This window comes from Arachis ipaensis, chromosome B8 (genome assembly GCF_059453495.1).
Source record: "Arachis ipaensis isolate K30076 ecotype BB chromosome B8, ASM5945349v1, whole genome shotgun sequence".
Classification (NCBI taxonomy): Eukaryota; Viridiplantae; Streptophyta; class Magnoliopsida; order Fabales; family Fabaceae; genus Arachis; species Arachis ipaensis.
The window spans coordinates 1133814-1205221 of record NC_142443.1 but is presented as its reverse complement, the minus strand read 5'-3'; the positions used below and the strand labels follow the sequence as shown (position 1 = coordinate 1205221).

Genomic DNA, 71408 nt, shown 5'->3' with positions numbered 1-71408 from the left:
CCCTTTTAATTTTGGGGCACTCATATAAAACGCTAAAAACGTATTTTTTAAAAATATTTTTCAGTAATTAAAATTTAACATATATAATCGATTAAATCATGTTATTTTTGTCAAAATTAGGTTAGACAAATTGATTTAACTAAAAAAATTATAAATCAAATTTTGAATTGATCTAAATTAATATTTTTTTTAATAAAAAATGACTACAATATTTTTATTATAGAGAATAATTAAAATACTCTTATTATATATATATATATATATATATATATATATTAATTTTAAAAATTCTAAATCCTAATCCTACGATAGAAAAATAAAGGACTAAAATTTAGGATTCTCAAAATTAATATATATAATAAAAGTATTTTAGTCATTTTCTATAATACGATATTGTAGTAATTTTCTATAAAAAAAATAATATTAATTTAGACCAGTTCAAGATTTGATTCACCATTTTTCGGTCAAATCAATTTGTTTAGTGTAATTTTGACAAAAATAACACGATTTAATCGATTATATATGTTAAATTTTAATTATTAAAAAACATCTTTATAAAAAAAAAAATTTAAGCATCTTTATCTGAGTGGCTCCCTTCAACTTTTCCTTGTTTTGGTGTGCATATATTAATTAACTCGCCAATCATATACTTAATTAGTTAAGTTCTTCTATTAAAACAGAGTTTGGAGAACTTGAAAACGGAATAAAGAGCAATAAAAATTAAATATTATAGGCAAAACAAAGTAGTAGTACAATGACTTGACAATGATTATAAGAACCCACCATTGACAAAACCACCATAACTTTCAAGATCACAATCCCTGTAGAATATTTCCTTTATTAGCACTATGCAATTTTCATGCAATTGAAAATGAAGTGACTTCTATCTCCAATTCATTCATATTCGACACGGCCAATATAACTGCAAAAATATAATCATAATCAGAAGGGTATGCATGTTAATTAATTACTATACTCCAAATCTTAGCCCAAATTGTTGTTTTCGTGAGGCATCCAACTTCCCTTAGCTTTGCCAACCGTATTCAAATTTTCTTAGTGTATGCATGTTAATTATCTATAGGCAAAATATAACAGGAACAAAGATGCGGGTCATATATATAAACAATGTAACAAAATTATGACTTATATAACAAGTGTATGCAAATATTCATAATGATTAGTAAAATCCATAATTTGGTTCACGTTTTTCATGGAAGAAGGACATGAATCCAAGTTGGCAAGTCACGTTGCGTTGAAAATATTTGGCACTTGTTTCAGTGTAGCAAGCGTTAAGGGACACATACATCTTGTCCCACCAAATTAACTTAATTGTATTTATATTATATTGTTATTTAGCTTAGCTTGGCCATTATTTTACTTTCGGCTTTTATTTTCAAGAAGATAATGTTTTATCCATATAGCTTTCAATTTAAATCTCACCGCTTTTAATCTTCAAGGAGAATTGTTTGCCATTTGGAGAGGATATCTCTTAGTTTGAGATGTGGGTCAACGAGATGTTATTTGTGAGACGGATTGTGTGAAAGCATTTAATCTTGTTACTCAAGATGGTTTTGGATTTATTGATCCATTAGTACTCAAAATAAGAGATATCATGCATTGGAATTGGCGTGTTGACTTTCGTTTGATTATGAGAAATGCAAACCAGTGGCAGATACTATGGCAAAGATGACGATGAAATTACAACTTTCACATATAGAGTTTCTTTCACCTTGAAAAGAGTTTAAGAGTAATCTTAAATGTAATTGTCCCTATATTTAAACAGTTCTTTGTTTTATTTGTTTTGTTTTTCTTTGTTTAATTTATTTCAGTCATAAAAAAAATCTCACCGCTTTTACTTAATTATTCGGAAACTTGCGTCAATTGTCAAACTCATTATTAGCATTACTGCTCATTTTAATGTGTTGATATTTTTAATGTATTTTAAAAATAGCTTTATGTTAAAATTCTTAATTTTTTTTATTAGTTTTTAACATTAAAAAATTAACAAGCAAGGATTTATCATAGTGAAATAATAAATGCCTAGTGGTAGGAAAATGAAGACATATAGTTAAGCCAAAAAGAATCTAATCACATGTTAATGTTCCCATTTTCACTCAAATAATCAGTGTCTCCAAGTAGCATTTTTCTTATTTTTATGTCCATCTAGAAGCATATATTTTACATTGTTTAAAACATGACGGTAGTGGATTGAAACCTGAGGACGAATATACAAAAAAAAAAAAACTGAGATGGAGAGATTAGAGTATGTATGTAATTGAGGCAATAAAATAATAAATTAATTAACAAAATTTGAAAAAAAAAAAGGAACACGCCCAGTGGGACTCGAACCCACAATCGCTTGATTAGAAGTCAAGCGCCTTATCCATTAGGCCATGGGCGCTGTTGATGAACTATTAGCATTATAATTTTAATAATGTTTGTTAAGATAACACCAATAATGAAAAATATTAAAAATAAACAGAATTTATTTTTTTTGTCATTATTTTTAATTATCAACTTATTTTTTTAATTTAAAAATTTAACAATATATTTTTATACATTAATAACTAATTGCTAGTCAAAATAATAAATTCTAATAGTTTTTAATATTTTTCATTAAGAATATCAAATTGAACTTTCAAGCACTATCGTTAACTATTAATTATGTGATAGATTTTTTTTTGGTGACTGAATTATGTGATAGATATGTCATGTCACTCTATTTTATTCAACAACCATCATAATTTTATATTATTTCTTTTTAAAATTATCATTTTTGTTGAATACAAATAATTAATCAATATCTAATAATGAAACGGTAGAAGCTAAGAAAATCCAAGTAATTTTAAATAATTATGCTAATTGCTAAATAAAAATAAATGAGAAAGGAACAAGAAGCAGGTTCTGGTCCTTAGCTTCTATATTGCTAAACAGCTAAGCTAGCTTTAAGCAGTGACTAAATGATCTTAACCACCAAATTCAGATTTATTTAGTTGTACTTTGCCAAAAATGTGGAATCGTCAACTGCATTAACAAAATTGGTTCAAAGTATATGAATCATACCGATAAAGGCTACTATCCCAGTGATTAGACATAAAGTTTTATTTTCGATATATTTATGAGAAAGTATAGGGAGCTAATGGCCTAAGCGTACAATGTGTACAATGGAGATTTAAGAAGTATTAGAGATATGACCATTAGTGTTACATTGTCCTATCATGTTACACTTTTGGGATGAGTGGGTTCATAACATGGTATTTAAAAAATTACGGAAACTTGGTATTTTTTAAACCCTATATATATATTTCATCATTTAAACAAATAATATAACTAATTGAAACAAATTAAATAATATACATTAGTACAAAACTACAAATACTTAATTAATAGCAATTGAGGACATTGGTCATTGGTGGCAATGATTGAGTAGAATATAATATAATATAAAAATTGCAGAACTGTTACACATGTCATGGTAGATTGCGATTACGAAGACAAAGCAATCAAAACCACCAACCCCTGCTGCCTCCTTTGTCCATTGTCCTTTTCAAGCTAAACTTGCAATTAATATTTGCTGAATCCTATGTATAATGCCATGTGTTCATTTAATTATTACATGTACAAAATTCACATAGCCAACATATTACATTGATGTAAATTAATGGATTTATTTTTTTCCGATCTTGTTGAAGTAATTAAAATGCAAATGTATATGCATCAAGGAAAGATTGAGCCGTTAGATTTTGGGTTCACCAAAAATCGAACTTTTGACCTTTCGAATCTAGAACTCTAATATCATATCATGAAACTACTCATCCCAAAAGTATAATCTGATAGGATAATATAACACTAATGGTCATATTTTTAATACTTTCTAAACCTCAATTATACACATTGTATACTTATGCCATTGATTCCCTATACTCATTCTTTAAGAGTAATTTATTAAAAAATGATATCATACATCAATTAGTTTACTCGAAACAAAGATATATACTTCATGAAATTTCCACAACTAAAATAATAGTCTTAATTTGTACCCCAAAAAAAAAAAATAGTCTTAATCTTACCCTTTCTATCCCAAAAGAAAAAGTGTCCAATTTCGTGTGTCTCGTCTTTTTCTCTTTTTTTTTTTTCTTTTCTTTTTTTTAGTTTTTTATGATGTGGTGAGTGAAAGTGTGTGGTCCGGCATGAAACCATACCACATAAATAATGGAATAATCTAAAATCTAATTAAATTGTTTATTATGATGAATGGAATCATTAGAAAGACGCAGATAATATAGTATAGCTTAAGTATCAAAATGTAGTGAAGTTTGAATTATTAAATAAAACTTGACATTACAATTTTATTTCCATGCATGCATTAATCCAATTTTGTATTTACTTTATATATTTAAGTTAATACTAACTAATTGTGTCTATTGTATTACCCTTTATTAAAAGTATTAACTTTTAGCATTTTCTTGGAATTAATATATACAAATTAAAAATGAGATGATGACATCATATATATATAAAAGGCTAATAGGAATAGGTAGGAAGAACGTAAAATATAGCAGTGCAGTGACCCACACAATGCATGGCATTGTTAATAATAATATTATTGGGGACACATTCACAGTGCTGTAAGCTTCAACTTGCATGGAAGATTCAAAAGTGACAAAAACAAAGCCTAGTTCTAAGGCTTTTTTTTTTTGTGTTTTGTGTGGACATCCATCACTACATGCATGCATGCAATGCAGTAATATCTCTTATGTAATATAATTTGGAGAATTATAAAATGAACGGTAGACAAAATATTTTTAGATGAAGTATTATGATCAAATTGGAGAATTATATATTGTGTGTGTCCCCGCCTTATGCAGCAACCCATTGGCCAGCGGCAGGCCCTTAAATGGAACTCCGATCCGCGACGGATTAGTCTTTGGCATGTTGGGGAATACCGTGAGAAAAAAAAATATATATATATATGGTGAATTCTACCCAACCCCCTCTAAAATAACATGTAAGTTACCCTTCATGATGTGTCACATTTTAATTGGTCATTACTTAACTATAGTTGGATTATTTTGTAATTTATTATTTGAGATGGGTAATTGTATAATTTCTTAAAATATTAAAATTCTACCCCATTAATTGAAGCACGTTCTCACGCAATCTCTTTCTACAGTGCATCATTCCTTAACGAGTCGTTGAATTTCCATGGCTTGTAACTTCTTCGTTCTTCCCAGTATAGTCAGCACCGACTTCCAGTATAGTCAGCACCGACTTCATTGCTATCTCATGTCCCCTCACTCAATCTCTTTTTTTTTTTTTTTTTTTACCATGGATCATTCCTTACCAATATAATTAATGGTTAGTTTGGTTATTAAATTTTTTTCATTAAAAATAATATATGGAATATATATTCATATGTAAAATATAATATAATATAATAAAATAAATCTATTAAGAGTACTTAAAAGTATAATTAAAATCAGGAATATATAAATATAATAATAAAATTTGTACTCTAAACAAGTAAACATATCTTTTATCATACATAAATTATTTAAAAAAAATATAAATTGTTAAAATTAATAACACAAATTTAAAATGATAAAATTCAACTTTCTTACAAGTAATTTTTATAGTATTTTTATTCTTTTAATTTTTAATTTATTAATATTTTATTATTTAATTAATGATTAAACAAATTATTTTCATGAGAAATATTTTTTGTATAATCTTAAAGAAGAGACCAATATACCAATTTAAAAATTAACGTAAAAATGATATTTTAAATAAAAAATAGTTAATATTAAAATTTTTAAATACAAAAGCAAATTATATAGATATTCAGGATATAAATATAAAATACATGTTTAAAATAAATAAAGGAGACAAAAATAATTATTTATTTCTCATGAGTACTTCCATTTTATCTGTTTTATTTATTTTATGCATATATTTTATATTTATCTTTTAAATATTTATACAAATTATTTTTATATTTAAAAATTTTAATATTAAATATTTTTTATTTAAAATTTCATTTTTACTTTATTTTTTAACCTAATATATTGGTCTCTTCTATAAGATAATACAAAACATAATTTTTTATAAAAATAATTTGTTTAATCATTAATTAAATAATAAAGTACTAATAAATTGTAAATTAAAAGAATAAAAATATTATAACAAATACAGTAAAAAATTAGATTTTATTATTTTAAATTTGTATTATTAATTTTGATAATATATTATTTTTTAAATAATTTATGTATGATAAAAAATATGTTTACTTGTTTAGAGTACAAATTTTATTATTATATTATTATATTTATGATTTTAATTATACTTTTAAGTATTTTAAATAGATTTATTTTATTATATTATATTTTAAATATGAATATATATTCCATCTTGTAATTAAATAAATATATATTTTGCGTGAGAACGTGCTTCAATTAACGGGTAGAATTTTAATATTTTAAGAAATTATACAATTATCCATCTCAAATAATAAATTACAAAATAACCCAACTATAGTTAAGTAATGACCAATTAAAATGTGACACATCATGAAGAATAATTTACATGTTATTTTAGAGGGGGTTGGGTAGAATTCACCTATATATATATATTGTGTGTGTGTTCGTAATTTTATTATTAGTTAATTTTTTTTATTGAGCCAACAATGGTTAAACCAACTTAAATAACTGATTTTTTAAAATTAGAATAAAATAAAATAGTTAACAATAAAATACACTTTTAATCAATATTAAGTATTTTGTCTTTTTAAAAATCCAATTGGTGTATGTTGATTCAATTGATTTAATCTTCTTTTTGGTTGAACAAAAAACTAAGTTTGGAGAAAAAAAAATCATACTGCATAGAAAAAAAATGTTAAAGAAGCAATACTTTTTATTAATATTAACTAACACGTTAGTTAAATATTTTATTTTTATTAGATTTAAAATTTTTCAAATTCTAAACCTCCTGATAAATGTTATTAATCATATAGCAGTATTATTATTATATGATTGTGGATGAAAAGTAGATTTTGAAAAGATTAGATAATGTTCTCATCAACTTGCATTGCAAGATAAACTTCGAATTACTATTGCTATCGAAGTCATGCCCTATCAATAATAATATTATATTATTACCGTAGAGTTTAAAAGAAATATTAGGTAAATAAATTATTTTTATATTCAAGTTTTTTTTTTTTTTTATGTTTTCCCTTCTTTTTTAACTAAAATCTATAGTTATTAATCATTAAACTATTAGATTAATTTAATTAAATAATTATTAAAATAACTTGATAATGTAGTATCATTGATAATTTAACTTCTTCCACATTTATTTGATGGATGATGATGAAGATCGATGGCAATACATTATGTAATTAAATGTGATGAGATAATAAAAATACTCACACTTTTCTTTTAGTTTCTTAGTTTCTCCCTACAATAATACTTTCAAATACTTATGTTCTTAAAAGGATTAAATTCCTATCCAAAGTAAGCCTTGTATATAAGTAATGCATGTATAAAGACACCTAAAACATTTTTTTTTAAAGATATTTCTTAGTAATTAAAATTTAACATATATAATCGATTAAATCATGTTATTTTTGTTAAAATTAGGCTAGACAAATTGATTTAACCGAAAAAATAGTGAATCAAATCTTAAACTGGTCTAAATTAATATTATTTTTTATAAAAAATTACTACAATACCTTTTATTGTAGAAAATGTTTAAAATACTCTTATTTTATATATATATATATATATATATATATATATATATATATTAATTTTAAAAATTCTAAATCCTAACCCACGATAGAAAAATAAAGAATTAAAATTTAGAATTTTCAAAACTAATATATATAATAGAAGTATTTTAGTCATTTTTTATAATAAGGTATTGTAATAGTCATTTTCTAACAAAAATAATATTAATTTAGACCAGTTCAAGATTTGATTCACCATTTTTCAATCAAATCAATTTATCTAGTCTAATTTTGACAAAAATAACACGATTTAATCGATTATATATGTTAAATTTTAATTATTAAAAAATATTTTTATAAAAAGACGTTTTCAATGTCTTTATCTGAGTGGCTCCTATGCGGTATCCTTATTCATGGAAATTCATAAAGAAATATTAATTAAAGAACGTGGAAATCATCAATTTTATGTTTCCCTACACGTTTTTAATTTGTTCCCTTTTTTTTTTCATGTTGCCCTATTAAAATTTTTTATTAATAAAATTTTTAAATACATATTAGTTAAACTCATACAATATTTAAAAATATTAAAATAAATATGCGATAGATTTTGGAAAAGATATTTTTTAGACACATCAATTTATAATATTTATTTATGATGTTTTCTTTTTAAATGCCTCAATCTGATAAGTGAATCAAGTTCCGACAACCTTATTTAATAATAATAGGAAACGAATAAAGTACTACTGTTTACCATGTAATCATGTATGAAGAATTGCATAATTGCCATGAGGCATGAATCACGCGCTAACCTCCTTCGTACCTTACTCAGCACTATATTAAACTCCTCACTAAGAACTTGATGATTTATTATTCATTTTAAATTCATAGTATATATTTAATTTAAAGAAAAGTATAGGTAAACAATAAAAATATTAAACAATATAAACAATAGATATATCGGATGTTCATTTACTAGTATATGGATGATTATTTTAATATTAAAATTTAGAAAGTTAATTTAAAGGTGTAGTATGTTTTTATTTGATTAGTGGTTGTTCATATTGTTCAACAAAATCATTGTTTCCTAACATTTCTCTTAATTTAATTACATTTTTTGTTAGGTTTATATTGTAGTGGACAATCGCATATAATTTATCCTGGTATCAAATTTATAGTTAAATACTACTAGATAATTTAATATATTTAATTAAATTATCATATAGTAATTTTAAACTATTATCATATTGATACACTAAAAAAACTCTATATTGTATTGGTAGTTCTTTTTGGTAGGTAAGAGAGAATAATTCTCAATGGTTCATAATCCTTGACTAAATGACTCATTATCATGAAGAAAATTATTTTTCAATTATCTATGCATAATGCACAAAGAATAAATGTAACTTTGTCAGGAAATAAAAATTATATAATTAATAATGGTGGAAACTCAGGTACAGTCGACACGTGAAATTAATAACTAATAGCTGTTAAATAATTTGATTGATTTGACTAAATTTTTATCTAATGACTTTTAACTATCAATTTACGTAAAGTCAGCTGTACCTGAGTTTTCACCGTTAATAATTTATTAAACAACGTAATAAAGTGATGGCAAAATCAGTGACAACACAATATAAGCATTGGAGAGTAAACACTGATATGAGTGATATCATCATGATTCCAATAATTAAGTTTATGATAAAAACCTCTTTTATACATTATTAAGATTTAAATCATTTGATCATAGGAAAGTTTCTCAAAACAAAGAAGATCATTGTAGAATAAATGGCGATAAATAAAAAGAAAAGCGAGTTACTACTTACTAGCAAAAGATAAGAAGAGAAAGGAAACAGAGAAAGCAAGCAGGGGAAGCAGCATTATATTACAGTTAGACCAAAAATAACGAATCAGCCATTGATGGCAACATCTGATTATGATAGCAAAATGAGGCAACACTCACGAACACCTCCAAACACTTTGGAACTGAATGATTCATGTTTCTACTAAACAGAACCCCAAATTGGAACCACACACTCAGAGGCAGAGAGGTCTTCTGCTTCAAACATCATCATCATTTCCGACAAAGTTGAAGCCGCCATTGGCGGGAACACCCAACTGTCCACCGAGTCAAGAAGCATGAACTCAGTCCCCGAGTCAACCGAGTCGAAGCTCTTTTCTTCTATATTTGGCAGCTCTACAATCTCGCTCAGCTCTGACGACTCTGTTTCCTCTGTTCCTTCTTCCGAGTCAGAGGAAACAGAGTCGAAGTCTACCATGGCCGCAGCCTCTGCTGCCGCGGCCTGGATGTCACGTGGAGTCGGCGTGACTGGTCTAGGAAGCAGTTTAGCAATCTTTGGGAAGTTAAGAATGGCTGCTTTGCCCTTAATGCACAAGGCGGCGACGTCGTGCGCACGCGCGGCCATTTCCGGCGTAGCGAAGGTGCCGAGCCAGATTCGAGATTTTTTGCGAGGCTCGCGAATTTCGGAGACCCATTTGCCCCAATTTCGCATCCGTACACCGTGGTAGACGGGGTGCTTGCTGCAGTCTCTGGGTTTCTTGGGCTTGCTCTGTTTTTTAGGGGAGCGTGTTGTGGAGGAAGTGGTAGAAGCTTCAGCCATTGTTGAATTTGTAATCAGAAAGGGAATGTTTGAGAAGAAGAAGAAGAATATTGATAGTACATGATAGTAGAATGATTGATATAGAGGTGCCAAGAACAGAGGCAGGAGGCAGAGGAATAGCAGTGTGTGATGAGTAGAAATATAGCTTATGAGTAGGCTTTTTGTAGCCAAAATGGTACGCTCCCATACAGGATATAGCGACCTTTAACCTACCAATAATATGTTCAACTATGTAAGCTCTACGCTGAAATTAGTCACAAAATTAGTTATTAGTATAAAATATATATTAATATATAAAATAAAATAAAATTATTTTATAATTATGTTTATATAAAATTAATATTTAAAAATTATTAAATAATTTAATAAATTTGACTAAATTATTGTATAATAATTTTTAATTATTAATTTTATAAAAAAATAATTATATATAAATTTTTATTATAAAATAAATATTGATAATAAAATAAATAATACATGTATTTATTAATTAATTTTAATGATTAATTTTAAATTATATATAATATTTTTAAAATATATTTTTGTTTGGACTTAATAAAAAATATTAGATAATTTAAAGTATTTAATTAAATTATTTTTAAAATTTTTAATGATTTATTTTATATAAAAATAAAAAAAAGTATAAGAACCAACATATTATTTGTCAATTTATTGTCAATAATAATTAAGTATTATATTTTAAATATATATATAAAGAGATACATCCAAAAAATATATTTATAAAGACACTTCTATTAAATATAGCTATAAAAAAGATATTTTTATTAGACACATCTATAAAGATACTTTCATTAAATACAGTTATAAATAAGAATTGACAAATATTGACAGAAATACTGTTGATAACGTAGGTAGCAGGACTGTAATAAATTTTGAGCTTTCAATATGTTTTAGTTTGAAAAATGTTAAGAGGGCAGCATTTTTATTGGGAAGATCAGAAAAATGTCGACTTGATTCATATATAATTTTATCACATGTATTATACAACATGGTCAATAGTTGCTACAAGCTAGATGTTGATTGATGATACACTCTTGTAAACACAAACTAGGGAATTTTTCAGGGAGGGAAAAAAGAAATAAGTGAAGAAATGTGGATACTTTATGAGTAATAAAACATACTGGGGTTAAAAATGGAAATGCATAAAGATAGAAATTAATGTTTCCATTAGGGTTGTCTAGTGAAGAAAATACTACCAGGTGATGCAGTAGCAGGAAGGATTGGGTGGAGCAACGGACAAGAATGACGCAGTAGATAGAATCTCAATTTAACATTTAAAATTTTTAATATTAAAATTTTAAATAAATCAATTAATTTTATAAAATTTTTATTAAATTTAATAATTTTATGATTTAAAATTTATTAAAATTTTATATTTTACGTATTTAATTTATTTTTTTGATTGCACGTGAAATCTCAATTTTTTTCGCCTTACACAACACCACATACATAGGCCCCACACAGGTATTTTGTATTTAGTATTTTGTACTAGCAATGTTGTTATTAATTATAAAGTTTTAATTATTTATTTAATGCTATCAACCTGGCCTTTCTGGCTAAGCCTCATAAGTCCACATCTCACCTTTCTTGTGCTCCCTTATTTAGCCCCTAGGGGTCAAAATTGTCTGGTGCATTGTCCAAACCCCATTCCCCACCTATTTAAAGGATTTTCACATCCAATTGCTGCCTTCCACAATTTCATAATTCATTAGCCCTTTGGACAAACTCTATGCTACACTCACCACTACTCTTACCATCATTTCTTCTTTTTCTTTTGTTTTTTTCCTTTATTTAATTATTATTATTAGAATTTAATTTTTATATATTATCAGTATAACAACATTATTTATACAAACAACTAATTATAAATTAGAATAAAATATATTTTTTATTGTTAAAATTTATCTCAAAAATATTCTTAAACTTTATTTTGTTTCATTTATTCTTAAATTTTTTATTTGTATCAAATATATTTTTAACAGTTAAATTTTAAAAAAAATTAGGACTAATTTAGTAATAATATATATGACAATTATGTCTGATTTGTTTGTGTTAAAGATTATTTTTGAGAAATTATTGTTGAATTAGTGTTAAATTTTTTGAAAAATTAGTTGTCAAGGATATGTTTGAAGCAATTAAAAAAATTTTTGAGATAAAATTAAAACAAAATAAAATTTAGAAATATTTTTAATTAATAAATTTTAAAAATAAAAAATATACTTTATCTTATAAATTATATCAAAAAAAATAATTAATCTTTATATTTAAAAAAATAAATCTAATTAGATAATCGTATAATTTTTTTTACACTATTATATTGTACTAAAATTAAACTACTATTATTTATTATTATAAAATGTTTTAATTTATGTTGTTTCTAATTGTTAGGACTTGGGATAGTACTAATTGAGATAGAAGGGAATTAAAGTCTTAATCATCCATTCTAAGAAAAATGAATGCATGGGATGATAACGCACTTTATCTTTTGGGAGGCTAAATATTCCATTAATGTCTTAATCATTGTTTGTAAGTTAGTAAGCATAGCTACACATTGACATATATATAACCATAGTCCATAGATTATAGATAGATATAGGTTTGCTTTGCTTTGCTTTGCTTTCGCTTATTAATCAACGACACCAATATATGATGCTCTAGAATCTAGATATGTAGGGGGTGGTAGCCCTTAATTGCTAATTGCTATGGATTTTTTAGAAACCGCCACTATATATCCACGTTACCACTATGGAAGTGACACATCTAAATTAGATGCACTAAAAGTAAAAATCATTTCAGCATCACCGTCTATATCACCATCACCAATTATTCAAGATCTATGTAAGCGTGAAAATCACATCAATAATCTACACATGATAATAATATATGTATATATAAGTGCACAATATCATATTTAGTAAAATAAAAAAAATATTGATATAATATATATATTCTTTAAGATGAATTCTATCCTACTCTCTCTAAAGTAATATGTAAGTTATCTTCACTGATGTGTCATATTTTAATTGAGTGTTTATTTTAACCTGAGTTACTTTAATCTTATGAGAGTTAATAATATTTTGAAAGACGGTGACGGTCTGATAGAAGAAGAAAATGAAACACACAATAAGACGGTGATACTTAGGAGGCACAACGACGACGATAAAAGAGTAGGGAGGAGTAAACGCAATTAGAGAGAGTTGGAGTACCTTTTATAGAAGAATGATTTAGGAAGAAAAAATAAGACACCCAATGAGACGGTGATGTTTGGGAGGCGCAACGACAACGAAAGAGTGGAGAAGATAACTCAGGTTAAAATAAACACCCAATTAAAATATAACACATCAGATATGGTAACTTACATGTTACTTTAGAGAGGATACGATAGCATTCACCATTTTTTAAATATTCACAGGTTAAATTCTTGAAGAGTAATTTGAGCCTTAGGTGACCATACATCATAAAGGAATAAAAGAATATATAAGCATGCTAATTCGAGCATTATACATCCAAATTACTTAGCATAATTTCTTAGGGTTTCCATAAGTGCTTTATTTTGAGGGTAGACTAGGGAGATATTACATTATTGCGTGTTTGTTGGAATAAATATAATATAGAATACTATGTTGTTCCCAAACAGATAATGATTACTGATTAGGAATACTTTTATTAATCATTTTTCTATTACACTAAAATATGCTACGTACTGTTTTCAATTTTCTGCAACAATGAAGTTTTGGTATACACATTGATCGCTATTGTCGTGACATTCATTATGAAAAGTATAATTTATTATTTTCAATATTTTACCAATATTTCGCAACGTATTATATCTACAAGAATAGTGTGGTAATGCCAATAATATATAGGAAAAAAGACAGATAGGTCCTGACTTTTTAAATTTTTGACAAATACATTCTTGACAAAATTTAAATATAAAAAAGTCTTTGACTTTAATAAACGGAAGACAATTTAGTCTTTCCATTTATTTGTCTCTCATACACCAAATGGAATTGGTTGACGTGGCTGAAATGATGTCTAAGTGTCCGTTACGGTGCTACGTTGGAAAGAAAATAAAGTTCGAAAGACAAATAAGTCCTTGACGTCATTTTGCAAATAAAGTAGTAGTCTAATATTAAATAAATATCTGAGGTTGTAACTTCTAAATTGAGAATTTCATCAAGTCAATGCGTTGGGAAAAAGGTACTTAATTAATATATGTTAAGGGTTATTATTATTAGAGTAGAGTGATAAATAAATTTTTTATTATTTACATTTTGTATTAATTAGTTTTTAAAAAAATTATTAATAAAGTTTTTTAAATAATAAACGTAGATAAATTAGTTTAAATTAATATTTTTTATTTTAATTATATAGACTAATTTAAAAATAGTATGTCTATATTTATTATTCTAAAAAATTTTATTAGTATTTTTTTTAGAGATTAATTTAATCTATTCAAAGTGTAAATTTTTAGAAGTTTATTATTATTATTATTATTATTATTATTATTATTATTATTATTATTATTATTATTCTTAACTTCTATAATATTAATATGTAACTAATAACATAAAAATGATGATAGTCATTATCTTTTTCCCACAATTTTAAATTTGAATTTGTTATTTTTAATGGATTTCATATTAAATTTATTTAATAATTTATTATAATATTAACTGAAATAATTAGCTGCTATAGTATTAATTTTCTGACATTATCTTTAATTAAACACTATGCAAGATTCTGAATACCCAAAACACTAGATATTTATAATATTTTGTTTGGTCTAAAACACAATGCCCCCTAATTAGAAACTTATGGCATTATTCAGAGAAACAGTTTTTGCCCACTCTATTCTGCTGGATCACGTGGCCAGGCCTTCAGGCTTCAACACAAAAACACAAACACAGCTATAACTAGCACCTTGCTACATTGCTCAGACAAGAGTTAGTTGTTTGATCCATCTTCTGCATCTGACAACTTGTAATTTAGATCACCTTAGATATTATATTCGATCAAACTTTTTAAATTATCAATCAAGGACTCATCATATTACTATACAAATACACAATACGCATATGAAAAATATTTGATAACAAAAAAAAAAAAGCTAAAAATAATAAGAACATATTTTATTTAATATTTATTAATTATTATAATAATTAATAAATATTAAAAAATTAAAATAAGATTTTTTTGTTTTTTTAATATTTTGTATGATAATGAATGATATTTTGTATGATAATATTTTGTTTTTTTAATATTTTTTTAATACTTTTTAATATAATTTTTTCAATAATTAGGGTATGATAATGAATGATGAGATTCTCATGCTTAGGTTTATTTTATGTCTCATGAACACTGTTATTTTTTAAAATGTTATTTATATACTAAAATCAGTCACTAAAATATCAACCATCAATATATATATATATATATATTAACATGTATTTTATATTAGTGACTAACTTTAGTGATTAATTTTAGTGTACATGTAGCATAGTCTTTTAGTTATATATATAATTGAACAAAGACCAAATTAAATAAAATATTAGAAAGATATTAATAATTTTATAATAAAATTAAATAAGATTAAAATAAAAATTTTAAAAGAATTAAATTAAAATTTATATATAATTTATAAAAAAAAAAATTAAAATTTAGGGAGGTCATTACCCTCCTCCCTTCTCACTACATACAAGATTTCGCCTCAGCAATTGGATAAACATATAAAACGTTAAAACTCTAAAAAAATAACATATATAGAGTTGAGTTACATATATATCTAAGAGAATATTATTCACAGCAATAATAACATAATGAGAAAGAGTGATATATCATATATGATGACATCATATTTCTGTAGCCATTGCGAAAGTTTTGTTTGTTACGAAATAGTCCGAAGGTCACTGCCACAAAAGCTTGTTATTTCTGAAAACTCCACAAAATAAATGCTGATGAGAACTTTAGTTACTTGAAGTGTGAATGAATACGTTTAAATCTTTAGCCTTAGCTTCCATAAGTTTATTAAGATACACGATAGATCCCAGTGTGATGATTGCTAGGAATATTACCATAAATTCCAACTCAGGCAGGAATAAGAATCATTTACAGCTAATGACAATTAATGTGATGTGTCTTTTTAACAACAAGAGTGATATCAGGACAAGAGCCACTGATCATAAAACAATGCCACATTTGTTTCATCTTTTAGGCACTCCAAACCATCGTATATATAAATGCATATTCATTGAGCCTTCATGTTTGAGGTACGTATCTAATACATACATGAATACGGATGATTGTATGTACGTACTTCCATGCATGCATGACAAGATAATAACTAAGACTACATAAATACAACTATGCTATTTCTACATTAAAATTAACTATTAAAATCAATCATGAGTATAAAATATTTGTTGAAATATAAATACACATTAAAAAAAAAAAAGCCAACAATGATAAATATATTTATACATAAATATATTGGTAACTAATTTTAATATTCAAATAGCATTTTGATATGCCTATGGCGAGTTATATACGTTCTACTGTTCTAGGTAAACTTAAAAATGTCTTTTAAGTTTTATTTTGTTTTAATTTTATCCTAAAAATTTTTAATTTACGTCAAATATACCACTGATAGTTAAATTTTCAAAATATTTAAGACTAATCCAATAATAATGCATGACAATTATATTTGATTTACTTGTGTTGAAGGTTGTTCTTATGTAATTATTGTTGAACTGATTTTAAATTTTTTGAAAAATTAGCCGTCGGGATTATTTTTGATACAAATCGAAAATTTTTAGGACAAAATTAAAACAAAATAAATCTTAAAAATATTTTTAAAAATATATTCAAAGTTTGATAACTATCAGTAAAGATCTAATTAAAAAAATCTAATATAATAATTCATCAGTAAAATTATAAGGACAAAGATAATATTTAAACCAATTTTTTTTTTATAAATAAAATAATATTTTGTTTAAAGTTTTCTTGTCATCATCGTCTGTTATGTTTAAAGTTTTTTTTTTCGTTAGGGATGTTTAAAGTTCGTTTTCAAAAAAGTGAAGCCCAGTACGGGTATAACCATTTTAAGGCCCACATAAAAAGGCCCAACAATATTCTGAGACAAAAAAAAATGACACGTGAGTCCTGCGTGTTCGTGCGGTTTGGGTTTCTGCACTGGTATGTGTGTGAGAGAGAGAGTGGAGAATGATAGCGTGCAGGTCTGTGTTTCTGAAATTCACCAACACGTATGTTGCTGCTGCTGCTACTGCTACTGCATCACATCGTATCTTTCAGGTTCCCTCATTCCCCACTCGATTTGTTTGTCTATAATTTTTAAATTTGTTCTAAGATTTTGATTTGAATTAATTTGAGAATTTCGGAACTGAGTAGGGAAAGTGCAGTTATCATAGTTTGAGGTGTAATTATATGATGCGGGGTAGAAATAGAAAGAAGAGAATATGCATTGATGATAAGAACTCCAATAACAAACCTAAAACCATGCTCTGGAGACCAGTTTCCACTACTGCCACTTCTTCTTCTCTAGGTAGCTATTACTATTACTCGCTTCCTTCTGTCATTTCTTAATCCTCCTATTAAATTCAGTAAAAACTTGAGTTATCTGAGCTACTATTAAATGGTGTGGTTTTCTAGAAAGTTCGGCTATGAAGGATCTAACGGTTGAGTCAGAAGATGGAGGGAAAGTTCGAGCCACTATTTCAACTGATCATACCATCAACGAAGCTGTTGTAGTTACTGATGAAACTACTGAATCGGCTACCTTTTTTTCCAATGATGAACAGAGAGTAATAGAAGGGGAATCGTCTAGTTCCATTGAGAAGCATTCAGTTTCTGTCGAGGCAAGATTAGAAATTTCACTTCCTTTCTTGATTAAAATGCTGTCAGCCTTGATTAAAATTGTTCTTCACACCTACTTCAAGCTAGTTTCTTTTCTGATTATGAACTGAACAGTGAAAAAAATTCTGTAGTTTCATCTTTGTTTTCTTTGTGTCTGTTGTGCAGGTTGGCACTTCGCTATTTCGATTTATTAAAGGAAAAGGGTGAAGCCGTAAAGCTAGTTTTAAATTTATGTTTGTCTTTGCTTGCTACATTGCTTTGCCAACTTGAAGTAGATAAATTTAAGAAGAAAATGAAAGGGAGGGTGCCTATTACATGGGTAAAGCTGATAAAAAGATTTCTTACATAGTTATAAATAGAAAACAAATTATGGGCTGGGCTGAAAAGGCAATTAATAATGCATAGAGGAATTTTAAATGGTTTTGGCTCTTGGATTCATATAGCCAATATATAGGACAATCGTACAAATATCATTGCTGTTGTCATATGCAAAGGTTAGAAGATTGAGTTTATTATTTGCGAAGTATATTATATACTTGTTGCTTATACGTATTGTTTCAGGGGATCCACACAACAGAAGATAGAAGAGGAATTGGGGGTTAAGATAATAATACCTACTTCAAAAGAAGATGATTTTGTGAGTAAGTTCCTGGCTGTACCTAAGTTACTGCCTAACTTGTATGGATCAAATTGAAATGTTTATTTTCTATTATGCTTTCATTTTAACTTTGATATGGTTATGGCATAGCTGATTTAATATAGTTCATTCATAATATAATATATTCAGTTCATGAGTGTTTGTTAACTCTATATATGTAGCACCTGATTGATTGAGAGACCAGCACATAGTAATTATATGTGCAGGAATCTTTCATTGGCTTAGTTGGTGGATTTTCATTTAAGTAGAGGCTCTTCCCTCTTACCAGCTTGACTCCTTACTACTGTGCCATAAGGAAATCCAATATCTAAATGATTTGTCGTAATTGTCTTTTGCAGTCATTGAGGGTACTTCTGTTGATAGTGTGAATTCAGCTGTAGAGAAGATACAGGCTATAATTGATGAGGTCAGTCTCCTGTCCATACCGTTTGTCAAAAGTTCTATGGCTATGGGTACATTCTTTGTCCAACTTATGCAAAGATTCATGTATTTTCTTGTGTTTATACCAGTCAGTTAATAGTCGAAATCTTGATTATTCACACTTCATATCACTTCCATTGGCCATCCATCCTGAGTTAGTTGATAAACTCATCAATTTCCAAAACTCTATATTGGGAAATGGAGATGCTAGCACGAATGAGGATGAGGATACTACTGAAAATACAGAAGTAGATCAATTGTCAAAAGAAAATGTTGATGTTGCAGTTGAACTTAAAGTCGAAGATGGTAGTGCAGCAGTTAAAGTTAATCTTACTAACATACCACTTGTCAGTTATGCACCTAAAGCATCCAAGTCTTCCAACTCTTCCACTTCCTCTGGTATGAAAACAATCTATTTTGATATATTTAACATGTGTAATTGGTTTAGAAATTCCCATTAAGAGACTCTGGAATTAATTCTTCAGCCTAAATATTTTTATGTATGTGCTTATGTTTGTTTTATTGCATTTTAATATTCCTCTTCATTTTCCACTTTGTGGAGCCTGAAGCCTAAACTATGTTTCCTGGTTAAATTCCCAAGATGATTTTATTATGCAGTGACCAGGACCATTTTTATAGTGTGTGAATATAGTTTATCGCGTACAAGCTCGACATCCCCCCCTCCCCCTCTCTTTTTCCTACAATCATACAGTCAATATTAAATTGCACTGAGCTTTGTCACACTTTTTCAGATTTGGGGATTGACAAATCTATATTCATAAAGCCTAAAACCTTTCACCTTACTGTGCTCATGCTTAAGCTCTGGAACAAAGACAGAGTTAAGAGAGCCACAGAAGTCTTGCAGGTGATGTTTGTTAAATTCAGCATTATGACATGTTATGTGAATTAGATTGTTACGTTTATACTTATATATGTAACTGTGCAGAGTATCTCCTCAAAAATTATGGATGCTTTGGATAATCGGCCTCTTTCTATAAGACTAAAAGGATTGGTAAGAGTCTATTTTGTGGTCTATTTTAGCAAAAATGATTTTCATTTATAACTACTTTCTGATTACCCATTGCCTAAATATAAAGTGACATTTTAGGACTAAGATATTCAATAAAGACTAACTGTACACGACTCAAAGAATCGACATCTTAATAATTTTAATATCTTTTGTTGAGTAGAACTTTTTTCCTTTAACCATTAAATTTGGCTCTTGTGGAATTTGTTTGCCATCTTTAATAAGAAAAATATATTCCCGATCTTGCAGGATTGCATGAAAGGTTCTTTGGCAAAAGCCCGTGTTTTGTATGCTCCTGTGGAAGAAATCGGCAGTGAGGGCCGTCTTTTGCGTGCATGTCGTATCCATCTATGAATTGCTTTGTGTGTGTATATATTTCCTGGTGTAGGGATTTAGGAGCTTATTTTTGTTCTTCTCTGAATAACGGATAATTATGGATCAATAACTATGCATGTTTTTGATAATATTTTGCTTTCCGAAGTATTATTTGTGTTTTCTGAGCTTTTCTAGAAGTCATAATTGATGCATATACTGAAGCTGGACTTGTCTTAGAGAATGATGCTAAGCAAAGCCTCAAGGTAAATCAAATTTAGCGGGTTCATTGTACAATTTGCTTCTTTTGGATAGATGGTAATTAAAATATTGTAACCTAAATGCCTGAGAGTTATGTTAATGCATTGTTAGCACATGTTTTGATATGAATTATGATATCATTTGTATATTTGTCGATATGTACCCCTATTGTGAATGCTATTTATCGTTGCTTTTAACCAAATTATCAATCTCATTCTAGCAATAAAATGTAGTAGTCTGGAAATACCACTTTAATGCCACAATAAAGGAAAGAAGGAATACATTTCTTCTTATGATTCTTTTTTAGGAAACTGTATCCCCGGAATCATGCTTCACAACCCCCTCTTCTGTATTTAGGCAATTTTCAACCATCACTTGTCTTGTTTTTGCAGTTGCACGCCACTGTGATGAATGCAAGGCATAGTAAAAGGTAATGCTGCCGTTTATATTTCTTTTGTTCGAGTACTCTCTTAACTTTGCACTATAAACAACTTCCCTTGATCTTTAGAAACTCAGAACAGAACTTATCCGATATCGATTGCTGTTGTTCACTGTTCAGGAAGACATGGACAAAAAAGGTCGATTCTTTTGATGCTCGTGGCATATTCAAGCGGTATGGATCAGAGGAATGGGGGGAGTATCTAATTCGTGAAGCTCATCTTTCGCAGAGATTTTCCTTTGACGAAAATGGATATTACCATTGCTGTACTTCAATAACTTTTCCTGAAGAAATGCAGGTAGAAATAGAATGATCGATGTCATAAAATTTCTGCCTGGCTCTCCCATGTGTAATTAGGAATAAGGATTTGGATAAATTTTCTGGTTAATGTTTCTACTTGCAAATAAATAAGTCAACTTGCTAATCCTAGTTATTAAAATACTCTTCAGGAAGAGTAAGTGAAGTACAGCAATGGTAATATATGGATCAAATTGAGACCAGAAATAAATAAGATCTTTTCTTAGAATGGTTAATTTTGAAGATACTAAAATACTCTTATATGTTATATATGGATCAAATTTTGTGACCAAAAATAATATTTTTATTCCACGTTATTGTATGTTTAAAAATTTTCCTTCTTTATATATTTTTTGTTGACATCGTTCCTAATATATCACTTGAAGCATCATTGTTTTTTTTTTTTTTTGTCAGTGGATTGGACAACCCCAATCCTAAGTACATAACATACCCACACACTTCTCATACATTTTATCACATTTTTTCTTCAATTGTAATTTTTAGGGTTTGAATCCTAGACCTTTGAGGTGAGAAGGGAAAGATATGCCATGTGAGCTAAGCTTCATTGGTGAAGCATCATTGTAAAAGACTAAGATTATTCATTTTCTAATGACATAGAAGAATATAAGGTAGTTTTTTTTTTTGTGGTCAACAGGCTGGCCTAGACGGAAAAAAAAAAGTAGTTCTATCGTTCTATTGCTTGAAACATGATAAGCCCATTTTTAAAAAACTACAAAAAGTACGGCAAAATAATATTTTTGTTTTTTTAGGTTCCCGAAATTTTAAATGTAAGAAGTAAGAACACAATTGTTTCTAAATTTTTTTAAAGAAAGAACAAAATCAATCGTCAAAATATTTTTGTTTATAAACGAAGAAATAAAACAACTCTTAATTTTTGTGTTACTTACATTATAAAAAAATCTGAGAATTTAAATTAAGACATTGTAAATGATTGCGCCTTTTGTCAATCCAAAGGACAAACTATTGAAGTTTAAAGTTTCAACTCTTAATTTGTTGTCTTCTTTCCAGCTATTAGTTGTTCGGGTTCCAAATTTATAAATGACAAATCAAAATTTTAACCATTATAGTTTTCTTATATTTATGTTTACTCAAGTGCAGTCTACTTCACGTGAAGTTGATAGTTAAGAACTGTTAATTTGACTAAATTTTCATCTAACGACTTTCAGTTATCAACTTTGCGTGAGTTTCTACCTTCCCAACAAGAAAAATAAAACTCATGTTCTTTCATACTTATGACTCAATTTTTTTTTACGGTATCCCTAATTCGATAGGTTAAAGTGTTGCATATATAAGATGTGATTCGACATCTGATATTAATTTAAGTGGACAAATGAACTAGCTAATGGACCAATACAAATTGGTTAATAGTTGATACTTTTTTTTACACAAAAACTCATTTTTTTTTAATTTTTTGGATTTTAGTTTTTTTTTTTCTGTTTTGGCCTTGGGATTTTGGTTTAAACATGGAGAACATTCCGGAAAATTGGGCCGAAAGCCCGAAATCTAAACTCAATCCAGTTAAAAGAGATAGATTTGTTTACCAAAAAAAAAGAGAGATAGATTTACCAAAAACGGAAAGATAGATAGGGTGTTGGTGTTAGTGTTAGTTTTGTAACGTCATAGACTCGGATAGATAGCAAGCACTAATTTCTCGCTCTGAAAGAAAAGGGGGTGCTGTTGTTAGTTTGGTGCAAACTGCGACGGTGGTTAACGCCGCCTTGTGAATTGTGATGCCGCCGCGTCCAACCTTTCTGACGACTCGGCTCACTCCTCTCTTCTCCTCGCTCTTCTCTCATTCCCAATCTCCCTACGTCTCTTTCAATTCCAACACTCCTTGCTTCTTCCGTCGCAATGCAACACGCACACTCACCACAATCGCTTCTTCTTCTTCTACTTCTTCTTCTTCTAGAAGAACCTTCTCCAGGTACAGGAAATCTCAATCTCACCACCTCAGCACGTTAGCTGAACCCACCGCAGTTAAGCTCTCAACCAAGGCACGGAGAAGAATCGCACGTGGATCTCCCGAGGGAATCTTAAAGCACAAGCTCGACGGGTGTTCTAAGACCGGTAACCTTGTTGAAGCGCTTCGTCTCTATGATGCCGCCAGAAACGACGGCGTCTCGATGAACCTCGATCACTATAACAAGCTCCTATACCTCTGTTCTGCTTCCGAGTTAGGCCTCAAGAGAGGGATGGAGATTTTTCAGCAGATGTTGATTGATCGTGTTTTGCCTAATGAAGCTACCTTTACCAATGCTGCTAGGCTTGCCGCTGCGAAGAACGATCCTGACATGGCTTTTGAATTGCTGCAGCGAATGAAGGATTTCGCTATTGCGCCCAAGCTGCGATCCTATGGCCCTGCTCTGTATGGCTTTTGCAAGACAGGTGATGCTAACAAGGCCTATGAAGTTGATGCCGACATGATTGACTCCGGCATTGCCGCCGAAGAGTCCGAACTGTCTGCTCTTTTGGAAGTTAGTGTGAGTTCAAACAGGGAAGATAAGGTTTATGAGATGCTGCAGCGGTTGCGCACCACCGTGAGGCAGGTGTCTGAATCGACTTTCGACGTGATTGAGAGTTGGTTTAACAAGGAATTCGCATCCAAAATTGGGGAAAAGAGTTGGGATGTTAACCGGATAAGAGAAGGGATTGCACGAGGAGGTGGAGGGTGGCATGGACAAGGGTGGCTTGGAAGTGGCCAATGGAAAGTGGCAAAGACTCATGTGAATCAGGATGGACATTGTCTTTCCTGTGGTGAGAAGCTTGTTAGCATTGATATTGATCCCAAAGAGACTGAAAATTTTGCTGACTCTTTATCTATATTGGCTTGCAAAAAAGATCCTAAGTTAAGCTTTATTCATTTTAAGGTATAACATTTTTTCACTGAGAATTCTGTTGAATTTTGATGGTTGTTCTTGTTCATTATAGTGCCTTTACTTCCAAGTAATATTGCCATAGGGACTGATGTGTAGGTTTAACTTTTGCAGAAATGGCTTAAGCGTTATGGCCCTTTTGATGCGGTTGTAGATGGTGCCAACATAGGCCTAGCGGATGGGCAGCATTTCAGCTTTGCGCGTGTGAGTTGAAATCATTCATTTTATTGGCACATGACAAAAGCATCTGCTTAATGGTTCTTTGCCATTGGTTGTAGCTTAGATTCGTTGTTGAAGAATTACGCCAAATGAGCCCTACGAAGAGATTGCCACTTATAATTTTGCATGTAAATCGAGTAAATTGTGGTCCTGCTCTGAGTCCAAATAACAGGAGACTTATAGAAAGTTGGAAAAAGAATGGCGTCCTTTATGCTACACCTCAGGGCTCAAATGATGACTGGTAACGAAGTACTCCATCATATTTTAGTTAGATTGAGTTGGCTAATATTGTTTTTCTCTTGTTATGAATTTCCAATTAGCCTAACGGTGCTGAAGATCCATGTAGTTAACTACATCTAGTGAGTTAGGATTTGGTTTCTGGTTACTTGTTTTGTTACATATTTAGGCCAAGGCCATCATCAATAGGAATGTGAAATCTTAAGTATAGATGTATCTTAGTAGTTATGCTTACAGTTACAAAGCTGTGATGTACTAAAATGTTGTTATCCCAGGTACTGGTTGTATGCTGCTGTTCGTTGTAAATGCTTACTCTTGACAAATGACGAGATGAGGGACCACTTGTTCCAGCTACTAGGTTCGAGTTTCTTTCCACGATGGAAGGAAAAACACCAGGTATTTCAAACTCTCAGAGAAATTCTTTTACACTATACAGTTACATCCTAATACCATTGATGATAGATGCGTTTCGTCTTGCTCCATTTCCCTAACCATAATTTTTCCTGACAACTATTCTAACATAATAAAATTGGAATCACGGGCTATTGAATTCTCAAGAACTTAAGCCTTTCTTGGTGCTGAATTTCTAAAGCACCAATTATCTTCTGATAATGACTTCAGTATATGGTTTTTGACTCATTTGAAGGACTGCTGAAGCCTTTTTTTGTTGTGCAGGTTCGAGTGTCAACCTCCACTGGCAAACCTGTCCTCATTCCGCCTCCCTGTTACTCAATAGTTATTCAGGTGAGATGATCACCCAACTGCTCTCCTTTCCATTGAATAAGAGTAGCATGTTTCCACCAAGCCTCAACAGCATGGTGCTTTTTCTCCACACTTGGTATTGAAATGAACTCACACTTGTGGTCTCAATGGTTTGGACCCATAATTTTTAAAGAAAATGAGGAATTTGGTGATTGTCTAACTCTGATTATATATTTCTCTTTATCCATCTATCTAGTAGTAGTAGAAAAGATGATTTACAGATAATAGTATGCTTTGTTTTTAGTTGTATACGTGAGCTAATAGTCTAATACCATGGTCTCATGGAAGTTAAATAAGCTTTTGGATAATATGCTGCAGGAATCTGCAAATGGCAATTGGCATGTGCCGAGTGTAACTGGCGATGATCTTGATATACCAAGGAAATGGTTGTGCGCTTCTAGATCCAGAGAAAAATCATTACACAATCTATGGAAATCCACCTCGACCACTGTTTACACATGAGAAGTGGAAAGGAGTTTTTTTTCTTATCCTTTTTATTTATTTTCAGCAGCCATAAGTATTTTCCTTATCTTAAATTTGCTGTTGCATCCTGCAGTGACAAATGCAGGAACAGGAAAAGGCTGCTACCATTCTTATCTTTAGGTTTCCCTCAGTAGTTGATATTCAGAATGAAATGAGCAAAATAGTTTTTGTTTTGATTCTTGAGGCAAGTTCAGGTAGTATGGACCAGAGGATTAGGGCTAGCTTGTAGGTGATTTAGCCTAGGAGCCTTGGCTCAAGTAGATAAAGTCCCATTTTCCTCCTATTCATTCTATCTTCTTTGTAAGAAAATACTGTTGTGCTACCACATCTATTCCTGAACTGAATATGCAGGTGCAGGTAGTATATATGATTGATGGATTTATTTTTACGGATTGGGGCTCGAGTCCACAGTATTAAATACAAAGTTTTTGGCAATGAAGAGCAGGAGGGAGCAAAATTGGAAGGAGAAAAAAATTGTTGTATCATTTTTTGTATTTACCTCTCTGGTACAATTTTTTTATGGTATAATAAATAATTTCTTTTTATCTTCTCTTATTTTTTATTAATTATTTTTAACACCAAAAGTGAAAAAGTAATTTCTAAAAGAGTTGACTAATTATTTGCTATAAGATCAAAACTATCAATATCTTAAAAACATAACTAAATAGCTAACGATTATTAAGTCGGGCTAAAAATTTTGGAGAATATCAAATTCTTCTCATAAAATCATGTGATTGTTTTACTATATCCATTACCTTCTTCTAATACAAAAAAATTGTAGGAAAAGCAAAACTAATTAAGCTAATGTCTTCAGAAATTGGGATAAGATGCGTGTAAAGATAAGAAGACTATAACATTAAAGATTAAACAATTGTTTGGATGTTAACATGTTTATTTTTTAGCCGCCTTATGGGTCCATCTCTTCAAACAATAGTTGGCAGATAAGATTTCCTTTTTAATTAGTGGCTAATACCTACTTATTGAGATAAAACATGGGCTGCTGCGACTGCGATGGCAGTAGTCTAATGTTGAAAAAAGATCTTCACATAAAACTATAGAAGTATATACTATTGGAAAGTTATCAGGTGTACCCGGGAATACCGGTGTTCCAGTTATTTTAACCGTTGATCTTAATTAATATATATTATATATATTTTTTATAATTCAGATCAACGGTTAAAACAACTAGAACACCGGTAGTCCCGGTACACCTGATAATCTTCTCTATACTATTTAGTATTTACCTATTAGTCCTCATTAACCATTTGTGCTTAATTTGAATGAAACTATGTACCTAATACCTATTATTAGTGCTCATCAAATTATTTATGATGCTTTGAAATTAGCAATTGAAGCTCTTTCATGAGTTCCTACTTCCTATCCATGCATGGCAATAACATGCAGCCATGGCCCAATCACTAGCCACTCCATGTTCAACTTTTGGCCTATTACCGTAGGACAAAGAGAATCACATGGGAATATCCAAATTAAAACACTTTCTCTTTTCTTTTGTTCTTTGATAATGTACAATAATTGGCAAGGGGTTTGTTGGTGTATACAAATTAATGATGACATGATCATAAATTCATAATTAACAGTGCTTTTTAACTTTTTTTTTGAAAAGTTTTCTTCATTTTAACGGTGCCCAACAGCTCCTTAAGATTCTTTTTATTTCATTTACTCCAATTAGCCAACAACTTTTCCATGACATAGACCAAAACAACCATCATCTAAACTACTAATGCCAATAATACAAAAAACAGAATTGGACCTTGCTATTCTGTGGACCAAAGCAATTCATGCATTGCATAGTTGCACTCCTCCTTTTGTTATATGATTATTATTATGTCCTTCACAATTTGCCCCACCAAACACCTCCTCTATCTCTAGTCTCTACTGTACTCACATGGAGGAATCATCATTCATTGGCATCGAGACATTTCTAATGAATTACGTCAATGACAGCTAAGATTGCCAGAAAAAAGACCCCATTGGATATGAATTGATATTTAGTATTTAACCATATTCTCTTTTACTCCTTTCTAGTTTCAAACAATAAAACATAGACAGTAATATAATATAATATAATAACAACAACAATAATGCAACTTCAACATGGCCTATCTAATAAGCCGTGACCTTATTTAATAAAGCTTTAATAGCAACTAGGCAAATTAAATCCTACTATATACAGATATAAATAGCTCAACAAAGAACCATAGTGTGCTATATTATATGTATCTAGTTCTTATAACATTTTCTCATCTTATCTTCTCTCTATCTCTGAGGCTTCCATAGAAACTTTTGGAGAGAGATGGCTCGCATAGCATTCGGAAGATTCGATGATTCCTTCAGTTTTAGCTCCATCAAGTGCTATATTGCAGAGTTACACTCAACCTTGATCTTTGTTTTTGCTGGTGTTGGTTCTGCCATTGCCTATGGTTAGTTAGTTACACTGAATCAAGTGATATTTCTTATATGGTATAACAAGATGTCTTTTTTTTGTTCTGGGCATGCAGAGATATGTTAAAAGTGTTGTGCTTTTTTAGTTTTAAAGTGAGTCTGACTTTTTTTGTGTTTGATTTTTGGCTCAGATAAGTTGACATCAGGTGCAGCTCTTGATCCTGCTGGGTTGGTAGCAGTTGCTGTTTCCCATGCTTTCGCTCTCTTTGTAGCAGTTGCTGTTAGTGCCAACATCTCTGGTGGCCATGTCAACCCTGCAGTGACTTTTGGCCTAGCTCTTGGTGGCCAGATCACCGTTCTCACCGCTATCTTCTACATAATTTCGCAGCTTCTTGGCTCCATAGCCGCTTGCTTGCTCCTCAAGCTTGTCACTGGAGGCTTGGTAAGTTCACACTGAACTAAGTCAACCAACCTATATGTTTTCCATGATGATTTCAAATCATTTTGTGTGTCAACCATGGGAAAAATTGTCATCCTTGGGCCACAAGCTTCATGCACCACACAAGGGCATGTCTGCTATTTTTCCTCTGTCACATTGATTGAGGGGACATCTTGTTTTATTGTGTTGGAACTTGGAACATAGTTTCCTGCATAATTTCTTTAGTATGTGAACTATGAAGTAGGACCTATTTTTGTTAGAATTTTCTGTTGTGGACTTTTATTAATTGTTGGTTTTTGTCTTTGTGAAACGGGTTGAATGTTTAAGCTTGATATTTCCGTGATCACATAAAGTAATGGAGTGATTCAATTTAAGCTTGATATTTCTCATGATTAGTGCACATAATTGGTGTAGGACCCCTTGTAATTTAAGTCTTTGATGGTTAAGACCAGATCCTATTGATATAAGAGATTAACTGTGATACATTCTTAAGCTAAGAGAAACTAAATGGCAGTGATTTTTGTGTTCAGACAATTCCAATCCACAATGTTGGAGCTGGAGTTGGAGCAGGAGAAGGAGTTGTTACTGAGATTATAATCACATTTGGATTGGTGTACACTGTGTATGCAACAGCAGCTGATCCAAAGAAGGGTTCACTGGGAACAATTGCACCCATTGCCATTGGTTTCATTGTAGGTGCCAACATCTTGGCTGCAGGGGCATTCTCTGGCGGCTCCATGAACCCGGCACGCTCCTTTGGACCTGCTGTTATCAGTGGAGACTTCACTAATCACTGGATCTACTGGGTTGGACCACTTATTGGTGGTGCTGTGGCTGGTCTTGTCTATAGCTTTTTTTACATGCCTACTGAGCATGCTCCATTGGCCAGTGATTTTTGATGATGTCTTGGAGATTATTGCCTTTGTAATTCAAGTTCCTCTGTAATAAAGGAGGAAAAGCAAATCTTGTTTTTCTTTCTTTCTTTTCTTATCTGATTTATCCTTTGGCTTTTTCAGCTTGGCATGTAAGAGAATTCAAGAGATTATTGATATGTGCAGTGGATCAGTAGTGTTTAATTATTCATCTCTGGTGTTTATTTCTTTTTTCTTTGTTGGGTTGCTATTACTTTGTTACTAGGGGGATTAGCCTGCCATTATTGGCATCTAGAAATAAATTGAACACAAGTTTATGATTCAGAGATATTTTAGGCTGTAAATTATGAGAATTTCAAATGAGAAAGCATTAGACATATAAAAAATAATAACAATAGTCATAACACCTTTAGGTTTGTCATTTTGTGCTGTCCAAATATGAAGAGTGGTTAGAAAAGAAGATACTAAGAATCCTAATTAAAGAAGATAATCTCTTAATTAATGCAAAAGCTTCAAATGGAATGAATAAGGTATATGCCAAAAGGGTGATAGTGCAGTACAGCAAGCAAGAATTATTGATGTTGAAATAGTTTCAATGGCAAGGGTCCAAGCAATACATAACAAGACAAATGAAAACAAGAAAATGGTCACATCCATTAAAAACATTTAGGTAGAGTGGACCCTATGCTCTATGGGGACCCTCTACCACATTTGAAAGATAAGGCTGCAAAAATATCAAACTAACTTCACTGCTTCTATACACTGTAGTAGCAATGCTCTATTTTGATCACAATTTAGCACCAAAGTTCCTTTGTCTTCATAAAATTAAAGCTTTGATGTTGATGTTGATGTACAATTTGTGTTTCCTAAACTTAGAATAATAATTGCACTTGATATAACAAGAGGGCTATCTTTTCCTTGCAAAAATATCCAATTATCCACAAAATTTTTAGCAGATAAGGTGGAGTTATCTCCAGTTAAAAATGTTTGAGTAAAGAGAAGATAAACTACTCAGTTATTTAATAGATATGTTTTACTTCTTTTTGTTTCATATATTGATTAATAAATCGTTTATCCTGATTTCTTTCATCACTGTATGGAATTGACATTATGATGTATATTGTATGCTATGTTTCTCATTCTTTTTTTTCTCCCATCTCTTGAAGTGCCTGCCTCTAGAAGATAGAATTTAACTCCTAATTACAGGTTCCAAGATTTTCTTCATCATTTTGCAGATTGCAAGAAACCAAGAACAAAAAAATGCATCATGAAGACTACTTCATTTTCTATTTACTTTTGAGTACAACAACAAAAGCCTCCTTAAGAATCCTCTGAATCATCTTCACGGTTTTGATACTTAAATTCATGGCCTTTCCACTCTGGTAGTTGTTGGATCACAAGCTGCATTAAGTTAAAATGAAACCAAAAATCAATCAATATATACTATACTATACTATATAGTTCCACATAAAAATAAAGTGATGATCCAAAGAGTTTAGAATTGACGAACCGCGCCTGTTGAATCTGGTTTACCAACAGTTATTTGACATGCTAATCTCCAATTCTTTGGTTTCTGACAGAATGAAAAACACCAACATAGAAAATGTTATTAGCAGAGTCCAGTTCAAAGACTAAGTATCAAAAGCAATGATTCACATTCACTCACCCTCTTGAGATGCTCTTTCTCTTTATCAGTGCGTGGATTAAGAAGCCCCCCATCTTCAAGAACCTAACACCAATTGCAAAATAGTACATATCAGTGAACATTAGTGGACAATATGCTAAATGTTGTGGTAACATTATACAGAAATGAAATTCACCTCGACCATACAAGTGGCACAACTTCCACCCCCAGCACAATTCAACAAAGGTCTACCCTATAAGAGAATAATCAAAGTAGTTGTTAGTTAGAAGCAAAACAAAAGAACATGATTGTAGAAGAAGGAGGGTGTGTGTTAGTGTGTTACATACATAGGGTCCATAGAGATCAAGATTGGAATCAAGCATTATGTCCCTAAGCTTCTGGCCACCACAAGCAGTACGATAATGAATGTCTGGTGTTCCATCAGGTAGCAACACAGGCTGAAGTTAACAAGAACAACACCATAAATTAAGTTAAAGACATGTAACTATAAATGCATTTAAGATATTAGTTATGGCAAGATAAGATATACATGTATGAATGCGAAGCCAACAGAGGGAGGAGCTTGGGAGGGTTGAGTGGTGTTTTTGTCTGTGTCTGTGTTTGTGTCAGGGACAGTGCTGATGGCTCTAACAACTACTCTTCTTGTTGCAAAGGTGTGGTTCTTATTAGATGAATGAATAGGAATAATGAAGCTTCTTCTCAAGTTGTTATGGGAATAGGGTGAGAGAGAGCATAAGCCATGAGAGGAGTTGAGTTGGAGGAGTGACATGATTTTTTTGAGGTTTTTCAGTGGGATGTAGTATGTATATGTGGTTGTTCTTGTGATGATGATCTTATCTCATTTTCAGTGCAAGGATAATACATTATCTTCAACTCTCTACCTAGGTGGTTGTTTCAAGAGAAAACAAAAAATGCATGACCCAAAACGCTAGAGGAAGGGCTTGAACCTTCGACCTTGTGGTTAACAGCCACACGCTCTAACCAACTGAGCTACTCCAGCTCGGTTGGTAGCTCAATTGGTAGTCATTTAATATACTCAACTAGTAAAAATATAACTCCTTTAATGCTTTAATTAATCTTAAAATAAAATAGTAAGATTTAAGTCTAATAAAAATAGCATGATCTTATGTGTATATAAAATATTAATTATTAAACCAGTCATCTTATATAATATATATTAAAATATATATTAAAAATAAATTAAATAATATATATATAATTATTAAATATTTTAGGTACAAATTATGATGCTTACACTAATGTATTAATTGAATGATAGATAATTAATGAGTGTTTATAATAAAATTATTTTAGTGTATATTGCATAAATTAGAGAGAATGAATTTTTTTATTTTAGTGTTAGAGCATCTAATAATGACTTAATATAACTATATAGTATTCAATTTTTTATATCCACATAGTACTTTTATAAAAATAATCATATTATATATATAAAATATCAACAATCAATCAACTATTACATATAGAAATATATAAATATTTTTTTTATTATACTACTATAAATAATCTAATTATTTATTTATTATATTATTTACATATTTAATTATTGTACTATAATATAACTGATTATTTAGTTAAAAAATATAAATTAATATATATAATTATTGATTTAATAAAAAACATTATGTACCAATTTACCAATATCTTACTTTAGATATATTTTTCAAAAAATATAAAGTAACTACTGAAAACTAGTTTTTATTATCCCTTTGGGATTTGGGTGCAGAGAAAGAAAGAAAGTGGGCAAATGCTTAAACCCTTGAAATAAAAAGAGGGTGGAATGAGAGAGGGGAATGGCCCAACTCTCAAATTTTCGGCTCTTTCTCTCCAAACCCTCCACCCTCCACTTCCGATCCATCTTCTCGACGGTTATCGCTTCCTCTTCTTCTCCGAGACGACACCGTAACGCCCCTCTCCATCTTACCCGCAGAAACAACAGCAACACCCGCGGTGGCAGAGGAAGAACCACTCACCCAATGGAACTCGACAAGAACGCTTCTTCTGCTGGCTTCAACAAGCGCAGAGCAGAGGGAAGAGACAACAGCGACGCTCCCAAGAAGGACCTCCAATTAAAGCATCGCAAGGTCAATCCAGTTAACACCATAGCTTATCTTCAGATACTCGGAACTGGCATGGATACTCAGGATACTTCTCCTTCCGTCTACCTCTTCTTCGATAAACAACGTTTTATATTCAATGCTGGAGAGGTCACTCTTCCTTCTCATTCTCTCATTTCTTATCTCTCTCTGCATTTTCTCAACCTCTCTTGCTTGTTTCAGGGACTACAACGATTTTGCACTGAGCATAAAATTAAGTTATCCAAGGTTTGAATTTGAATTTCAAGTTCTTATCTTTGTCATCACTAGTTATCAGCTCACGAAATGTACTTACCTTTTTGCAGATTGATCACATATTTCTAACTCGTGTTTGTTCAGAAACCGCCGGTGGCCTTCCAGGTTTGTCTTCAATTTTTAAGAATCTTGTGGGTTTACATGCAAGTATTGCAGAAGATAGCATTGCTTCATTGCTAAGTTACTGATACTAGAAGAGTAGAAGTTGATATTTAGATTGGATTACTAGAATGTTGATACATATCAGTCTTCGACTCACAGGTTTGCTGCTTACACTGGCCGGAATGGGAGAAGAGGGGATGTGTGTAAGTGACGGATTAACTTCGTGTTATTGTTCAACTGTGTAATGCATAGTCTGTTGTAGTGATTGATAGCTTCATGTGATTTGTAGGTCAAGATATGGGGCCCTTCAGATCTTAAGTTTTTAGTAGATGCCATGAGATCATTTATTCCCAATGCTGCCATGGTTCACACAAAGAGCTTTGGCGGCACCGATGATACCACTGTGCTTACTGGATGTAAGCTATTGGACAATCCCATTGTTCTCATTGAAAACGAGGTGGTCAAAATATCTGCCATCATCCTGCGACCACATCACCCGATGACACCTTCAGAGACCCTTAACTCACCCAACGGGAAAAACCAGGCTGCTGCGAAGCCTGGTGATATGTCTGTAGTATATATTTGCGAACTGCCTGAGATCAAGGGAAAATTTGATCAAGATAAAGCAAAGGCCCTAGGTTTGAAACCTGGGCCAAAGTATCGTGAATTGCAATTTGGAAATTCAGTGCAATCAGATCGCCTGAATATTACGGTAATTTATGGAATCTGCGCTGATATTGCAATCACCATCTAGTTTGCTATAGTTAATTTTAATTAATACCTGGCACCCATACTTATTAACGTAACCATTTGTGTGACACAATAGGTTCATCCAAGTGATGTCTTGGGTCCTTCTGTTCCTGGTCCCATTGTACTCCTTGTTGATTGTCCAACAAAATCTCATTTGGAATCGTTATTTTCTGCACAATCACTCGCTAATTACTATGATCAAGAAGCTGGGAAGAGCGTAACGTGTGTGATTCACTTAAGTCCTGCTTCTGTTGTAAGTTCTTCAGATTACCAGAAGTGGATGAAGAAATTTGGTTCTGCACAGCATATCATGGCTGGGCATGAAAAGTAAGTTGCTAGTTTTTCTGGCAATTCCTCCTTTTTTGTTTCTGCTACAACACATTATTTATTACTCTTGTTTCTATTGTTCTCAGGAAGAATGTAGAGATTCCTATCTTGAAAGCTAGTGCAAGAATTGCATCTCGACTTAATTATGTTTGTCCTCAGTTCTTTCCAGCCCCAGGATTTTCATCTCTTTCAAGTGCTCTTGCTTCAAGTGAGGTTTGTAACAATGCTAGAAGGGGAACTTATACTGTATTTAACACATAAATTAGTCTAATCTGGGGGATTGATTTGTGTTTTTTGCAGGGTTCCTTTTCTGAATCTTCTAAAGTCATTTCTGCTGAAAATCTTCTCAAGGTATCAAAATCTGACTCGGCCCTGCTGTTAATTTCTTTGTTCTTGCAGAAGTCTTTGTACAAAGCTTTTATAGTCTGACTCCGCAATATTTGTATACTTATAAACATATTAACTGTGTTATGCAGTTTACATTGCGTCCTTATGCTCGTCTTGGGTTGGATAGATCCGGTACTCCAACCACGGTGACTTCCACGCAAATCATTGATGAGTTACTCTCAGAGATTCCAGAGGTCGTGGAAGCAGCTCATCATGTAAGTCAGCTCTGGCAACAAGCTAATCAGACAAAGGAGGATTTAGTTCCCGCAGCAGATCGAAATATGATGATTGAGGAACCTTGGTTGTGTGATTCTACTGTTCCTTCGTGTTTGGAAAATATAAGGAGAGATGACTTGGAGATAGTTCTTCTTGGAACTGGTTCATCCCAACCATCCAAGTACAGAAACGTGAGTTCAATATATATAAATCTTTTCTCAAAAGGAGGTTTGCTCTTGGATTGTGGTGAAGGAACCTTGGGACAACTCAAAAGAAGGCATGTCCATCTGTATTCTTTAAACACATTTTCACTTTACTGCATTTTTTGCGATTTTAATGTGAATAGTTATTTAACACATCCTTTGGAAACAGATATGGTGTAAGTGGTGCTGATGATGTTGTGAGAGCTTTAAGATGCATTTGGATTTCACATATCCATGCTGATCACCACACTGGCTTGGCTAGGATCCTTGCTCTGCGCCGTGAATTGCTGAAGGGGGTGCCTCATGAACCAGTTCTTGTCGTAGGGCCAAGGCAGCTCAAGAGATATTTAGATGCTTACCAAAGACTCGAAGATTTGGATATGCTGTTTTTAGATTGCAAGCACACCACAGCAGCTTCATTGGATGCTTTTGAGGATGGCTGTGACCTGAACAATAATAATAGAGAAGTATCCGCATCAAAAGTTGATTCAACTTTGTTTGCCAAAGGGTCTCGTATGCAAAGTTTATGGAAAAGACCAGGCAGTCCTGTTGACAAAGATGCCGTTTCTCCTATCCTAGAGAGATTTAGGGGGGTAATCCAGGAAGCTGGTCTGAAGTCCTTGGTTAGTTTCCCTGTTGTACATTGCCCACAGGCATTTGGTGTTGTTCTAAAAGCAGCAGAGAGGACTAGTACTGCGGGAAAAGTGATACCTGGCTGGAAGGTTGTATATTCTGGCGACACAAGGCCCTGTCCAGAGTTGGTAGAAGCATCTCGAGACGCAACAGTTCTTATACACGAGGCAAGTCTTCCTATAAATTGATTAATGTTATCTGCATCTTAATGCCATCAAAGTGAGACTTGTTTTAACTTGTTTGAGAATTGATGCAGGCAACTTTTGAGGAAGCTATGGTAGAGGAGGCTATAGCAAAAAACCACAGCACCACAAATGAAGCCATAGAAATGGGAAACTCCGCTGATGCATACCGAATCATTTTAACTCATTTCAGCCAAAGATATCCTAAAATACCTGTGTTGGATGAAGCAAACATGCATAAAACGTGTGTTGCATTTGACATGATGAGTGTGAATGTGGCAGATTTGCCCGTTCTTCCAAAGGTTCTTCCATATTTGAAATTGCTTTTCAGAAACGAAATGATAGTTGATGAGTCAGACGATGTAGTAGACGCTGTGACCGCCGCATATTAACAAAATGACTCCTATTCTATTCATTTTTTTTCGCTTTGCATGTATATTAGATTTTTATAGACAGAGATTATAGAATCATGCTATGCAAAAGCAATATATATAGTCATTCATTTCTCCTTGAAACATCAAGTTTCCTTCATAAGCCAAAATTGACCTGTATTCCTAGATTTTTCGTTTTTTATGCACTTGTAACTTCACTGAATTATTAGTTAAAAGTTAATTTTACATTAATATATATATATTAATGAAGTTTTCTGGTCACTTTCGCAGGCTGCTAGAAACATTAAGCATTACTGTTGTATTAATCCATCCTTTTAATTAGTAAATATGTAAAATTATAACAAACATAGGATTATTCAAAATGATAAATGAATAGGTTTTTTTCTTTTTCTTTTTCGTACATCAAGAGAGACTAGAAATAGAGACCTCTACAGAGGAAAGGAGAACAAATAGCATTTGAGCTATAGTTCATTCATTGTCTTAAATAATTTTATAAATATAATATAAATACTGAGTTAAACTCTAAAATGGTCTCTGAGATTGGTTTAATAAAGAAATCCAGTTTATTTTATTTTATATAAATAGTTGGTTTGGATAGATTAAATAATCACTTTTTAAGGTTTTTTTTTTAAAATTTCTTTTATGTATTATCTTTAAACGATAAATTTGATACATTTTTTCTCTTTCTTCAAATTTATTTTTTTGTTTGAAAAGTAAAGTTTGATATTAAAAAAAAAAACTCACGTAAGAAAAATTGGAAATAAAAAAAAAAGAATTCATATAGAAATAAAGAGTCATAGATGGTACCAATCTTTTTTTGTTTCTTCTGCATCTGTTTGTATGTTCTTGGGAAGTTTTGTTTTGTTTTCGATGACTCAAGTTTTCACTCTCTAAATTTCTTCTCTAACACCTATTCCAAATTAAGGTGTAGAAATAGATTCAATTACAAATTACAAATTTACGATTAAATTAGATTTCATGATAATCAACTATTTAACATTTATTTTTCTAGTAAATTATTTTCATGAAAATTATTGCCGATTTTTCAAGACTATTTTATCAATAAATTATTTCTTTTAAAAGATTAAGACGATAATTCACTCGTATAGAAATAATATTTTAATAGAATGTACGCTTTTGTGTTTTTACTAAAACACTTAAATTTATTTTCAATGAAATAAAAATATATAATCAAATCCTTATCTTTCAAATTTCAATCATCAAATAAATAAGAATAAAATTGAATATAAATTCATCACTATATGCAAGCACATGAGTCAACTTTTCAATTACAAAGCCTTGTTTTTGAAAAAACTAATTTGAAGCATCGTCCTTACAAACAAATTTGGTTGAAAACTCAGCATAAGTCAAATTTTGAGAATAAAGATATGATATGTTTGTCGCCATCCATCTCAAAAATACAAACTTATGAGATACTACTATTTCAACAATATCATTCTTATTAGAAGTTTCATTATAAACTACGGATTGTTCATCCTCCAAATGAAATGGAAGTCTAATCATAAATGATTCTTTCTCTTGAATTTTGTATCCAAATATATACTAGGCTGCCTCACATGCCAAAATGTACCTACAATCATAATAATTCCTAATTTTATCGACAACTTGTGTGGTTTCTGATTAATCACCAGCATTGTATAGATTAGCTGTTACACGATTATTGTCCTTGTGTACATATTTAAACAAATACTTGATATAACTTATTTGGCATGTGTATTTCACATTTATGTGGCACCCGAACTTGAGCAACAATTCTGGATTATATGGACTAATAAACTTATTATCTAGTACACATTTCTTTTTTGTCACAGTTCGACCGTTATTGGTACGCCTATATTTAAGAAACCTAGCTTCGTCAATGAGTGTTTATTGTCTGAATTCTTTGAGATAAAACTTTAAATAGGATCCATTCTTTATGCAAGGTGAATTCTTATTGTATGGCCCACATGGACCATGTACCATGTAGTTTTGAATAGTTCCATGTAAATTTGGCCTTTCATTTTCTAGTGTTTGTGGCTTGAACTCATTACTCATAAATAAAAGAATATGTGCATGTGGAAGCGCTCTCTTTTAAAACTTTATAGTACAAACATTTGAAAATTGAAAAGACAAATGACTAAAACATTATCTACAGCATAAGATTTTAATAAGGTGTTGCATAAACACAGACTTACATACCATAATTTTGTCAAATATTTTTTCCTCTTTTAGGTCCTTAATCAAACCGTCAATCTTGATTTTGAAAACTCAATACAATATATTGGGGCGGTATTTTACCTTCAATCTAATAGGAGTCAATTTTCTCTTTATCTCATCCCATTTAAGGTTGCAGGTCATAGTGATAAAATAGTTAGGATATTCTGTATATTTACAAATTGCAAGTGCATCTTTAAAATTATTCATCATGTACCTAGGTCCATCAATAAAAGTACTGGGAATAATGATTCTTTTGCCAAGCCTAGCAACATTTACATCCCCGTTTATAAGACTCTCATGTAAACATTTGTATTTATCAAACCCTCAACTTTGGTTGTTTACACCTGAAGAATTTTAACATCTCTGATTTCATAATTGTGTAGGCATCCACCAAAAATTGTTGGAATAATCTCTTTGATCTCAAAATTAACGGCGATTCACCCATCCTTTACTGTAGGCGAAAAGCAAAGAATTGTCGCAAAGTGCTGTTTTGTTTTTCTTTGTAGACCTTGTAGAGATAGAATCTAATGTTGCAATACCCAGACGAAATCCATCCTCCCCATGGAAAAACAGTAATGGATATTGCAAGGATAAATAAGATGGGTGAAAAACATCAATCTATTGGAGTTTTTTAGATTGACTATGTACACCCTATTTTTGCTTAGTTGTTTGACATCGCCAATAATCAATGCAGTTACTTCAGATGTAGAAGGCATGTTATACATTCTGCCATTTGTATTCTTTTTACTAATCAACTTAAGCTTTATGCCTATGCAATTTTTCTTTTGGTACCTATCTTTTGCATAGCAAAAACTTATTGCTAAACTATTATATTTGTCTAGCATATTTCCTAATATTGTCACAATTTTTCTATTCCGCTCATTTATAGTTTTATTGGAACTGCATAAAAGAAGATACGATAAAATTTATGTTATTCTCTTTTAGATTAAAAAAATAACTAAAGTGTTTGACTGGTTGCATGAAAATTACTGAACTGTGCCTATTCGATTATCAATCTCATTTTCTGTGTCATAGATATATAGCCGGATAAATATTGATCATAGACTATCCGGAGGAAGTAGACTACCAATGCTATGGTAGTTTTGACCCCAAGGTTAAAAATTGAATTGGGGGAGAGTCCTATTGTTTACCCCACGGTTAATTTTTCGGCCATTGATATAAAACAAAACATTGAATTAAATGTCCTTATATTTTTCAGAAAATAAGCTCTTCTCTGATCTCTATTTATATTTATTTATTCATTATTGCGTTGGTAGTAGAGAATGTAAAACAACATTGAATTATATTCTTCTAATGTTGCAATACCCAGACGAAATCTATCCTCTCCATGAAAAAATAGTAATGGATATTGCAAGGATAAATAAGATGGGTGAAAAATATTAATCTATTGGAGTTTTTTAGATTGACTCTCTATACCCTATTTTTACTTAGTTGTTCGACATCGCAAATAATCAATGCAATCAAGGTAGAGAAAATCGAGATTTTACGTAGAATCGAAAAAATAAATAAAAAACGTTAAAACGTAAAATCTTAACAAGATTTAAATCGTAAAATCGTCAGACTTAGTACAAATTTTGTAAAATCGAAAAACTCATTTAAAATCGTAATATCGGAAGATTTTAAGAGTTAAATCGAGATTCTAGCTACTATGAATGCAATCACTTCAGATGCAGAAGGTAAATTATACGTGCTGCTATTTGTATTCTTTTTACTAATCAACTTAAACTTTATGTCTATGCAATTTTTCTTTTGGTACCTATCTCTTGCATAGCGAAAATTTATTGCCAAACTATTATATTTGTCTAGCATGTTTCTTAATATTATTACAATTTTTCTATCCCGCTCATTTATAGCTTTATTGGAACTGCATAAAAGAAGATATGATAAAATTTATGTTATTCTCTTTTAGATTAAACATAACTAAAGTGTTTGACTGGTTGCATAAAAATTATTGAAGTGTGCCTATCTGATTATCAATCTCATTTTTTGTGTCATAGATATATAGCTGAACAAATATGATCATAGATTATTCGGAGGAAGTAGCCTACCAATGCTATGGTAGTTTTAACCTCCCAGCTTAAAATTGAACTGGGGGAGAGTCCTATTGTTCACCCCACAATCAATTTTTCGGCTATTGATGTAAAAAAAATATTGAATTAAATACCTTTATATTTTTCAGAAAATAAGCTCTTCTTTGATCTCCCTTAGTATGAAGTTGAATAAGCTCAGGTATAGATAATAGATGAAGCTCAATCTTCCCTTCCATACAACATAATAAAATGTTAGTTGCAGAGTAACTGGTTAAATTTAGCAAGTCTTTCATGAGACTACATCCATATTTTACAGTGTTGATATTGATAAATAAGATCTTTTATATTCCACACAGCTGCTAAATGCACTTTTTTTAAATACCCAGTTATCATATTGATGCAATTTAGTCTATGATGTACACAAAGATGTAAATAAACGTCAAATAAACTTTGTACATACCGTCTAAAATTTTTGAAGATGGTATAAAGTAATCTTCTAAATCACCGTCTAACATTGAATCGTCATAAACATTAACAATTACAATCAATAAAAAGTTATAAAAAATAAAAACATATATGTTGATATATTATTAATAATTCGTATCTTTTGTAAACTATCAAGTTAAATTCTTGGTATAATAGAAGATTACCTTCATAATCGAAAAAAAAGTTAACATTTGGCCACTTTATGTGTCGCTGTTGGGTAAATACATTCTAGTAGTCGATAAATTTATATCTTCAAAAATATGTGCTGAATTAATAGCTATCGAATCAATAATAGAAAAATATTGTCTTTTTATTTCCCGTTTACAATATAATTTTTTGAAAAAAAAAGTTAAATTTTATTCAATCAAACATTAATTACTATAATAAAGAACAGAATATAATAATAATTAATATATTTTCTAAATTATCTTTTTGTTAGGTACGATCTTTGGGAATTAAAGTGTGATGTAAGCTGATTTGGCTGAACAATTTGTGTTAGATTATTGGTGGATCCGTTTACATTAGAGTATGCTAGAATTGTAATAAATCTATGTTATATAAATGATTGCCGAGGAAGCATGATGAAATCAAATATTGGTGCATGAATCATTTGATAGTCATTAATTACACATACTATTTGTTACTATGGACAATAGAGTTCTTGTCAATGAAGAATCTATTAGTAAAACTGAAGATTGTTTAGATCTTATCTCCAAAGTAGAAGGTTTTATATAAGTAGGGAGAAATATTTTATTTTAGTAAAACTGAAGATTGTTTAGAATGGTTAATTCTTTTAATAATAGTTAATATTTTATTTTTATTTTTTAATAATTTTTTAATTAGTAACTTCTAGAGTATATTTTAATTAAATTTATAAAAATAAATAAATATATGAATTTGTTGTTATATAAAGGGTGGATTTAATTATTTTATATGTGTTCTAATTATAAAGAATAATATTACATGATTAATAAAATTTATTATTTTTTTAATATTTGGCTTACACTTAAAACACTAAATATTAATTTCATTATAAAATTTTAATATTATAAAAAAGTATCAATTTAAAGTATTGGCCCTAACATTTTTCTAAAGTTAAGCATAAACATGTGTTATTTTATACAAAATTTTTTATATATAACCATAATATATTAAGCCTACTTTTTTATTGTAACAAAAGTGCACCCAAAAGGAAGCCCAAAAGACAACCTTTTCCTTTCCTACTCATCACAGGACCATGCCAAAAGTAGTGGCACACACCTCCTAATTCTCTATCACTAGCACTAAAAAAAAAATCCAAAATGGAGAAATGTAAAACAGAGAGCAATCCAATGCAAACACAGAAAAATAAAGTAGGCAAGCAAGCAGATGGAGGGGAATACATACCTTATTGTTTGAAGTAAGCAAAGAAGGAAACACAGTGCGATAAACAGAAAGGCAAACACGCGAATGGAATCAGCCAAAAATGCAAGCAACAAGAAGGAAGTACGCAATAAGAGAAAATGCGAGAAGTAGAGGCCAGGGAGTTATAAAGCAAAAAGGCATGATTACAAGCAAAATTCCAACGTTTCAAATGAAATACGAAAAGTTGAAGGATAAAATTGGAAAATTCTCCCTTGGCATTAAATGTCATTATGGCATCTAAGAAACCGCAAACCAGCGAATACCCCCATTAGAAAAACCAACGAACAAACCACGAAACGCCTAGGCACTCTCGTCTGAGGAACCCGAGCGACACGTTCTTGGCCCAGCACGAAATAGTCAGGCGCTCCCCGAATCCTCGACTTTGACCAAGGAACCGGGACGACACACTCCTTGCAAGCCACGCAACGGCAACCAAAAGCTCCTTCAGCAATGAAACCGAGCACGCTCACTCTCTTGCTCAAGGGGCAACTGTTACGGACCCCGTTCCCAGGTCCTTAACTCGGAGTTGGCTCCAACCCAATTACCTGGGCCAAGACTCCCTTCAAAGTTCAAACCGGTCTTATAATTCCTAACCAACATTTAAAATCAAGAGAAAAGGACAAATAGGTCCCTGACCTTTTGTCCCGCGGACATTTTCGTCCCTGACCATTGAAAAATACTTTTAAGTCCCTAACCTTCACAAAACTTGGACGGATTAGTCCCTGACAGAGACATTTGGACGGATCAGCCCCTAACGGAGGCATTTGGACGGAATGACTGATCCGTCCAAGTTTTGTGAAGGTCAGAGACTTAAAAGTATTTTTCAATGGTCAGGGACAAAAATATCCGCGGGACAAAAGGTCAGGAACCTATTTGTCCTTTTCTCTAAAATCAAATATTCCTCTTATCTCGAGCTATATAGTCAGAGGCCCCGTCAGATATGTTTCTCATCCCACTCACTTAACCTCTCAGATCTATTTTGACTTGGGCATTAAAGTATCTTTGCAGATATCATCCCGCCACTCCAACTAGACAACCCAACAACTATCTCGACTCGCAAATCTCCGATCCATCTCACTACTCGTACCAGAGACTTCTAATACATATTATTTTAATGTATTTAATTTTTATGTAAATATACAATTATTGAACATATATTAGTAAAATTAAAAAATACTATATATATATATATATACAAAAGTATCAGTGAAACAATAATGACTATGCATTTTGTATAAATATAATTTTTTTAATTTATATTTTATATTTTAATATATATTTTATATGAGTAACTATTTTTAGTATATATATAAAACTAAAATAAGTTATTTGCTAAACATGATGTGTTATTTAAACATTCCCAATTAATATTACTTTATTTTATAATCCACAGCAATGCAACTTGCATCTAAACATGATTTGTTATTTAAACGTTCCCAATTAATATTCCTTTATTTTATAATCCACAGCAATGCAACTTGCATTGAGAACATACACAACGTGGCATTTCTATTTTTTAAATATGGTAATACTAAAAAAATAATAAATAAAATTATTTTATTTACTTTAATATTTATGATTTTTTGTACCTATAAGTATTATATTTAAAATTATATATTATTCTATTTATCATTAATAAATATTAAATAAGATAATTTTAGGTTATTTTGATTTAATTTTTATTGTTTGTTAAATATTTTTATTTAAAAAAAATACTAAAAAATTAGTAGAATTTATTATTTTAGTTAATAGTTAACCAACAATATTTAAAATGTAGGCTAAAGCTAAAAATATATTGATAAATTACTAACAAAAAAAAAGACGGATAACTAAAAGAGGATGTTTCTATAAAGATGTAGAAAACGTCTTTTTTTAAGATATTTTTTAATAATTAAAATTTAACACATATAATCATTTAAATTATGTTATTTTTGTCAAAATTAGGTCAGATAAATTAATTTTAATTTTTAAAAATTATCTTAAAAAAAGACGTTTTTGACATCTTTATCTAAGTGGCTCTCTAACTAAAAATACAAATTAAAAATAATAAATTTTGCTGCAAGTTAAACGTTTTAATGTAATTAAACACGGGTGACGTCTATGGTGAATGTATGAGAAACGTGACTAAGTTGGTTAAAGCGGAATAGCCAATCCGAGCATGACAACTAGCATGTGTGGGGTAGAAGACCAAAAGTAGTTGACTCGGATGACCACACTAAATTCGATGATGAAGGGATGGTAAATGTTATCCATTGCTAAACCAAAATAATTAACAAATTAAACAAATCAGTAATTATTGAAAAAGAACGTGGTAACATTGGAAGTGCAATGCACACAAGTTATGCCTAAAATCGATGGAGTAACTAGCCATGGTTGTTTTGGGTTGGCTTGTTCAAGATTTAGGAAGAGTCCAGAGCTTTTGGTGGATGCACAATTAGATTTCCAAATCTATTTTTTTTATTTTGTTGATTTTTTATTTTTGAAATGCAGATTTGTTTATGCTTGTTTCTTGATTTGATTCTGTTTTTGTTTCTATTATTAGAATAAACGTGATTTTAATTTTTAAAATGTATACTTTTGTTATTGTTGTGTTGGCTGTAATTAATATATTTTAGTAGGGGTGTGCATGGGCCGGATGAAACCGGGTTTGGTGTGACACAGACCCGACCCAAAATATATACCGGGCCTATTTGTTAGACCCGAACCCGACCCTAGACCCGATGAAACCTATACACTTTCGGGCCACGATTATACCGGGTAAAAACCGGGTGAAAACCGGGCCGTTAACATTATATTACCTTGATACCTTCTTGTAAGTTAGCATATAAAAATATCCAAATTTCCAAGATTCCAACCATTATTTGACATGGTAAAATTCACTTAGAAAAATATAATAAGAACTAACTCTTCTCTAATATTAAAGTATAACCATAATCAATACTAATATTGCCTAATAACACCAAATATTTAAATCAATACAAATAACACAAGATTATGCATTAGTCTAAAGTCTTATGCATTTTAAACATAAAACATTAACTTATAGTCTTATATATAATGACTAATAACACAAAATATTAAGGTTTACAATACTTAAATTTCACATAATAATAGCCATCATCCATCACTAATAACACAAAATATTAATTGTATATGATGACCGGGCCACCGGGCCGATTTCGGGTGACCCGAGCTATGGCCCGGACCCGACCCGAAATAATGACCGGGTCTACTTTTGAGACCCATACCCGACCCTAGACCCGATGAAATCATATCAAATTAGCCCCAAAAATGTTCGGGACCGGGCCGAGTCTTTGGGCCGGGCCGGGCCATGCACACCCCTATATTTTAGTATAAACATTGATGCCAAATTATGAATTTTGGGTTCTAGTTTTTATTTTTTATTTTGTTGATTCTTTTAAAATTAAAAATATTTTTATTTTTGTGGATATATCCGAATTCCGATCTAATCCTATCCGCAAATGTGCAGATCGAATCGATAAGATCCAAACACAAAAATTATAGATATTAAATCTGATCCGATCCAATTCGTGTACTGGCCCTAATAAAAACCATATTTTTCCTATCAACTCTCCTTGTCTCCAATTTTTTGTTGACACTCTCCATCTTAGTTTATATTATTTTTTTTTGGTAACTATCTTAGTTTATTCTTTATTGTCAAAAAACAGCTTCATTCATTTCACCAACTTTTTTCCAAACCTAACAACTTTTATTTCATCCCGTTTTGTCCACGCAGCTAATAATGCACGTTGCAGAAACGATTTTTTGGCCTGAAAATTTCCAAAATTGCCCACGCAGTAAACTCTCCAAACTTTACCACACTTAAGCTTAATCCACTGCTACTCCATCCAGAGATTTCCCTTGCCACCTGTCATCATATCATTGGCCATTCAAATTTCAGTCACTCTTAGCCAAACGATCCCGTACCACCATAGAAGTACCCTTGATATTTTATCGAATAATCAAACGAATCCGGGCTTATATATACTCCCAAAATATTACCCTTGGATTCACGTTCCAATTTACTTTGTCATCATCATGAATACTCTTTTCTTCTTTATCTCCTTTTGCTTATGCATTCAAACCCATGCATCAGCTTCTTCGAATTCTTCCAAATCAAACACACTGTTTCCAAAAGAAGCTCACCCCACAAAATCAGGTTACCTTTCTGTCAGCAAAACCTCTTCTTCCGCCTTCTTCTACACTTTCTATGAAGCTCAGAACTCGACCTTGCCTCTCTCCAAAACCCCGCTTCTCATTTGGCTCCAAGGTGGCCCTGGAAGCTCCTCCATGATTGGCAGCCTCTATGCTGTTGGACCATGGCGTATCACAGAATCCATCACCCTTGAACCCAACCCTGGTGCTTGGAACAAGTTCTTTGGCGTTCTCTTTCTTGATAACCCCATTGGCACTGGATTCAGTATAGCCTCATCACCGCAAGAGATCCCAACGAATCAAGAAGGTATTGCCAAACACCTTTATGTTGCTCTTACAAGGTTTCTTCAACTTGATCCTGTTTACAAACACCGCCCTATTTATATTGTTGGCCAAAGTTATGGAGGAAAGTATGCGTCTACAACTGGAAATTACATATTGAAAAGAAATGCACAGTTGCATGCTTCTAAAAGAGTGAATCTTGTTGGTGTGGCTATTGGGAATGGAATAATTGAGGCAGTGACCCAATCACGCACGCATCCGGCTAATGCTTATTATGAGGGTCTGATCAATGAGAGGCAAAAGAGTGAGTTGGAGAAGGATCAACTGGAAGTAGTTAGGTTGGCACAGATTCAGCATTGGAGTGAAGCAACGATTGCATGGCGAAGACTCCAGGGGAAGTTGCAAAACATGTCAGGGCTGGCTACTTTGTATGATTACACAAGGAAAGATCATCCTTATCACTATCAAGATTGGGTTACTCAATTCTTGAATATAGCTGAAGTGAAGAAGGCATTGGGCGTGAACGAACCTCAAGTGTTTAAATCGAGCAGCAGTAATGTTGGGGAAGCATTGCTAGGAGATATAATGAAGAGTGTGAAGTTTATGGTGGAGGGGTTGTTGAAGAGCAACACTATTAGGGTGTTGTTGTACCAAGGTCAACTCGATTTGGTTGCTGGTCCGGTTCAAACTGCGGCATGGGTGAATACTATGAAATGGGAAGGGATTGAGGAGTATGTGAATGCAGAGAGGAAGATATGGAGGGTGAATGGAGAGCTTGCTGGCTATGTCCAACAATGGAAGTCACTCACCAATGTTGTTGTCTTGGGTGGTGGCCATCTTATGCCTGCTGACCAGCCTGTTAATGCTCAGACAATGATACAAGATTGGGTCTTGCAAAGGGGTTTGTATCAAAATGTGTAAGTTGTTGTATTGAAAAGGAAAAATCATAAATAGATAAAGAGAACAACTAGGGAATCAAAAGCAGCAAAAAATCAGTCAAAATGTGTTTGGGTTCTATAAGAAATCGGGTTTTTGTTTGTACTCCGTGATCTCAGGAGCGATTTTCAAACATATTATTCAAAAAGTGATTTTAATTAAACAATTTTGTTTACTTTTTGGCTGATCACATTTTGGTTCCATATACTTTTCCATAGATAAATGAATAATTCAAGTTACCCCTTAAAATAATTTGTTCACCTTTAAATTAATTATATCCCGCAGTATTTTATATTTCTTTTGTGTATTCAAGTATTATTACTACGAAAAATATTCAAGAATGAACATTTTTTTTTAGTATTTTTAGTAATTAATTTTATTTTATTTATGATAATCCAATAATATTTTTATTCTATATTTTTAAATATTATTAACTAACTACTTATTAAAAATAAATTTTATTAGCATCTTGGCTCTCTGTCACTAATTTTTCTCAACATAATTTAAATTTTTCACGAAAACGTGTCAGATAATTGACTTTTTATTTTATTATATTTGTCATTTAGTTTACTTTTTTTTTTAATTTTTATTTAAAAAAGGAATCTTTGTGGCACATTACAGAGCGCCTTATTTCAAAAAAAAAAAAAATTACACCATTCGAGGACTTTATCTAGACCAAGTAAAAAGTAAAAACTCGGCTTCTTACCACGATTTAATATGGGACTTAATATCTTGGAAGGCGCCTTTACGTGAAAAAAATATTATAATTATTAAGAGAATATATGTGAATTATTGTATCTTTATAAATATTTTTTTATTGGCTACATTGTTAGATTAATTTAATAATTTTTTATTGATCTTTGTATGGGATAACACATAATAATAATAATAATAATAATAATAATAATAATAAACTCTACCGCGGACATGTTATGCCAAAGAGGGAGATTTTATTTTAAAAAAATAATAATTAAAGTGAAATCTAAATGAATATAATAATATTATATTATTAATAATAAAATAAATACGTAGATTCCACATTGAATATTTTATTTTCTTCTTTTCTCGCATTCTCTCCTTCTTGGCCCACACACAAACGCGCAAAATATATATATATAAAATAAATATGTAAATCTCAGATTGAATATTTTATTTTCTTCTTTTCTCGCATTCTCTCCTTGGCCCACACACAAACGCGCATAATATATATATATATATATATATCCAAGTTATTTAACTAACTAAGTAGCTTTGATCTAATTCACCTTCACGTACTACTACTTATAACAAATTTTTAACTCAACGTGCGAATGTATATAACTTTTTTTTTATGTGAATTTTGTTTCTTTTCTCGAATTTTCTCAATGTTTTCTGCGTCTCTACATTCTGTTCCATCTCTGCATTCTATGTGTTTCTCTTCCTTCTCTATGTTCTTTTCGTTCAAGTTCAATGCTCTTTTATCTGATTTGAAGATTTGGATCAAAGTTTTTGACATCAAGCTGTGAAATCAGGTTTAAACAGATATGTCGTTATCGAAGATAATGAATGATTCAAGTTCAGACTGTCAATTGAACCAGAGCGAAGTGGATTATTGTTTTGAATTGAACTAAGTAGCTGAAGTCTGGTTCGATTCTAGTTAATGTAGTTCGTTAGTAGTTTATGATTCTGTAGGTGAATAAAGTTGTTTTTCTCTTTGAAAATTGATGGTTTGAATTGAATGTAAGGCAGGAGTTCTGAATCTGAATTATTATTGTGATGAATCTGTCTCGTTCTTATTTCGGTGTATTTCTATTTACAAATTGGTGTATTTTGGTAATCTTGCGGTGTGTTTTTAGGTTTAGACTTTCAATTGAACCAAGCTGAATTGTATTATTGTTTTAAATCGAATCAAGTGGTAAGGTCAGTTTGAATCTAGGTAATGTAGTTTGTTAGTTGTTTATGATTCTGTAGTTGAATAATTTTGTTTTTGTTTGTGAAAATTATTGTTCATAGTTGATGATTTGAATTTGAATGTAATGTACAAGTTTTGAATCTGATTTTATTATTTTGATGAATTTATTTTGTTCAAAGTTTCGGAGTATTTTAGATTCTAATATGGTGTGATGGTTATCAGTGGCTCAAAAAAGGGGGGAGTTGAATCTTAGCTACTTCTTCTACTGAATATTGCTTTTTCTTTCTTAAGAGAACTTAGGAGATATTTTCACTTTTCTCTCGTGGTAAACTGAGAGACATTTTCATTTTTGTCTCCTTAGTAACAGAAACAGAAAAGTAGAAGGGAAGAAGAAATAACACCCATATATATCATGGTTCAGCTACAAGGTGCAATGTAGCCTACATCCAATCTCCATCACAACAGTGACAGAATTTCACTATCTTTAACAAATTACAAACACCAATTCCTTCTCTAGGATCTACCCAATCCTATTTGGGACAAATCTAGATTCTAACCCCAACCTGAATTTGACTAGACCTCAATCTAACTTTCAACTGCAAAGTGCTAACCCAACTTGTAAGAAAATTTCCACAGGATCATGACATAAAATAGAAAGATGTACAAAGAACTTCTGAGACATCTTATGACTTTTTCTCACTGTTTTAACTTACTACCGTTTACTTTTCATTGGCTTTTTCTTACAAACCTCACCATGTTTGCATTTTACAATGAGACTCAGACAGATCCAAACTGAGAAAAAGAAAATACAAAATAAACTACATGAAGGAGAAGAACTCTAACAGCTTGGGTAGCTATGAGAGTGAACTTTGTGCTTTTCACTTACTCTCCTTGCCTTCAACCCTTGGCCGTTCACCCTTAATATAGAAGGGTGAAACTTCCAAGGTTGAAACAAGTTCAACCCTCACAGCAACTTCTTCTCAAACATCAGAGTAGCAGTGGCTACAATAGAGGAGAGAGAGGACCGAAGCTGTTGCATGCATGCTTACCTCTTCTCTCTCATCCTTTTTCTTCAAGCTTCTTCAATCTTGACCATTGAGCTTGACTTTAGTCCCAAGTTTTGATTTTGACCATCGATGTGCCTTTGAACCATATAGGCTTCACGTTCTTCGTTGTTACCTCTTCCATGCTTGAGACCTTGAAGATTTCTTCTTTGATCCTCGGTGTAGCACAAAGGAGGAAAAAAACTTTTTGTTGTGTTTCACCAAGATAGATTTGCTTCTTAACCAAAGCCTTCTTTCTTGCTTTGATTTATCTTCAAAATCTGATCTCTGAACCTTCTATTTTCTTCTTTCTTTTTCTTGGATGAACACGTGATGTGACCGAAGCAACAGAGAGGAGGGAGAAGAGAGAAACATTCGGTGAAAGCTTTGATTGAAATTAAATCAAATTGAATTCTAAGTTCCAATTACCAATGGATGGAGTAACCGAAGCATGCTTTGAGAACCTTGGTTCCTTTCTTTGAATCATCCATTTTGGTTCATGGACTTGTGATTTGGACTTGTCTATTCTTCCTTAGTCTAAGGTTCAGCCACTTGTTGTGAAATAATTTTTGCACAAAGTTGAATTTATTTAATGATCAAGTTGGGCTTGTTAAACTTGGCCACTCTGAAAATTAAGTTGCTTTTCCTGCACACTCACTAAATTCATCAAACAAATAATTGAAAACAATTTATTAAACACTTTTTAATAATATTTATTCATCATATTAAACTAATATAAGTTTTCCAAACTCAACAATCTCCCCCTTGATGACAAACATTATTAAAACTGAATTGAAAACATTAAGATAAAGTACTTCCCTTTGAAGATTCACAGATTTCTCCCCCTTTTCATATGTTCAATAAGCTCCCCCTCAATATGTGCTTGATTAACCTGATTAACACACATATTCATAGAAATAATGCCTATATACAAGCTCTAAAAGATTCCTAAAGGATGATTAAAATTTCAAAAATTGGAGCTTTTTAATACAGAGTCATTTTTTCACAAGTCAAAGCACACAGAATTATTTAAGAACAGGAGTTAATGACGCTCCATAAGCCAAACTGCCCATATACATTTGAGCAAAAAATATTTTTGTCAGAACAATCAAAGCTCAAAACTGAAATCAATCCATTAAAATAGAGTGTTCAAAACAGAGCCAAATTAGAGCATCAATAAGAGCCAATAACAGGGCAGTAAAAAAACAAAGCACCAATAACAAAAACAGGACATCAATAGTAAAACAAAAAACTGTTTTAATTCAGTCTCTTTTTTTCCTCTTTTGTCATCAAGGAGGGACACCTGCAAGTAAAATAGATCAAACAATGCAGTCCAAAATGATAAGTCATGCATAACAAAGAAATAGTACCAAAATTAAGTTAGCTATAGTCATCTAACATAAATCAAAGTTCAAGACAAACGAAAAGTCCACAATTTCAAATTCAGAGAGAGAAAAATAAGGAGTAGTCAGCAGCAGCAGGGAGCAAACTAGGCATCAGAGATCTCTTCATCAGATTCCAGAACATCATCTTCTTTCTCGGAGGGAGCCATGTCCTTATTAACGGAATCCAAATGTTTTAAGAGCAAGTTTACCCGTTCATGAGATTTTAGCCAAGCCTTTTCATTTTGTAATGCAAGATTTCTAGCTTCTTTGCTGGGTTTTACCATTTGCTTGGACATGGTAGCAAATTCCAAGAGAACATCTTTAACCATTTCAGAGAAGAGATATTTGTAGGAATCAGATGTTCCAGCAACAGAGGGAGATGGAAGACTTTCATCCTCACTTTCAGACAAGGCTGGAGCCTTAAAGCCTTTTACCTTTTTACCTTTAGCATGTTTCGGTACACCACCACCTTTGATTGTGGACACTCTGTTCTCAACATGTTCATTACTCAAATCAATATTGAAATACTCAAACAAGCAAGTTAAAAACATTCCATATGGCAAGGTACTCTTTTTATCACTTTTCACACAATCCCACATATGACATATCATAAGGTAAGCAAAATATATGGGAATGGAGTTTAAAACAGCATAGAGTACGAGAGTATCACAGACAGTTACTCTCTGGTATGATTCGCTCTGTGGCATGATAATGTGAGTGATGATATGGTGCAGTAGAGCCCTAACAGGTCCTAGGACTTTATGTGTGGGAATATTACCATCCATAGAAGAGAAGTTTTCACAAACTCGAGCTAGGACATCTTGATGAAAAATGCCAACATGATTATCCCACTTGCCAGACATATATGCCCTTACCCCCTGAGTTCTCATACTCCAGGGCAGCACTTATGGTTTCAGAACTCAAAACAAACTGAGTATTTTTAACAAACGAATGAAACTCTCCTTCATAAAAAATCACATTTTCATAAAATTTGCATACCAAGTTCGGATAAAATGGTTTTCAAATTTTGAAAATAGGAGACTATTTCAAATCCTGAAAGTTTGTTTTAAAATCGATTCCTTTATCAGATAAGACTTCAAGATCAACAACAAAAGATGCACAGAGATTGTGGTTTGCAAGAACTTGAGTATGAAACTCATAGGCCGCACAGGATAAAAAATGGTAGGGGTCAAAGTGAGAATGAGATTTATCATATTTCTGTTTGAAGTCTAGAGACTCAAGGTTAGGGGACTCCCTTGTATCTTGAAGAACAGATAATTGGTTAATACTAATTCAAATCTAAAGTGATTATAGTCGCCAATATTTTTAATAGAAAAAACAAATAATTGGTTAATACTAATTCAAATCTAAGTGATTATAGTCGCCAATGAGTAATAGCTCAAATGGCATAGTCTTTTCATACTCAATTAAGAGGTTGCAAGTTCGAGTCTCCTATTTTTGGTAAAAAAAAAAAAAGTGATTATAGTCACCAAAAATCTGAAGTGAAAAAAATGTTGATAATTTGGTATTTTTTAAATAAAAAAATTGCGAGACTATTTTCTAAATGATGGGGTGCTTGACTAATGACTACTATCCTAGTCAAGCGCTTAATTTTTTTTGTTTGAATGGTCGGCTATTTTTGGTTACTAATAGGGACGCATATGATTTGGACAAATTCAAAGATTCGGCTAGGATTTGAATATTTTAAGATTAATTTAGTGTGATTTTATCGAGTATAAGATCGAATAAGAATATTAAAAATAGACCTAATTATTATTTTATATCAAGTTCGGGTCAAGACGAATTTGGCTTCATCTATCCCATATATTTTTTAGAGAGATTAACTAAGATATATATGTTTTAAATTAATTCTAATATTATGTTATATTAATTCTAAATTTATTCTTTTATGTTTAATCATATTTGTTGAATTAAAAAATAAATAAATAAAGTATAGAATTAAAATTTATGGACCAATTCAACTTCAAGTATGGATATCAATTTCTTGGTAATAAGTATATATATTATAAATAAGTATATCAATTTTTTGACATAAAATTTATTAACACTTAGACTTTATACGGTCTAGACCCGATTTTAGTATAACTCAAAAATAGTGTGATTTCATTTTGTTTAAGGCCGGATAAAAATTTTAAAAAATATACCCAATTATTATTTAAAGTCAAATCTAAATCAAGACAACCCTAATTTTATCCAACCTCACTTGCACCCTTAGTTACTACTCTCCAATCTTCATCCATACATCATACATGAATAACTTCCTTAGCGGCCTCATTTTAATTCAATTATAAATCCATACATCATACATGAATAACTTCCTTAGCCCCCTCATTTTAATTCAATTATAATACAAGGGGATGCTTCTATAAAGACGCGTAAAACATCTTTTTGTAAAGACGCTTACGTGCCACATTATTATTAGACGTATTAGTGAACTGATTATTTTTTAATTTTTAACAAATTAGAATAAAACTGATTTTCTTTATAACAATAACAATAAACTCAATTTTTTTCAGGAATCTAATTGTATTTTTAAATTTTTAGGAATTTAAACGTCTGCAAAACAAAAAGTCAAGAGATATATTTATCTTTTTATCAAAAAATTTAAAGATATTCGATTTAGATTATGTAATTCGATCAGATCAAACCGGGTATAATAATTATAATACAGACAATTAGGTTTATTATTGTTGCTATAATAAATCGATTTTGTTCTGGTTTATTGAAAAATAAATTATTAACCAGTTAATAAAGATGTCTAATAATAACATGACACATATATACATCTTAAAAAAAATATTTTTAATGCCTTTATTAAAGTGGTCTCCATAATTATAATATAATATAATAATCAACATTTTTTTCTCTTTTCTTTCACTTTTAAAAATAAAAAATAAAATAAATATGCAAGTAAATAGTAAATAGTGAATAGTAAAAGTAAATGGTTAATTTGAAAGATCATTTATGTTCTAAATTGATTTCTAAAATTTTGTTTAAATCAAATTTATCTTTCAAAAATATTTAGTCATATTATTCGTTATGTCTAGAGATGACAAAAAAACCTACATCACAAATATGTACGAGATTATTTCACGATGGATAAGTTAACAAAAACTCGTAAAATTCTTCTATTTAATACTATAAAAAAATATATTGGCCACTTTGAATACTTTTATCCAGTGGTAGAATGTTTAAATTGAGATATATTCATCAAAGAAATAATCAATAAAACACTCATACGTACTTTCTCATTTTAGGTACATTTATACATAAAATAAATTATACATAAAGAAAAAAAAGAAAAAAAAGAAGAGTTGAAATAGCAAAAGAGATAAAAATGACGATTTTTATAATTTTGTGTGGCCATCTATCAGACAACTATGATTTTTAACAAAATTAATTTGTATTTATTGCATTCAACTTGAATAAGTAAGAAATGATCTTATTTTAATTTAGTCCTTAATTCACATTATTTGAATTTAGGTCAATATATATGATTTGATTTGATTTGATTTAATTATTAGTTGAAAATATCTCAATTGCCTATTTTATTCATTGATTTATTATTTTAATGACAAATAAATTAATCAAATTATTTAATTAGTACACACAATAAATTTGGTTTAATAAATTAAAAGAAATAAATTAAAAAAATACTAAAAGAATATTAAAATAAATAAATTAAAAAATACTACCAAATCAAATTGATATAAATTATAATAAATTATATAATATTTAAATATCTAATCAAATCAATTAGTTGATATAGTTAGTTTATGGCAATAACTTGTATTTAATGAGTTAAAGAAATAAATCGAGAAATACTCTCAAAAACATGCCACATCAGTTCCATCATTAAGTGCAAAAATCTTATTTTTATATAATATATAAAATAAAATAGATAAAATAGATAGAATAGATTGTTGAATTAGTAAATAGATAAAAAAATACCAAATTATAATTTATGGACAAATTTAAATTTAAATATAGATATCAACTTTTTGGTAAAAAAAATTTTCTTTATAAATAGATGTATTATAAATAAGTTTTTTTATAAATAATTTTTTTAAAATTATTATTAAAACTTTAAAAACCTTATTTTCATTCGGTTTAAATTTGATATAGTTGTAGCCTGAAAATATTTAAATTTTATTGGATTTAAAATCAAATTAAAATATAAAAAATAGATCTAATATATATTTAGGATAGGATATGAATCATGACAAACTCGATTTCACTCGATCCATAAACACTCCCTACTATATGTACATAAATAAGAGAGAACCCTCTTCTCGAACCACAAACGAACTAAACCCTACCCTAAACCCTATCAGATCTGCAGCAACATTCAAGCTTCAAAACGCATGCCATCCCCCGCCGCCGACGGTGACAGCCAGCGGTTGCCGCCTTCGCCTCTCGAAGGTCTACTCGGCCCTCAACTCAGTTGTGGACTTCTCTCATCCCCATCGCTCACGCTCGTTCGCTTTTCGTGGGCGTTTTTCTGCTTCGTCTCTGTTCCCGTCCTCGTCGTCTTTCTCTGATCAAGGCTTCAAGAGCTCTCTCTCTCGCCTAGCTCAGTCACTGTCACCGTTGGTAAGCCTCCATCCATCCCTGCTTCTTCAGTTTCATTTTTGGAAGTTAATTGCTGTTTTCCTGGATTTAATTATATTAATTGTTGATTGTTGTTTGTCTGGGTTAATTGTTGTTTTCTGAGTAAATTTTCTTTGTTGTTCATTGTTGCTAACAGGGCTAGAATGTTGTTTTGTTTTGATTTTTGAGTAAATTTTTTTCGTTTTTGGCTTTCTGAAGGAAAAAAATGAAACCCTAAAAGCTACCCTCTCCCTCTTCGAGCACCCCATTCCACCTCTTGTCGTCCTTGTTGCGTCCTCTTAGTTGATTTGTTGCTGTTTTTATATTATTATGGTGAATTGAGAGGCTGCTTTTATATTGTTGGTGTTGTTTTTATTTTGTTATGTGAATTTATATTGTTGGATAGTAGATAATTTCTGTAAATTGAGCTGCTGTTTTGTTTATATTGTCTTGGATAGTGGTAAAATACTAAATTGGTCCCGGACGTAATTCTGTTTTGTTCTTTAAGGCTTAAAGTATCTAAAATGGCCAATTCTATGGTGTCTATGAGTTTTTGCCTAAATTTTGCCTAACTTACTTTTTGTAGTAAGTTTTGATTTTTTTAAAATTATTTATTCTTATATCCTTTAAATTAAATAATAACTTTTGACTCTTTTTAGTAAATAGACACCACTTTTTAGGCACCATAGTATTCACCATCTAAAATACTTAATGGTAGGACTATATTGAAGTTAAATGAAATTTTTTTGGATTCAAATAGGACACTTTAAACCTTAAGGAACGTAGGGGACGAATTTATTACTTTACCCTTATTTATATTGTTCTGCTTATGTTTATTCTGTTGCATAATTGTGTCCTTAGCCAGAAAATTGTTTAAACTACCCATTTACAAGTTATACCGCGGATATTTATTGGCAGATTCAACAAAATATTTTTGAAAGAAAATTTCATTTTCAGCGATGCATAATTACTTGTTTAGTTGTTTTCGTCTGGTAATCATAATTTCTGTTTGTGGTATGTTGAATAACTTAACAGCCTACATCAACATGTACGTGTCCGTGGGAATGATCTTGGTGTCTTTTATAATGGCTGCAATTGTCTCATATTCATTGCGGCTAGTTATAAGGAAAAACTCAACCGGCCCAGTATCTACGGCAAGTAGTGCACCGAATTCAACTGCCCCACCATCTACAACAACAGCAAGTGGCAAACAACCAAACTCAACCGTCCCACCGACTATAGCAAGTGGCGAACGTACACCTTCCCGAGGCCCGGCACCAAAGCGTAAAGGGGTAGCTGTATTTTTGAGAATTTGAGGGGTACTTGAATACATGTATTGTGAGCATATCAAAGTTATGTAATTCTGAGTGGAAGAAAGAGAAATCTGAATCTTGTATTCTTGTGGCAAAACAAGCTGGTATACATTTCACATATATTTGACAATTATGAATAAAAAAATGCTTACATTTTAACACACTTATTTTTCTCCTTTAATTTCTTCTTTTTTGAGCCACACACCAGCATCACACAAATTGAAAAGGAAAAAATAATCAAGTAAACATAAAGATAACTGCATTATGCATAGACGAACACAGCCAAACATGATACTCATGTTTTCTGCAGCAAGATTCTCATCATCACAAACATAACAGAATATATACTAAAGGTGGCATCTTCAACTTCAAGTAGTTCTGATTTCTCACAATATTGCAACATCACAGACATAAATACTGTCTTTTATGGTTTCCACTGTTTATCTAATTTGTGATCTACAGATCTTGGATTTAGAATTATGTGCTGATACTCTAGTAGGGGACGAAATGTTGTGTGGTATATCCGGAGGACAAAAAAAGCGTGTTACCACAGGTAGTGATCAAACTCTTAGTAAATCAATTGTGTGTAATTCTATTTCAACCTCTCTGTGCTTTATTTTTAGGGGAGATGGGTTGGTCCGTCAAAAGCGTTATTCATGGATGGCATATCTACTGGGCTAGACAGCTCCACAACTGTTCAAATCATGAAATGCCCTTAGACAAATTTATTCATATTCTAAAGGGAACTGCACTTATAGCCTAATTGCAACCAGAGCCAGAGACATATGTGCTTTTTAATGATATCCTCCTCTCCAATGGCCAAATAGTCTACCAAGGACCCCCACGAGCTTGTCCTTGAATTTTTTGAGTCCATGGGATTCAAATGCCCTGAGAGGAAAGGCACAGCAAATTTCCTTCAAGAAGTAGGCCAATCTTTACATCTCATTACTAATTATAAAATTTGGAATAAGATATGTGGAAACATATGTATTTGATGCACAAAGAGAAACCATATAGTTTTGTAACGGCTAATGAATTTGCTGAGGCATTTAAAAGCTTCCATGTAGCAAGGAAAATTGGAGATGAGTTAGCAGTTCCATTTGATAAGACAAAGAACCACTCTGCTGCATTAACAACTGACAAGTATGGAGTTAGCAAAAAGGATCTTCTGAAAGCTAACTTCTCAAGAGAGTATCTTCTTATGAAGAGCAACTCATTTGTTTACATCTTCAAGATATCTCTGGTTGGTCTTAGAAAGCCTTAAATGTTGCTGTGTTTGATTGATTCATTCATTCATTGATTTAGTTGAAGTGTTTGAATATATTATATTATCAAATGTACAGGAAATCAGTCTTTTTACAGAGGAATTACAGAAATAGAAAGAACTAGAAAATAGGAAAGAAAGAAAAAATATTAGCCTAAAATAAAGAAAAGATTTTTAATCATAAAATCCCTAAACTTAAATTAAACCAAAAAAAAAAAAGATTTATAATTAATTCTTTTAGAAAGGAATTAAGAATCTGATTTTGATTTGATCTAGTCAACACTCCCTCTCAAGCTGGCTTCTCAAGCTGACTTGAAGATATCATTCATTGACAGTTTGCTTATTATGCTATCAAAAGTCTTCTTGGATAATCCTTTTGTTAGGACATCTACTAATTGTTCCGTGGTTGGAACATATGAGATGCAAATCTGTCCTCTCAATCTTTTCCCTGATAAAATGCTTGTCAACTTCAACATGTTTAGTTCTATCATGCAACACTGGATTATGAGAAATGAAAATTGCAAATTTGTTGTCACAATACAACCTCATTGGTGGAGAAATGGAAACTTTTAGTTCTTGTAGGATTTTCTCTACCCATAGTGCTTCATATATTCCATGAGCCACTGCTCTAAACTCAACTTCTGCACTACTTCGTGCCACAACACTGTTTTTTACTCCTTCAACTAACCAGGTTTCCGCCAACAATAGTACAATACCCAGATGTTGACCTTCTATCCATGACATTCCCAGCCCAATCCACATCTGTATAGGCTTCTACTTGAAGATGTCCATACTTTTTGTAGAGTAACCCTTTTCCAGGCGACCCTTTCAAGTACCTTAGGATTCTAAAGACATCATACATGTGTTCTTGACCAGGTGAATGCATAAACTGGCTTACCATGCTCACAGCAAAGGCAATATCTGGACGTGTATGGGATAAATAGATTAGTCTCCCTACCAACCGTTAATATCTCCCTTTGTCCATTACATTTTTTGGTTCAGCTGGCTTCAATTTTAAGTTAGGCTCTATAGGTGAGTAATCTCGTCTCTTTTAAAAAATCTAGGATGTACTTTCGTTGGTTCATAAAAATGCCTTCTTTAGACCTTGCAAATTCAATTCCAAGAAAGTATTTTAATGAACCAAGTTCTTTAATTTCAAATGCTTTGGCAAGCTTCTCCTTCAAGTCTTTTAGCTCCAAAAAAGCATCACCTGTCAGAATAATGTCATCCACATATACAATTAAGATGGCAGTTTTATTAGCTGCTGAATATTTATAGAAAAGCGTATGGTCAACTTGGCTTTGAGTATAACCAAGTCCCTTCACCACCATTCCAAGTTGTTCAAACCAAGCTCTTGGGGATTATTTCAATCCATAGAGAGATTTCTTTAGTTTGCACACTTTATTCCTCCTTAGTTTAGCCTCAAATCTAGGTGGAAGTTTCATGAACACCTCTTTCTCTAGCTCCCCATTCAGGAAAGCATTCTTTATATCCAATTGATGTAAAGGTCAATTGTAATTCGCAGCAAGAGATTAGAGAATTCGCACAGAGCTGAGTTCGGCAACTGGAGCAAAAGTCTCTCGATAGTCTACTCCATAGGTTTGTGTATATCCCCTAACTACTAACCTAGCCTTATACCTCTCTATGCTTCCATCAGCATTGCACTTTGAAGGTTGTAGAAGGCTTAGAGAATGGGGGTTGAATCTATGACCTTCTTTTACTTTAATGAAATAACTCTTTAATTACAAACTTTCAATCTGAATCTATTTGAACTCAGCAGCGAAAAGTTTATGAGACAATTTCGTTTTGTCTTATAAATGTCAGAAAACAGAACAAAGAAAGGAAGAGAGTAGCTGACACCATCATGTATCATGATTCAGTTGCCTTGTGCAATGTAACCTACATTCAGTTTTCACCACAACAGTGGTGAAATTTTCACTATAGTTAAAGTATTACATACACCAATTCCAAAGGATTGACACAATCCTTTCCCTCTCAAGTTCTATCCTAACTTGAATTGGTTATGTTAATACCTAACTCTTCACTCTAAGTGCTAACCCAACTTAGAAAGGGGTACTTCACTGGTACAAGACACAAGATATTTAACTCAACCTAAAGAAATCTGAAATCACTCTAAGTTTTTCACTCAAGTGTATCACTCAACTTTTTTTCACTCTTTGTCTTTTTCTTAGGCTCTCTCTTTCAGCCTTTTACCTCTCAAGAAATTACAGAAAGATATACATTGAAAATAAAATTACAATCTGTAAAATATGAAGGAGATTGATGCTTCAACAGCCTCTTTTGCTATAAGATGAACCGGGTTGAGCAAACACTAATCAAGTTCTTCATCTTGGCGGAATGCTTCTTTCTTTGGATAGCACTACCCAAAACGTTGACCTTTCTTAGGAAGCTCTCTATGAGACTTAGACTCTCGTTCTTTCTCCTTGTCTTCAGAAAATTGAAAATCTTTCTTTTGTATCTCTTTTCAAGTTGCTGAATTGCTTTCTTTTGAGTCAACTCATCGAGCTGTGTGCTGCCAACTTACCATTTCACCCTTTTCAATTAATCCCTAAATTAGAAATTTTGAATCTGAGCCTTTTTATTTGACCGAAAGCCTCAGGGAAGCAATGAAAAAGTTGTTCAATGGTAAACCTAGATCTGAACTCTTGAGCTACAACTTTGTCCCCAAGAAATAATTTTGACCTTTGATTCACAGCAGTGATTATCAAAAATCACTTTCTCCATTTATCCCAAAATAGAGTAGCAGAGAGTTAGAGAAGGAGTGAAGAAAGTAAATTGCATGCAAATGGAAATAAATCACCTTTAACTTCTAACTTAGCTAGATTTAGATTGATTTGGATGATTAGACCTTTGCCTCTTGGATTAAGCTTTCTCTTTCTTTCATCTATGGTGAATGAGTGAGGAACGAAGCTCTCTCTTTCTTTTCTCTGAGTCTGACCGAAGCATATGTGAAGAGCTTGGAAGGCATCAGCTTGAGTGAAGTATCTTGGGCTTGGATTTTCTTCAGCTTGATAGAGTCTTCATGGGCTTGGGTTGGATTTGTTTTATTTAGCCTAGCGATTTTTTTTTTGTATTATTTTCTATGGACTTCGTTGGTTAGAAGGATCCACCAGCAATGATTTTGATTCCTTGCACTTGGGTTGTTGTTTCTTTTAATTTTGGCCTACATCGCTTTATTAAACATAATTAAAAACTAATTAGATGATTAACCTAATAAAAAATATTTGTCATCATCAATTGAAATTAGTTAATTTCTTAACTCAACAAACTTGATGGTAAAAACTCACCTGCAGCCAACCAATTTTATATTCTGTGGCAGATCTACAATCCCCCAAGTTTCATTCTTCTTGAGTGCATGCCACTCTTCCATCACTGCTAATTTTCAGTTGGGATCATCTAGTGCTTCCTCTATGTTCCTAGGCTCAAACAGATTTATAATTTTAGAAGTAAAAGCTCAATATTTTTGAGAGAGATGTTTGGTAAGAGACATAATTTGAAATAGGATGGTTAGTGCTGGTTTTGAGTACTTTTTTGGTGCAGGTTCTGGTTTCTTTCCTAAGGGCTATTGGAAAGTTATTATTAGAAATGACAATTTCAGATTTACCTAGAAGTTCTTGAAGTACTATAGATGGGCCGTCTTCCGAGTTTTCGGATTGGGTTGATACAGAGATGATGGGCTGGTCTCTAGTCTTCTTGGGATATTTCTGAACATAATACTGAAGCTCCTTTTCTGATTGTGGTATTTTTTTTCCTGTTTGGATTTCAACTAATTCTGGCACAATTTCAGAATTAGTTTTCACATCTTGTTTTGTAATTGTTTCAGAATTTACTTGATCAATGAAATTTGTATCCTCAGGAGTGAGTAAAGGTTCATGTAGAAAATTTTTTTCCCTTAGACTCTTCTCCCAAAGAGAATTTTTCTGAAAAAAAGTTTCATGTTCCAAAAAAGTAACATCCATGATTACATGAAATTTCTTCGTGTGTGGATTGAAACATTTATAACCCTTTTGACTTGGGGAATAGCCAATAAAAATGCATTTTTCTGCCCTTAGATCAAGTTTACTTCGATATGAAGGTGTATGTAAAAATATAGTGCAACCAAATACTTTTAAAGGTAAGTCAGAATGCAACCTACATACTGAAAAATTATTTTTGAAAGTATCCAACGGTGTGCAATAATTTAATACACATGTGGACATTCGATTTATGAGGTAGGTTGCTGTTAAGATAGTATCTCCCCATAAATACTTTGGAACATTACCCTCAAACATAATGTCACGTGCTACTTCAAGAAGATGTTTATTCTTCCTTTCAGCAATGCTATTTTGTTGGGGTGTATTGGGACATATAGATTGATGTTGAATACCTTTCTTTTGAAGAAATTCACCAAAATTTTTATTAAAGTATTCAGTGCCATTATCACTTCTTAATATTGAAATTTTTGTGTCAAATTGTGTTTTTACCATTGTTGAAAAATACTGAAAAATTTTAAAAACCTCAGATTTTTCATGCATGAGATAGATCTAACATAGTCGTGTGTGGTCATCGATAAAAGTTACAAACCATTTTTTTCCAAATTGAGTTATTTTTTTTATGGTCCCCATACATAACTATGAATCAAGTGGAAATGTTTAGATGCATGATAAGGTTGAGAGTAATAAGGAGTTCTACGACTCTTTGAATGAATACAACTTTCACATTTAAGTAAGGAAGAATCAATATTCTTAAACAAACTTGAAAATAAATGTGAGATATGGAAAATTAGGGTGTCCTAGTCTATTGTGCCAGAGTATTATTTGGTCCTTTATAGGCATAGAACTTATACCACTAAATTCTTGAGTTATTTTATCCTCCAAAATATCCTCAAAATGATAAAGTCCATTCATCATCTTCGCACTGCCAATCATCTTTCTCGAGATCCAATCCTGAAAAATACCATGAGTGTCAAAGAATGTCACAGCACAATTAGAATCCTTGCAAATTTTACTAATAGAGAGAAGATTACAAGAAAGTTTTGGTACATGTAGGACATTTCTTAGGTCAATATTTTTGGACAATTTAATTGTACATTTTTCAGTAATAGATGAAAAACTACCATCAACAACTCTAATTTTCTCATTTTCAAAGTAAGGAGAATAAGTTTTAAATAAAGGGGAGAGACTGGTCATATGGTTAGATGCACCTGAATCGACAATCCATGGTGCTTTCAAGTTTGAGGTGCAGTTAAGAGACATAGGAATACTAAAATTACCTGTTTGAGCCAAAGAACCACTTGGAGTACTAGACATAGAATTAGAATTTAACAGCCTTATGAGCTGCTCAACCTGTTCCTTACTCAATGATGATTTTTCAGCCTCATGAGCAGTTGAGGTAGAGCATATTTTGGGATCAGGTTTACTGCCTTTAAGATGTGCTGATTTTTCATGAATCTTCCAACAGGTTTCTCGGGTGTGACGAGGTTTATTCCAGTGGCCACACCAAAGATTGGAGGGGTGCTTCTGATTTGATGAACTTTTAAGTGCAGTAGGTGCCACTAAAAGTGCATTAGACTCCATTACTCCAAAAAAGTCTGTTCAGTCTTGCCTTTCCCCATCATCACAGCTCTACGAGTTTTTTCTCTTCTAAATTCAGCAAATACTTCTCCAATTGAGGGTAGAATTACTCTTCCAATAATTCTGCCACGAACTTCATCTAGCTCCACGTTGAAGTCTGCAAGAAATTGGAATATCCTCCCTTCTTCCACTATTTGTTGGTGGTATTTGGCATCAGCGGCTGAATTTCACTTGTAGTTATTGAAGTGGTCAAGATCCTACCACACCCGCTTCAATGTGTGGAGATATTTAGCGACATTGTCACTCTCTTATTGAATTTTTCTAGCTTTTAGAGTAAGTTCATAAATCTGGTATTTATTCCCAAAATTAGAGTACATCTCCTTTTTTAAATATTCTTGATTTAATTATCTAACATTCCAAAAACAAGATATAAAAATATAGAAACCAAGTAAGCACTAGTTACGAAATCAAAAGAACTTGCTTATAGAAGATAAGAAAAATAATTTGCAAAACTATAAGTAGTAGTTGTGAATAGCTAGAAAGAAACATTAAGAGAACCTATCAATAACTTAAATGTATTCAGTAAATCCAGACTTTATAAATCATAACCTTCTATTTTCATTACCTCTAAAAGCAAAATAGAGTAACTAATTTTAACATACCTCCAGAGTTTTCAAAAGCTATCCTAGCATCCTTTTATTTTTATTAACCAAATTTAGATTCTTGTTCTTCGGCAATAGCCTTGGTACATGTTTCGTATTAGGAATCTCAGAAGCCTTACATGAAAAAAAAAAAACATTACGCATTAGATTTATAACTTTAAACCAAACACTGATGGAAGAAAGTGATAAAATTGTGAAAGAATAGCAAAAGAAAAGAAAAGATGAAGAAATTTTGATTGATTGAATTGTATTGAATTGTAAATTATGAAGGTAAAATTATATATATATATATATATATATATATATATATATATATATATAGAACATTGGTCTGTAAAAGATAAAAGCAGATAAATATAAGATAAAGATAAAATAAGATAAAATAATAAAGACTAAGGTAGCGTTTGTTTTGAAGTACGGAGACAGAGACTAGGAGACTGAGATTCAGTATTATGTTTGTTGGTTTAGAGATTGGTACTAAAATTTCTGTCTCTAAAATTTCAGTATTTCAGTACCTCCAAAAAGTAGGGACACAGGGGACTAAAATATTTAGAGATGGAGACTGAAACTTTAATAACATTTTATATCTAAAATATCCTCATTTTAATTAATTAATTCTAATTTTACCCTTTGTACAAATTAAATTAGAGTTTTATTCTTGTTTCAATTTCTGTCTCCCACTTTGCACCAAACAGAATACTGAGATTTATTTCAATCTCTGTCTCTTAGTCTCTGTCTCTCAGTCTCAGTCTTTTCGTCTCTGTCTCTCCACTAAACGCTACCTAAAGGCTTGTTTGGGCCATTCTCGAAAAAAGATTTTTTACAAAAGTAAAAGTGATTTTATGTTTGGATATCTCATGTAAAAAAAAATCTTTTTATCTATCAATTATGTTTGGATAAAATAAGATAAAAGTATTTTTTGTTCATTTATTACGTGAAAAACATCTTTTTTTAAGGAAAATATATCTTTTAAAAAAAGATGTAAATTATAACTTCTCAAAAAAGATATTTTTATTTTTCTAGTATTTTTACTTTTACTATTAGAAATTTGCCAAATACACTAAAAAAAAGATAAATTTTCATTGAAAAAAAATAATTTTTTATCGATTCAGTGACGCCCAAACAAATACTAAAATTGTAACTGAATTTATGTATTCTGTTAGACTAAATTTATGAGCTACAATACTTCTTTATTGTTATTATGAACTAAGATAGAAGAATAATTAAATAGAAAACAATACATTTGTAATTACCATATTTAAAATTCTTTGATTTTTAACTCTACTATTCACCTTCATTCACAAATGAATAATAATTAGTCAAATTTAGAAGTATAAATATCCTAAATTAAATATTGATTACTAAATCCTAATAAAAAAAGGCATAAAAAACCCTAAGCAGAAAAGAAACAACCTGGTTGAAGAAAAGGTCTTCGGCAAATTACGTTAGAAGAGACATTAAGGACTCAGAAAAGATAGACAGAGTAGTTGAAATGAACCAAAATTGATTGATCATTATTTTCACTTACTAGTATTTTTATTCGTAACGGGAATATAAGTCTTTTAAAATTACGTAAGTCCTAGTATTATAAATTATGACATGAAAAATTTTTAGTATTAAATTACTTTTATAAAATTGTATTAAGGGACAAAAGTCTCCATCGACTAAGAAGACTAAAATCTTAAACAAAATTAAATAATAAATTTTTTAGTTATTATTTTCAAATGAAAGAGTTTAAGTTTTTTTACTTAATTTTAACATTCGTTATCTAAACTTTAAAATAATTTAATGTGTATATTTTTATATTTGATTAGGTATTAAATTTGTTGCACAAATAGAAATAATTAATTTTTATACTTGTTATTTAAAAATAATATTTTTTTCTATATATATAAAAATATAATTAGATATTAATATAAAAAAATTTATATTTATAGTTATAAAATTAACTCATTTTTTTAAAAACAATTGAATCTTGATTCTAACTTTTAATCACAACATTAGTATTTTTTTAAAATTATATGTAATAAATATTTAAAAGAAAAAAGTAAAAACATATATTAAAAAGATAAGCACTAAAAATTTAAATTTAAATAAACTATATGTATCACTACAACAATATAGATTATTTTTTAGGGTTATAATGTGTAAAAGAAAATTAAAATTTGTCAAAAAAATAAATTTTGACACTATTTTAACTATGAAAATATGTTAATAAAAATTTTGTCAAAAATAGTATTTTTTAACATATAAGTGATTGTGAAAAAAATTTAAATCTTATTTTGATAAATATTGGCTGTCAAATAATTTGTTAGAAAATTTTGAGAATATATTTTCTGTGATACTTATTAATTGTAAAAAATACTATTTACTTTGACACTTATTGATTATAAAATATTTTTAACAAAAAATTTTAACAAAGAATAAAATGAGATCTTGAAACTAAAAAATAAATTGAGATTTTGAAGATAAAGAATGAGTAGTATAATCTTAAACTGAGAGCAGTGTGATGTCAAAATTAACAGAGCCCAAAGAAGAAGAAAAATAGTGGAGTAAATTGAAAACAAATGAGTATCAAAATTGAGGAGTAATTTTCTACGGTCAAATTATTTATCAAAAAAACATAGAAAATTTGACATTTGTGATATTTATCAAAAATATATATTAATTTTGACATTTAATTATGATGTTAAAAAATAAAGTGTTAAAATAAGAATTTTTTTCTTTTTTATATTATATTACTAAGTGTGAAATCCTCTACGATGGACCAAACTATGTGTTAAACACTGCTATGATCATTTACAAAACGTCAATGACGTTTTATATTTTTACAATTAAAATAATATTTTTTAACAAAACGTCGATCACGTTTTATGTTTTAATAATTAAAATAATATTTTTTATTACAATTTTGTTCTTTCATAATTAAAAATTTTTTTTATTACAAAACGTCAATAACGTTTTGTGCTATTATCACAATTGTGTAAAACACTAAAATAATCAAATATTTTTGTATTTCACTTTAAAATTATTCATATATAAAAATTTTAGCCTTAAAATAATTCTATTTTCTTGTAGTGTATATAATAATATTTTTTTATTTAAATTATATTATGTTGTTAATTTTACTTTTATGAGAGAAAAAAGAAAGAAAGATAAAGAAAAGAATGAAAGAGGGAGTTTGTTAATTTTGGAAGTTAAAAAAAATTTTTATTTTAATTATAATGAAAATATCTAGTGACAAATTTTGATTTGTCAAATTACTAATATAAAATATGAATTATAAATTATATATAGAGTAGGAAGGATAGAGAGAAATAGAAAAAAAGAGAGGTAGATAAGAAAATATAAGAAGGATGTTTACTAATTTTAGAGGAAAATATTTTCTCTAAATTTTAATAAGAGAGTGTCGTATAACACATTTTAGTTATTAAATTAGTTAGTAATATATAAATATAATATAAAATATAGCTATATTTCAATTTTAGTATTTTAATTTAATTTAAATACAATTAGAGAATGTTATATTGTATATTTTGATTGTCAAATTCGTAATTAGTCATTAATAATGATAATGATATATAAGAGAGATAGAATGAGTGAAAGAATGAGAGAGATAGAGAAAGGAATAGAGAAGAGGAGAGAGTTTTTTAATTTTAGAGGGAAAATTTTGATTTCAATTACAATAAAGGAGTAACATGTGACACATTTTGGCCTTAAAATTAGAGATATATAATAGATAATAGATTACACTGTATGTTCAACTAAAACGTGTGTTGCATTTGACATGATGAGTGTGAATGTGGCAGATTTGCCCGTTCTTCCAAAGGTTCTTCCATATTTGAAATTGCTTTTCAGAAACGAAATGATAGTTGATGAGTCACACAATGTAGTAGACGCTGTGACCGCCGCATATTAACAAAATGACTCCTATTCTATTCAATTTTTTTTTTCGCTGCATGTATTTTAGAATTTTATAGACATAGATCATAGAATCATGCTATACAAAAGCAATATATATAGTCATTCATTTCTCCTTGGAACATCAAGTTTCCTTCATAAGCCTAAATTGGCCTGTATTCCTAGATTTTCGTTTTTTATGCACTTGTAACTTCACTGAATTATTAGTTAAAAGTGAATTTTACATTAATATATATATTAAGGTGGAAATTCAGATGCAGTCGACTTCACGTAAAGTTAATTATTGAGAGCGGTTAGATGATTTAACTAAATTTTCATCTAATGACTCTCATCAACTATCAACTTCACATCAAGTCGACTGCACCTAAATTTTCACTATATAGCAGGCTGCTAAAAACATTAAGCATTACTGTGGTATTAATCCATTTTTTAATTAGTAAATATGTAAAATTATAATAAATATAGGATGATTTAAAATGATAAATGGATAATTTTTTTCCGTACATCGAGAGAGACTAAAAATAGATCTCTACAGAAGAAAGAAGAACAAATAACATTTGAGCTATAATTCACTAATTGTCTTAAATAATTCAATAAATATAATATAAATATCAATTATTCTTTTTGAAATATTTTTAAAAAATCTAAATAAAAATAAGTTATAGGTTAATTCTAAATCATTGAATTTACTTAAACCAACTAATAATTAATTAAGAGAAATTCTAAGGAATATCAGTTTTTAATAATTTTGGTTATTATTTAACTATTACAAATGCTAAATTATCATTTATGTATGTAAAATTTAGAAAATGTGAATAGAAATTATATTGATTTATTTGTGTAAATTTTAGTAAATATAAGTATAAATTATATATTTTTATGTATAAATATATATAAATATAGATATAAATTATTATTGTTAATGCTAATTCAAAATTATGTATGCAAATTTTAAAAAAAATATAAATGCAATTATATTGATTTATGTGTGCAAATTTTGATAAATATAGATAAAAATTATATATTT

General features: G+C 30.8%; 7 protein-coding genes, 1 long non-coding RNA gene, 2 other non-coding genes and 1 pseudogene across 11 annotated transcripts; 7 read left to right on the top strand and 4 right to left on the bottom strand.

Annotated features, from left to right (window-relative positions):
* Nucleotides 1–2328: 2328 nt before the first annotated feature.
* TRNAR-UCU (transfer RNA arginine (anticodon UCU)) lies at nucleotides 2329–2401 on the bottom strand. Its single transcript has one exon. It is a non-coding gene; the product is annotated as a tRNA-Arg (tRNA).
* A 7174-nt stretch (nucleotides 2402–9575) lies between these two features.
* On the bottom strand, nucleotides 9576–10498 carry LOC107613224 (dehydration-responsive element-binding protein 3-like). Its single transcript, XM_016315121.3, has one exon. It carries the CDS (start codon nucleotides 10339–10341, stop codon nucleotides 9727–9729), a length of 615 nt encoding a protein of 204 aa, XP_016170607.1. The 5' UTR covers nucleotides 10342–10498; the 3' UTR covers nucleotides 9576–9726.
* Nucleotides 10499–17516: 7018 nt separating this feature from the next.
* On the top strand, nucleotides 17517–21980 carry LOC107613223 (Putative eukaryotic LigT). Of its 2 annotated transcripts, none has more exons than XM_088497344.1 (13): nucleotides 17517–17673; nucleotides 17770–17923; nucleotides 18031–18236; nucleotides 18400–18437; nucleotides 18796–18875; nucleotides 19231–19298; nucleotides 19402–19711; nucleotides 20065–20177; nucleotides 20259–20324; nucleotides 20589–20679; nucleotides 20850–20917; nucleotides 21305–21342; nucleotides 21472–21980. In XM_088497344.1, the coding sequence occupies exons 1-13, from the start codon at nucleotides 17584–17586 to the stop codon at nucleotides 21662–21664; spliced, it is 1515 nt and encodes a 504-aa protein (XP_088353470.1). In that variant the 5' UTR covers nucleotides 17517–17583; the 3' UTR covers nucleotides 21665–21980. The 2 variants fall into 2 exon arrangements, with proteins under 2 accessions (XP_088353470.1, XP_088353471.1); XM_088497345.1 differs by having other exon boundaries at nucleotides 17532–17673; nucleotides 19231–19344; nucleotides 19472–19711.
* A 1279-nt stretch (nucleotides 21981–23259) lies between these two features.
* On the top strand, nucleotides 23260–26790 carry LOC107613702 (proteinaceous RNase P 1, chloroplastic/mitochondrial). Its single transcript, XM_016315812.3, has 6 exons — nucleotides 23260–24536; nucleotides 24657–24746; nucleotides 24821–25002; nucleotides 25274–25394; nucleotides 25674–25742; nucleotides 26079–26790. The coding sequence occupies exons 1-6, from the start codon at nucleotides 23400–23402 to the stop codon at nucleotides 26220–26222; spliced, it is 1743 nt and encodes a 580-aa protein (XP_016171298.1). The 5' UTR covers nucleotides 23260–23399; the 3' UTR covers nucleotides 26223–26790.
* A 762-nt stretch (nucleotides 26791–27552) lies between these two features.
* LOC107612796 (aquaporin TIP2-1) lies at nucleotides 27553–30168 on the top strand. Its single transcript, XM_016314547.2, has 3 exons — nucleotides 27553–28684; nucleotides 28838–29088; nucleotides 29616–30168. Exons 1-3 carry the CDS (start codon nucleotides 28558–28560, stop codon nucleotides 29982–29984), a joined length of 747 nt encoding a protein of 248 aa, XP_016170033.1. The 5' UTR covers nucleotides 27553–28557; the 3' UTR covers nucleotides 29985–30168.
* A 338-nt stretch (nucleotides 30169–30506) lies between these two features.
* Nucleotides 30507–32529, bottom strand: PNSB3 (NDH-dependent cyclic electron flow 1). Its single transcript, XM_016314548.3, has 6 exons — nucleotides 32132–32529; nucleotides 31929–32039; nucleotides 31778–31834; nucleotides 31624–31686; nucleotides 31468–31530; nucleotides 30507–31358 (listed from the first exon to the last, which is right to left on the bottom strand). Exons 1-6 carry the CDS (start codon nucleotides 32369–32371, stop codon nucleotides 31278–31280), a joined length of 615 nt encoding a protein of 204 aa, XP_016170034.1. The 5' UTR covers nucleotides 32372–32529; the 3' UTR covers nucleotides 30507–31277.
* On the bottom strand, nucleotides 32529–32602 carry TRNAN-GUU (transfer RNA asparagine (anticodon GUU)). The gene has a single exon. It is a non-coding gene; the product is annotated as a tRNA-Asn (tRNA).
* A 740-nt stretch (nucleotides 32603–33342) lies between these two features.
* TRZ4 (tRNAse Z4) lies at nucleotides 33343–37427 on the top strand. Its single transcript, XM_016315529.3, has 11 exons — nucleotides 33343–33830; nucleotides 33903–33947; nucleotides 34025–34079; nucleotides 34236–34279; nucleotides 34366–34788; nucleotides 34903–35153; nucleotides 35240–35366; nucleotides 35454–35504; nucleotides 35630–36033; nucleotides 36129–36759; nucleotides 36849–37427. The coding sequence occupies exons 1-11, from the start codon at nucleotides 33417–33419 to the stop codon at nucleotides 37164–37166; spliced, it is 2763 nt and encodes a 920-aa protein (XP_016171015.1). The 5' UTR covers nucleotides 33343–33416; the 3' UTR covers nucleotides 37167–37427.
* A 9924-nt stretch (nucleotides 37428–47351) lies between these two features.
* LOC107614290 (serine carboxypeptidase-like 50) lies at nucleotides 47352–48908 on the top strand. The gene has a single exon (XM_021108459.2). It carries the CDS (start codon nucleotides 47384–47386, stop codon nucleotides 48701–48703), a length of 1320 nt encoding a protein of 439 aa, XP_020964118.1. The 5' UTR covers nucleotides 47352–47383; the 3' UTR covers nucleotides 48704–48908.
* An 8363-nt stretch (nucleotides 48909–57271) lies between these two features.
* Nucleotides 57272–59124, top strand: LOC107611830 (uncharacterized). The gene is made up of 2 exons (XR_015896577.1): nucleotides 57272–57651; nucleotides 58684–59124. It is a non-coding gene; the product is annotated as an uncharacterized LOC107611830 (long non-coding RNA).
* A 124-nt stretch (nucleotides 59125–59248) lies between these two features.
* On the top strand, nucleotides 59249–60215 carry LOC148546969 (pleiotropic drug resistance protein TUR2-like; annotated as a pseudogene).
* Nucleotides 60216–71408: the final 11193 nt, after the last annotated feature.

Bases quoted from the DNA above. Each gene is read 5' to 3' on its own strand.
- LOC107613224 (XM_016315121.3), bottom strand. From the start codon at position 10,341: ATGGCTGAAGCTTCTACCACTTCCTCCACAACACGCTCCCCTAAAAAA.
- PNSB3 (XM_016314548.3), bottom strand. From the start codon at position 32,371: ATGTCACTCCTCCAACTCAACTCCTCTCATGGCTTATGCTCTCTCTCA. The intron at 31,687-31,777 runs GTGAATTTCATT...AATTGGTGTTAG, and splicing joins GTGCCACTTGTATGGTCGAG to GTTCTTGAAGATGGGGGGCT. The intron at 31,531-31,623 runs GTGAGTGAATGT...TCATTCTGTCAG, and splicing joins AGAAAGAGCATCTCAAGAGG to AAACCAAAGAATTGGAGATT.
- LOC107612796 (XM_016314547.2), top strand. From the start codon at position 28,558: ATGGCTCGCATAGCATTCGGAAGATTCGATGATTCCTTCAGTTTTAGC. The intron at 28,685-28,837 runs GTTAGTTAGTTA...TTTTTGGCTCAG, and splicing joins TGGTTCTGCCATTGCCTATG to ATAAGTTGACATCAGGTGCA. The intron at 29,089-29,615 runs GTAAGTTCACAC...TTTTGTGTTCAG, and splicing joins AGCTTGTCACTGGAGGCTTG to ACAATTCCAATCCACAATGT.
- LOC107614290 (XM_021108459.2), top strand. From the start codon at position 47,384: ATGAATACTCTTTTCTTCTTTATCTCCTTTTGCTTATGCATTCAAACC.
- LOC107613223 (XM_088497344.1), top strand. From the start codon at position 17,584: ATGATAGCGTGCAGGTCTGTGTTTCTGAAATTCACCAACACGTATGTT. The intron at 19,299-19,401 runs GTCAGTCTCCTG...TGTTTATACCAG, and splicing joins TACAGGCTATAATTGATGAG to TCAGTTAATAGTCGAAATCT. The intron at 20,918-21,304 runs GTAAATCAAATT...TTGTTTTTGCAG, and splicing joins ATGCTAAGCAAAGCCTCAAG to TTGCACGCCACTGTGATGAA.
- TRZ4 (XM_016315529.3), top strand. From the start codon at position 33,417: ATGGCCCAACTCTCAAATTTTCGGCTCTTTCTCTCCAAACCCTCCACC. The intron at 34,280-34,365 runs GTAAGTGACGGA...TGTGATTTGTAG, and splicing joins TGGGAGAAGAGGGGATGTGT to GTCAAGATATGGGGCCCTTC. The intron at 34,789-34,902 runs GTAATTTATGGA...GTGACACAATAG, and splicing joins CAGATCGCCTGAATATTACG to GTTCATCCAAGTGATGTCTT.
- LOC107613702 (XM_016315812.3), top strand. From the start codon at position 23,400: ATGCCGCCGCGTCCAACCTTTCTGACGACTCGGCTCACTCCTCTCTTC. The intron at 24,537-24,656 runs GTATAACATTTT...TAACTTTTGCAG, and splicing joins TAAGCTTTATTCATTTTAAG to AAATGGCTTAAGCGTTATGG. The intron at 25,003-25,273 runs GTAACGAAGTAC...TTGTTATCCCAG, and splicing joins CAGGGCTCAAATGATGACTG to GTACTGGTTGTATGCTGCTG.